The following is a 60,948-nucleotide window of genomic DNA, read 5'->3' on the forward strand; positions in this document are numbered from 1 at the left end:
GCTGAGAAACCGGCTGCTGCCACCGCACACACCACCACAGGAGGAGAAGACGGGAGACTGAGAGACTGGCCGCGACCGCACATGCCATTGCAGGAGGAGATAGTGGACGGCCGAGAGACTGGCCACTGCTGCACATGCCGCTGCAGGAGAAGGCAGAGGGCTGAGAGACCAGCCGCTGCCACTGATGTGGGAGGAAGAGGCAGAGGACCTTCACCCAGGGGGACGGCAAAGCAGCAACGGCTCCTTACACTAGTTGCCACCGCCTCCCCCCACCGCCGGCTTTCTCTCACCTCCACCTGGGGAATGGAGGAGCACAGAGCACCCGCCGGCCGCTTCGTGCATTTAATTTTTTGAAATTGGACCCAGAAAAGTGCAATTTACTAGCAACAAAAAAATGAGAGCGGAGCCATGCATTAACGGTCCATGTTCATTGCATTTCTTAATCAAGCAAGAGAGAACATTAAATTAGCCACATACAAGAACAATGAGACAGTATCTTTGTTGATAAGGCACATGCATGTAACTTGCTGTGATCCTTGGGACAAATCTTGAACACTGTGAATGCTTAAGGGGAGGTAACTGGGAGAAACCTGAGTCAATACAAATGAAAGCCAGTGTGATTTGGTGGAGAGAATGTTGGCTTCAGTGTCAGGCAGGAGATTAAAATTAAAAAATAATGATTAATTTAGTTATAGCACCAATGTTACTTACATAATACCGGAAATAAATGGAAGTACCTACATTAAGAGACTGGTATTCCAGTGTCTGAGATGGTTGGCATGATACAGCACTCTAACTATGTTAAAATAAGAGAAGACCAAAGGCAGGACAAAAATTTTACCAATAAGTGAACTTAATTCATTATGTTCTGCAAAGACACATTTCATGGTATAGCAAATCCATACAATTTATTCTCCATGTCACGAACTGTTTCTGACTGAATAAAAACATTTGCTTTAAAGTTGGACTTTGAGTAGGGAGATGTGGTTTCCATCCGTTGATCAGCTGTGAGGTTCACCAGATAAGTCATTCTCCCATCATATAATCGACCAAATAGGAGAGCTGTGAAGATAAAACAGGATAACCCCAGGTTTGCTGCCCTGATGTTTTTGAAGTGAGGATGCAATATAAATGTGATAAATAAAATTAGATCCTCTTAAAGGAACAAATCCTTACCATTCCCCTTTTTATCACTGCTTAGAGCAAATCTTAAGTGATGCTGTGCTAGAAATCCAGGAAAAGCTGTTTAAAAATATGTGATATTAGTAGTCAGATTGCCCAATAGAACAAGAAACATGTGATGCTTCCAGATGCAGACTTTTGCATGTGTTGTTTGCACTGAACTAGTGGGTCTGAAACTTACAGTCTAAACAGGGACTGTGCCAGTTCCCGTGGTGATTTCTCCTAAACCAAATGAACTAGCAGAATCAAAATCCTGATTACTAACTGTAGTGCCAAACTCTTGAGTCAGCAGATGTCTCTTCCTAGAGATGCCTTCTGCCTCTGTGCCCCACCCCCATACACAGGTCCCTTGCAGAGAAGCTACTATTTGGACTTAGGCACTGAATAAGTGAGAAAATGCTAGGAGAGGCTGTGACTCAGTGGTAGAGTATTTGCTTGGCATATAGAAGGTCTCAGGTACAATACCTGGAAAACACAAAGGTTTTTTTAAGGGTCTAGTAGTAGAAGCTGGAGGATGGGGCCTGGACTCTAGGATAATTATGTGGATAGGAAACTGGTAGTAGAACCGTACTCAAAGAGTAGTTGTCAGTGGCATTTCATCTGAATGGAGGGAGGTGTCCAGTGGGGTGCTACAGGGTTCAGTTCTGGGCCCAGTACTTTTTGATATTTTTATAAATGACCTAGATGAGGGGGTGGAAGGACTACTCACTAAATTTGCAGATGACACCAGAAGATAGAAATAGAATTCTATGAGATCTGAACACACTAGGAAAGTGGGTGGATGTGAACAAGAGGCAATTCAACAAAGATAAATGCCAAGTTCTAAACCTGGGTAACTAAAATGAGGGTGGGGGATACACTTCTGGGTAGCAGTGTGTGTGAACAAGATCTTGGGGTATAGGTGGACCATAAGTTAAATATAAGCAGCCAGTGAGATGCAGCGACAAAAAAAGGCTAATGCAATCTTAAGGTGTATCAACAGAGGCATAACATCCAAATCACGAGATGTGATAGTCAGGCTGTACACTGCATTAGTCAGGCTGCACCTGGCGTACTGTGTGCAGTTCTGGAGGCCTCAGTTCAAAAAGGATGTGGACAGACTGGAGCGGGTGCAGAGGAGAGTGATGAGGATGATCAGGGGCCTGGAGACCAAGCCTTATGAGGAAAGGCTGAGGGACTTGGGAATGTTTCATCTGGAGAACTGGAGGTTGAGGGGGGACATGATTGCTCTCTTTAAGTATTTGAAAGGCCGTCACATAGAGGAGGGCGGGGAACTGTTCCTGTTGGCAGCAGAGGATAGGACTCGCAATAATGGGTTCAAATTATGGATGGAAAGGTAGGATATTAGGGAGGGGGGAAATTTACACTAAGTTGTTCAACAGTGGAATCGGCTACCTAAGGAGGTGGTGAGCTCCCCCTCTCTGGCAGTCTTCAAGCAGCATCCAGACAAACATTCGTCAGGGATGCTCTAGACTGATCCTGCATTGGACTAGATGGCCTGTATGGCCCCTTCGAACTCTAGGATTCTATGAAATGAAAGACATCTACAAAAGACTCTGTGGAGTTGCAGTCAGTCACAATACTAACCTTGATGGACCAATGGTCTGACTCAGAATAAGGCAGCTTCTGTGACCAGATATACATAGAGCATATAGTGTTTAAAATGTTGGGGAAGGATTTTTGTTGCTTAGGTTGTAAGGCCAGTTTTGTTTTTAATAGAACAAGTAAATAAAATTTTATGTTGCATTCTAAAATATTTTTTACCTATCCATATATGCTACGCTTTGGAACAAAATCATGAGAAATTTTGGCTATGTTATTTTATCTCACCAAGTAAAGTCATTATTTTGTTTTTATTTTATGTAATTTTTTCTGTATACTGTGTGTTATTTGTATAAAAGTTTAAAATTCCTAATAAAACCAAACAAGCAAGAGGTCTGGCAATGCTAATACTGTGTTTAGATTATAAATAATTCTTGTAGATAAAATTCAAGATACAAAATTTCCCCCAGAAATGAAACAGTAAATGAGAACTGTATTATAAAGGTAAAGGTCCCCTGTGCAAGCACCAGGTCATTCCTGACCCATGGGGTGACGTCACATCCTGACGTTTCCAAGGCAGACTTTGTTTGTGGGGTGGTTTGCCAGTACCTTCCCCAGTCATCTTCCCTTTACCCCCAGCAAGCTGGGTACTCATTTCACCGACCTCGGAAGGATGGAAGGCTGAGTCAACCTTGAGCCGGCTACCTGAAACCAACTTCCGTTGGGATCGAACTCAGGTCGTGAGCAGAGCTTTTGACTGCAGTACTGCAGCTTAACACTCTGCGCCACGGGTCCATGAGAACTGTATTACCTTTGGGTATAAAGCAATCTGGCACAAAGGGTTTTGCTACAGAGTCATTTGGATCCCCCAGAACCTTTGGGAAATTATAAGGGTTAGAGATATAGAACCCCTTAATGCACAGTCTATCAGTGAAAGGAAGGCACTCAACATGTAGGGTTGCCAACCTCCAGGTAGTAGCTGGAGATCTTCCGCTTTACAACTGATCTCCAGCTGATAGAGATCAGTTCACCTGGAGAAAATGACCACTTTGGCAATTGGACTCTATGGCATTGAAGTCCCTCCCCTTCTCAAACCCTGCCCTCCTCAGGCTCTACCCAAAATATCTCCAGGTGTTTCCCAACCTGTAGCTGGCAACCCTATCAACATGGGCAGGAAACTTTGGTGTCTTGCACTTATATGGGATCCAGGAGGTCCTCCCTGAGAGATCAACAATTGCTGGGAATAATAATGTCCTCTTCAGCTGGTCAGTCTTCCTATTTGCCCCTTCCATTTTCTGCTGACTTGGCTTCTCCCCATGCTTCTTCCCTGCTTTGTGCCTTTTGAAGAGACGTAGGGTACAGAGGACAAAATTACCTTCTCTCATTATATCAAAATGAAACTAATTTTCCAATTTGGATTGGTTATATTAACTATATTAAAGATTTGGATGTGTTTGGTTCCAATTCTGATTCATTTTTATCTGAATGCACCCTCCTACTCATGTCCAGGTGGCTTAGGAGACCAACCCTTTAATTGGATCCATGGGCACTCTTGCTGGCGATTTGGCCATAGACCTGGGCTTCAGACTGTCAGTATGTTAGATCTTCCACTTAACACACAAATCTATGACCATCTGCTCTCTCTATATGACAGTGCATTGGAAAATGTACCAATCCCTATGAGGACACTGGTAGACTAAAGCGGAAAGAATCATGATGGTCTCCTTCAGATCATATAATGATATGCAAACTGCCAGTTATGCATGGGAGGTTTTGCCTTGGATTTGCCACTCTCTGGATGCACATTTCCCCCATCCAAATTCTCAGAACTCTGCATGGGGGCTTATTTTTGAGTTTTGAGAATTTGGATGGGGAACATGTGCATCTAGTGAGCAGCAAATCCAAGGCAAAACCTCCCATGCATAAATGGCCTAACAGCCAGCAGGGATTAGACAAAGAAAAAAAAAACAACCCTGAGTGCAAACTGGTTTGCTTTTTTTTTTTTAATCTCCTAAGGGAGATAGTAGTTTTACTCCTGAGAGATAAGTTTTTCTAGTCAGACAAAATAATAGCTCTGAGAGAAGGTAAAGTTCATCAGGTACCAGAAAAAAAAATAGGCGGTTTTCTTATACCGGTGAAGCAGCCCAGGAAGAAATCTGTAATTCTCTCTGGGATGGCAAAGCTGCAGAGCAAGAGCTGTAAAGCATTTGTATTGAATGCAAACAAATGTGGGGAAAGGGAGATGAGGAATGAGGCTCTGAGGCTTAAGACTTCCCATTGAGGCTTTGTTTGTTCAACGGGAACATATTAATGCTGTATACCATGTGGCTCACTCATTTTTATAGAATACAGATTGGAGGGGGTACTCCTCCTTTATTATTCTGCACCATTTGTAAGCAGAATAATATGAGGGCAAAGAGGACAACGATGGCATTAAGGTACTGTATAAGTCAAATCCACGCCATCTCCAGAACCATTAAATCAGCCTCCAGCACTGCTACAGCATGTTGTGTTGTAATTGGTCACGAACCAGGAAAAATGCCTTCTGTCCCCAAAGCAAATTCCCAATCACAGACTTTTGCAATTGTGCCAAAAGTGTGTGACTGAGGCTCGATGCTCTCTACAGTGCTTCCCACAGGACCAAAGGCAGATGGTTTTTCTCCAGTGTAAAACTCTTAGTACATTGGCAGATAAAACCTTCTGCCATGAGCCAATCCTTATTTTCAAACCGATCAAGCTCTTTAAGGTATAGTTGTTGTCGTTGTTGGTATCACAATAAGTTATTAAGGACATCAGCACCTGGTCATTGTTATGTGCGCCTAATGACTGGAGCAGGCGGCGTGTGGTATCTGTGCAAATCAAAGGAAAAGAAGCTTGATCTCATCCCTGCCAACCACAGGGCGGGCAGACTGCTCATCGCACAGGCTTTTGATGATTCATATAATTGAAACACTTGCAGCTGTCCTTAGACATTAGGGTGAAAGGGATGCGTTATGGTGCAGCCAACTAGAAAGTACTAAGATTTTTGTAATGCAGCTCACAAGACGCTGGGAAGTATTTATAATACTCTGTTTGGCCTCACAGTTTTATGGTAATAGCAGCCCATTCCTGAAAGCCGCACCAGCTGGGGACGTTGTGGCTGTGGCGCTTCCAATGAGGTTTCACGGCTCCTGCGGAGGAAAAAAAGGGGGGTTTTATTTTAAAAAACTCAAAAATGGGGGGAAATGCTCCATAGCAAACAGCGCCATCAAAAAGGTGCTGTGGCAACACCATTGCATTAGGGGGTGTTCTCAGGCCAAAAGGGGTTAGGAAGCTGTCTAACAGCAGCTCTGCCCCCCAGAATGCCCCGGGAATGCCTCCCAGGACACCGGCACAGGGACTTGGCTGGGAGAACGCTGGCAGGAGGCCATGCTGGGGTCTGGGGGCCATGCTGCTGCCGCTGCAGTCCAGGGGGGCTGGCATAAGTGCCCCTACACTGGCGTCCGTGCCAGTTTGCATGGCGCAAGTGGCACAGACGCCAGCATAGAGGTCATACCACCTCCTAAGAGGTCCCCCCCTTTAGGAATGCACTGTAAATATTCAGAGATCCAAACTATTAACCATTTGTCTGAAGGCTTGTTGCTTGTGGAACATCTGCACATTCCATCTTCTTAACAAATTCAGAGTTGAATGTGTGTCTGTTCCAATAAGATCTGTCCCAGGTCATTAGAAAAAGGCTTATAACTGCAGAATTCATTGGATACCACATGCAGTTTTAAACACTCTGATCATCAGTGCAAGGATAAACTCTTTCATCTACGGTATTGATTTTGCTAGATGTCAGAAAAATCCTCCCCAGCCAGTATGAGATTATTGATATTTTATTTTCCCCTAGGTAAGAAACAGGTGAAATGTCTAATTTCAGAAAGGGGCTGAAACTACTGACTCAACATGTGAGCTGTTCATGTTTTGACTTTTGGTTTCCAGGCCATTAATTTAATAGCAATAAGAGGAGTCACATGTGGGAAGCATGTGGTTGCTTCAGCAGCCACATAAAATTCACCATCTGTTACCTATTGATAGTAGTATATAAGGTTTATAGAGAAATCACAATCCAGTTTAATTTCTGGCCAGATTTACATCTTGCCTCTATGTTCTCTCCTAAGAGAGAGATACTTATTCCTAAGTATACTTATTCTTAAGTACTTATTCCTAAGTATACTTATTCCTAAGTATTTGGAATAATGCCCTTTTATAGAGATCGAGCACAGCGATGCTGGCTGCAGGCAAGGATGCTGGGAGCCACCATGGGTCCCTGGACAAAGATTCCACCTGGCCTCCCCAAATGACCCTGATCTAAACCACGTTTCTTATTTTGTAGTTGTACATTTGTACACATATATATATGTGTGTACCAATATAGGATGCACTTCTTATATCTGGTGAAGTGGGTTCAAGTTCACAGAAATGTCGTCATGACACAATTATCTTTAGTCAGTAAATCTGGAAGAAATCTATTTCAGTGTACCCTTATGCCTAGGGTTGCCAAGCTCCAGGTGGCACCTGGAGATCTCTCACCATTACAACTGATCTCTAGATCAAACCTTAAACTGTAAGTGAATGTGGGGGTCGCGAAAAATTTGGCAACAGTAAAAGGTTTCTGAACCTTTTCTGAACCGAGTATATAGATATATAAAATAGGTATACAAATCAAAAATTTACTGGTAAAAGGTTTCTGAACCTTTTATCAGTAAATTTTTGATTTGTATACCTATTTTATATACCTATATACTCAGGGTCGTGTAAAAATTTCTCAGGCGAAAAGAGGTCATGAGTGGAAAAGTTTAAGAAGCCCTGCTCTAGATGACCAAGATCAGTTCTCCTGGAGAAAATGGCTGCTTTGGAGGGTGGACTTTATAGCACTATACCCTGCTGAGGTCCTTCAACCTCCCTAAAACCTACTCTCCCCAGCATCCCCCCCCTAAAATCTCCAGGTGTTTCACAATCCAAAGCTGGCAACCCTACTTGTACTTTTATCTTTCATAATAGCAGGAGCAAGCTGGTTGTGTAGTAGGGTTGCCAACTTCCAGGTAACAGCAGAAGATCTCCTGCTATTACAACTAATCTCCAGCCGATAGAGATCAGTTCACCTGGAGAAAATGGCCGCTTTGGCAACTGGACTCTATGGCATTGAAGTCCCTCCCCAACCTCTGCCCTCCTCAGGCTCCTCCCCAAAAACCTCCCGCCATAGGCGAAGAGGGACCCGGAAACCCTACTTCAGCCTCCCCTCTCTGCAGCCCTGGCTGTAGGATATTGGGGTCTTTGTGGTCCCTTTTGACTTTTATGCAAACTAGAATTCTTTCATGTAGACTTTGACTTTTATGTGTATGCCAGGCAAAGGAAGATTGGTGGTACTGTTAGAGTTGTAGGTCCTTTACTAAACTGGAGGTCCAACCAAATGCCTGAACTAGACACTCTCTGGAGCCAGCCCTTAGCAAAGGAGGGTCTTGTCAGTCCGCAACCTTTTTTCCAGCACCATGAGAACTCCTACATGTGTTGCCCAAATTTGGCAGTCTCCACTTCTAGTTGGAGACAGAGCAAAAGGTGGGTAACTGGGGAAAACTCTTAAATGAACATGGTGGTAGGTGAGGGAACCTTGTTGCCACTGAAAAGACCCTCTCCTACGTGCCACCTGCTGAACCTCAGTCTAAAGTTACAGAGCTTCACCAGATGGCATGTGTGTCTGGATTGGTTCAAATGAGAGATGGTGACCCTTCAGGTATCTCGGTCCCAGATTTTTAAGGGCTTTACAAGTCAATCTCAGCTCTTTGCTACTGAATGAGACCTGGAAATTGGGAGCTTGTGAAGCAACACCAAGACCAGTGTAAAGTAGTCAAAGTGACTTGCACAGGAGGAAACTGGACAGTTGCATTTTGAACCAGTTGAAGTTTCTGAAAACTTTTTAAGGCAGCCCCATGATGCACCTACTCTGTTTTGAGCAGCAGTTATCTCCTATATTCTCTTTCTGCCTTAGAAACTGCTTGGCTTCCACAGAGACAGTCTTGTGAATTCATAGCCTGCCATCTGGCAGAGGTCCAGCTCTCAAGTGACAGGCAGGGCAGACAGGAGACCCCAGTCATCAAGCGTTCAGTCTGAGTGATGTTTTAATGAGCACAGGAAAGAAAGGACAGAGAAAGGAGTGTCACATCTGAGCAATGACTGTCAGGCTTGTTCTCAGATTGAAAGTACCAATAGATCACGTTTTGGTCTCCTGCCATTCGGTTAGTAAATATTGGAGAAGGAAGAAATGTAGCAGGTCTCATCTTGTCTGTGTTTCTCACGGGCTGTTTATTGTACTCTCCAGGCTGTATTTCACTTTCTCATACCCCACAGGTGGGATCCTCCCTTTTGATTGTATTTTACTATTAGGATTTTCCCCCCTTTGTCTGATTTCATCACCGAGACACCCTAGGTGCCACTGTTGGTAGTGAGGTCACCCCCCTGGTACCACCCAGGGAAACAACCCTACATCTCAGCTGATTTTACTAGGAATCTTTCAGCCTCACCAGCTGGACACAGCCATGCCCCGTGGCTGGCGACCTAATAGGACCCAACCTTGACATCCACTGGATTTCCAGCTGTGCTTTCCTCAATGAAGTCAGTTACGGCTTGAAAAATATTTTTTATTGTCATCATGGATTGCAAGCTTCAGACTATCAAGAGTTCCTGACCATTTAAAACTTTTGGTTCTTGTAGGTTATCCGGGCTGTGTGACCGTGGTCTTGGTATTTTCTTTCCTAACGTTTCGCCAGCAGTTGGTGAAACGTCAGGAAAGAAAATACCAAGACCACGGTCACACAGCCCGGATAACCTACAAGAACCAATGAACTCTGACCGTGAAAGCCTTTGACAATATTTAAAACGTTTTGTGGAAATATCACCTTGTAACTTACTCTGTTAGGTTACTCCATTGTGCTACTATGTATGGATTGGGTTTGTATTCCTGTTTAATTTTACTAGAGATTTATGTATTTATGAAGTAATCTGTGATGTTTGCTTTTGTCAGTTTTGATGGTAACATGTACTACCTCCAAATGCACTGAAGTTTAAATTTTTGTAAAACTACAAAATTGCTGTGGGTGGGGAGGGATACTTCAATGCCAGTTTGACATAGAAAACAAGAAAAAAAGTGGTTAAGAAAGAAGAAGAAAACCTTGCCACAACTAAATACTAGATATAATTGGGCTGCTGCTGCTGCTGTCTCAAATACAGCTTTGGTGCAAAAGCAGTAGTCATGAGTTTTTCTGCAGACAAAAAAAATCAAAGGATGGATCTGCATTTGACCCCCTAGCAATTTCCACTCCCCCACACATACACACACACACATTGTGCCTCTGCTTAAGGCCGGCTCTCCACACAGTGAGAAAATGCACTGACACGTAGCTGGGTGGGAAAGAGGAGGCAGCAGACAGGACTTTCTGCTTACCACTCACTGGCTGAATATAGGATAAGCATTTAGGTGTCAGTGTGACGTGGTGGTTAGTGTGCTGGACTAGGATATGGGAGAACCAAGTTCTGATCTCCACTCTGCTTAGGGTTGCCAGGTCCCTCTTCACCACTGGCTGGAGGTTTTTTTTTGGGGGGGGGGTTGAGGAGGGGAGGTACTTCAACGCCCTAGAGTCCAATTGCCAAAGCGGCCATTTTCTCCAGGTGAACAGATCTCTATCGGCTGAAGATCAGTTGTAATAGCAGGAGATCTCCTGTTAGTACCTGGAGGTTGGCAACCCTACTGATCATGTCCATGTTTACTCAGAAATAAGTTCTGTTGTATAGAATGGTGCTTACTCCCAAGGTAGATGTGCTCAGACAAAGGCTAGTTTGAGCAGATTCCCTGGAGAAGCGGCAATGCATTTTTCTAAATAAATAAGTAAACAGGCATGTGTGAATGGCAGAAAATCAGTTTTAAACATTAATGTATTCAGTTTCTGCCCTGCAGGAAGGTGGGTTTACAATTGCATTTCAACCTTCCTGCAGTTTGTGTCACCTGTGAATGGAGGTGTTAATTTGATGCAGCTTTGCAGTCCATCATCCACCATTGTGTACAAAGCATAGAAAGATGGCTAATGCTTTTTCACCTGTACTGAAACTCTTAGGGGCTAGTGACTAGGGAGTCTCTTCTCCCATCGGAGGGGTGGCAGTGATATTAAAATGGTCAAAGCGTTATCTTGGGGTTGATGAAATCCGTAGTATCTGAAGCAGAGGAAGATTCCTGAATGTTAATGAAGGCAATATACATTGGATGTGTGGTTTTTGGCCCTATTCTTTCACTGTTGGTGACATGAACACATGAAGCTGCCTTATACTGAATCAGACCCTTGGTCCATCAAAGTCAGTGTTGTCTACTCAGACCAGCAGCGGCTCTCCAGGGTCTCAGGCAGAGGTCTTTCACATCACCTACTTGCCTAGTCCTTTTAACTGGAGATGCGAGGGATTGAACCTGGGACCTTCTATATACCAAGCAGAGGCTCTACCACTGAGCACAGCCCCTCCCCTAAACAGTTACAGCCTGTTTTGTTCATAGACTGTCACAAAATCTCTTTGGTGTATAGATTACATATACTACCCAGCACATATAGAATCTGGTCCCGTTTGACTGGAAAATCAGAAATGGCAGTTCTGGGCCTTTTCTCATATTGGAGGGTAGTTTGAAAATGCTTCATCTAAAATGTTGTCCATTTTCTTTTCAGATATGTTAACTCAACTGAAAGCTCATCTTTTGTTTGGCTTCCTGTGCCAACTAGCTTGTACCCTCGCCTATGGCTTCCCTACTGATTCTGGAACTGAGTTCCGATCTGCTTTCTCTGTTGCTCGAACCAGCAGCATGGAAGGAAGCACAGAAATGGTGATCACCTTTGACAAGGTCTACGTGAACATTGGCGGTGACTTTGACCCCAAGGCTGGATTATTCCGATGTCGAATCCCTGGCGCCTATTACTTCTCCTTCACAGTTGGGAAGTACCCCAAGAAAAACTTGTCGGTCATGCTGATGAGAAACAAGAATGAGGTGCAAGCAATTGTGTATGATGAACATCACCGCAAAGAGCGGAAGGTGGCCAGCCAGAGTGCCATGTTACAGCTGGACTATGGTGACACTGTCTGGCTGCGTTTACACGGAGACCCAAAATACGCCCTCTATAGCAATGTGGGCCCTTATACCACTTTCAATGGGTACCTCATCTATCCAGACACCTCTGGCTATTTTCAAAACAGCCTGAGCTCCCAAGAGCTTGGAGGTGCCTCAGGACCTCCCCCTCACATCATTCAGCACCTTTCGGTGAACCAGAACGAAGTCTCGGAGAGACACGTGCTTTCTGATCAGCCGAACTGGTCACAGGACCCTCGCTCAGCATTTTCCGCTGCCCGTTCTGAAAGCCTCCTGGGATCAGATGAGAAGCAGACTCAGCACGAGCCCATCACGTTTGACACAGAGTTTGTGAACATTGGGAAAGATTTCAATTCCTCAAGTGGCATCTTCACGTGCCGCGTTCCCGGGGCCTATTACTTCTCCTTTACTATTGGCAAGATGCCCTTTAAGACCATGTCAGTGAAACTGATGAAGAACCACAATGAAGTACAGGCTATGATCTATGATGACAACCACTCCAAGTGGCGTGAGATGCAGAGCCAGAGCATCATGCTGCCTCTACAATATGGCGACACAGTCTGGCTTTACAGCCACCAGCATGATGGCTATGGGGCTTATAGCAACCATGGCAAGTACATTACCTTCACCGGGTTCCTTATCTACCCTGAGACTAAGCCGAAGCCACCTCCCGACGCCAACATGCCTCTGGGATCAAGGAACTAAAACTGAATACAGAAAGAGCTTAAGAGAAGCCAAGATGCAGCGGACTCTGGAGCAGGTCCTGGACGGACATCATCATTTAAATGACAGTGTTCAGCGCATGCTATTGTATGTCCAGTGGATGCCTTCTGCTGCACGCTTGTGTCCTGATTGCAGAGCCGTCGTTGTTCCTCCCATTCATCTGTAGAATGACTTTTGCAGGGTATGTGTTTCTTCATTGTTGCTGTTCGGTTCAAGCATAAAGCATGAGGTAGTTTTTTTTGAGGGGGGGGTAGAAGTAGTAGAGGCTGAGGAAAGAGTGACTACAGAAACTGCTACAGAAACGCTTAGAAAAGACGGCCCTCTCTACAAGGCATTTGGGAGCTGATAACATCCATGCATGTGCAGAGAAATGTCTTGAAAGAGGACCATGTAATTAAGCAATGAACTCAATAAAACCCTGAGACAAAAGGTGTTGGATTTGCTTGTATATTTAATGTGATATTTGATCAAGAACATCTAATTGCCTCACGTAACCAATTCAGGAGAAAAGAATGTATATGCTTGGCTTAAGGTTAATTATAAAATAGTATTAGAACATTAGTCATCTGCCTTTTAATGAATTAACAAGCCTGGTTAATTTCAATAAATTTGCATAAAAGGAAACGCCATCTTGAATGTTGTTTCATTCTCTATTACAGTCACACACCAGAACCCAAATAGATGGGAAATAAACAAGTATGCCTTTAAATCACAACTCCAGCAATTAAACCTGGCCCCACAGGTTAATCAACTGAAACTTTAGGATGTTTAATCAACAATTAAACCTATGATTGTATTATGTACATGACGGAGAAGATCACTGTCTTGGCTACTGAAGATAAGAAAAGCAGACGTCAAGCTATGCAGAAAATACTCTGTGTACATTTGAACAGGTGTCACTGCTGTGTGCTGGACAGCAGAAGCAAATGAAAGCAGGATTCAATCCCCAACTCATTAAAAGAATCAGGAAGTACCTCTCTGAAAGACCTCTACCAAAGACACCGGAGAGCTGCTGCCAGTCAGAGCAGATAATACTGACCCTGAAAAACCAACAAACTGATTCAGTATAAGGCAGCTTTATGTGTTCAGTCCCATTTATCAAAGGGCTCAGTGTTTCCCAGTGTTAGATGAGAAAAGCCATGCTCCTTCTGAACTGTATATCCTATAAGGAGAACCTTATAGGCTTACCCTTAAGTTGGGCATATAATATTTTTTAAGCCAAGAGGTCTATGGTATATTAGAGAAAACCAAATAGGACCTTTCTGCACACAATCCTGAATAATATGAAGGAAATCCATAAGCCTAAAATGTACATGTTATATAGTAATGTACATATTAACATGTTGTAGGATTGATATTTGATCTTTTTGCCTCAGAGTCTCTTTCCTCAGGGTCCTAAGTTCGTCATTAACTTGGACTGGTAGGAGTTTTTCAGTGCAGTAATATAGAAAGGCATTTCCTGCCAGGGCCTCGAGGCAAGAAGATGAACAGAATCCATAGATGCTGCAGGACAGACTTGTTTGCAGAGCTCACGGATTATTTCAGTGACCAACTGTGAAAAAAGGTTGATCCAGAGGTTTTTCTCCAGGCCTTGGATGGCACGAATCTGGTAAGCACAGTAAACAGCAATGAAAACGAGCTGCTCAAATTCCTCTGCAGTTATAGGAATATCAGATTGTGAAAGATGATCCAGGTACTCCTCGATCCCAGCCGGGTGTTTTGGAATCTCATGCCGGAAGATCTGGAGTAACCGTTTTGCAGGACGCAGCGAGGCTACCTCTTCGTCCTGAAATCCGATTGAGTCATTGGTCATAATTTTAATGCCTCCCCAAAGTAACTGGAAGAGAATGGATAAAAACATGAAGGTCAACGGGCAGTTCTCCAAAGTGAGCATCTTGGACAGACTGCGAGTGACCAGGGATAGGGGTTATTTTCCATTGTAGTATGTAGCTTTGCTCACTTGCTTGAGTCAGATGGATAAGTGATACTGAACAATTCCTGAAACCATTCAAACTCTGCTGTATGACACTTTGTTCACTCCTGTTCTTTGTTCATAGGGTGAGATTGGCTCGGGAGAACTGACAGACAACATGAAGAGAGCTTACTGCATTGAGGAGCCTACCTTTGGCCAGGGGCTAGGCTTTGTGGCCTTTGGCTCTATTCTAGCCCCCTGATTGTATACCACCTCCCCTCAATCCAAACCTTTCCTTGCAGTGATCTCATAGCCTTCAACAGTCCATGGGCATGTTGCTTACATGGGAGGCATATCCAACGCACTTTTGATGCCTCCATAATTTCCATTCCACTCACTCACTGTCTAGGCCAGGTAACATCAGCAGTACCATTACATCAGCAGTACCACCACCATTTTTGGTGTGTCTGTTTATGTTTAGGAGTTTGTTATCTAAGACAAGGATGTGGTGGGAGAAAATAAGTCATAAGCAATTAATAAATTAAATGTGGATCCCCTTTTCCAGTTAAGGCTAAAAATGAGGATTATTGCCTTCACTAAAGTGGAATGATCACTGTAGTAATGTTGATTGGCCAATAACAACTGCATTCTCATTCAAACACTCAATGCCTCTGCAGATGTTGCAGGAGCCTGCCAGTTGCGTGTATCAGGAGCAGACATAGAATCATAGAGTTGGAAGGGATTACCAGGGTCATCTAGTCCAACCCCCTGCACAATGCAGGAAATTAACAACTACCTTCCCCCACATCCCCAGTGACCCCAACTTTCCCCCCGCCATGCAGGATCCCACAGGTTCCTATGATGCACCTGGTGCAGCTATCCTTTGACATGTGAATTGGGTTGTGTGCCTTTTCCATGTGGGTACAGCTTACATTCACAGCTGTGACTGAAAGCTGTACCCACATGGAAAATGTATGCATTGCCCAGTTCAAACAAAACTGGATTCCGTTTATCATGCCCCTGAAACGTGCAGCTGGCTGGCTTCCCCAACACAAGAACAGAACACCATTGTAACATCCACACATATCTACATTGAGGAGACCGGTCATACACTCCCCCCCCCAAACAAAGCCACAGAGAATGCCAATGGTCAGAAATAGCCCAAGGGCGCCATCTTGTGGCCCATCGTTTAGAAAAGCAGGCTGTTGTGTTTTCCAGGCATTCTAATTAAAGCTGCAGTGTCTGAGGATAAGTTTCAGCGAAAGTGAACCTGGCATCCTCAGTGATGCAGATAGGGTTGCCAACTTCCAGGTAATAGCTGGAGATCTCCTGCTAATAGAACTGATCTCCAGCCAATAGAGATCAGTTCACCTGGAGAAAATGGCCACTTTGGCAATCGGACTCTATGGCATTGAAGTCCCTCCCCTCCCCAAACCCTGTCCTAATCAGGCTCCGCCCCAAAAACCTCCCGCCAGTGGCAAAAGGGAACTGGCAACCCTAGATGCAGAATTTCTTTCAGTGATGTGCTGCTACATATAATATTTTCTGTCAAAATGGAGGAATCAAGGTTATGCTGTCCCTTCTGCTAAAAGTCTGATACAGGTAACGGAGGTACTGGCATCAGCAAGCAACTGGAGCAGGAACTCTTTACTGCTTTCCTGTCCTGAGCAACCACACTTCTCTGGGGACCAACGACATGATGTGCTGGGGTAGCTGCAGGCCAAGAAGTTGGTGTAAAGGTTAAACGAGCAAGGTGGGATACATTAAGCTAGGATGGTGGGTAGCGATGGGACTCAGTAAATGGAAGTATCGGATCCCCTAATCCTTTCCCTCAAGGTATCACTTAAATTACCTCTAGCATGAGGCCAGCATTCTCAGATCCATTTGACTCGGCAAGATCTGCGGGGGGATCATCTGAAAAACAGAAAACAATTATCCATTTTACTAAGCAGAAAAACAGAAAACAATTATTCATTTTCATCTGACCTATCTCCTTTATACACATAATAATATATCCTTTATACACATAATAATTTTTGGAGGTAGAGTTCCCAAATTTTCAGCGTAGCTTCAAGGGAGGTGTCTTGCATGAACCCCTACGTTTGGTGAAGATTGGGTCAGGGGGTCCAATTTTATGGAGTCCCGAAGGGGTGGCCCCCCTCCTCCATAGAGAAGTCATGTAAAGTTTACAATGCTTCTCTATGAAGGAGGGAGGCAACCCCTTTCAGGAGCCTTTATCCAGTTCTCTCCAAACTCTCTCAGCCTCACCTACCTCCCAAGGTGCCTGTTGTGTGTGTGTGTGGGGGGGAGGCAATTGTAAGCCACTTTGAGACTCCTTATGGTAGAGAAAAGCAGGGTATAAAAACCATATCTTTTTTTATGGTTAATGTTCTTGCTGAGTTTTTATATGTCACTGAGGCAACTGTGAATTGGTTTGTTACTCTTTTCCCATACAGTTGTGACCATTTTTGCTTGGGCCCTGTGGAAAGCAGTTGTAGATAATATTTTGTATTGTCTCTTTTTAACCATCACATTCTACCATCCCACCTGTCAGTTCCTGGACACCTATAGGTCTAACAATCCAGTCACGATGGATCACTGGAAGATAAGCAGTGCAATCTTCGAGGGCGTCCGTGCAGGTTGACAGTCAAAGAGCCAAGAGAGAATGCTTCATCCAAATGGCCTGTTTCGTTTTGGGTGCAGAGATTGAAAGGAAAACTTGTGGTGCTTAAGTTACAAGGAACAAGAGTAAGCTCAAAAGCACAGTTGTTGATGAAGAAAAGTATTTTCTGAAGTTCAACTTTGGGGCTAATAGGTCCATGGAATAAACAGAAATATGGCATCTGTTATTTCTGTATTGGCCATGTTGTAAACAACTGTCAGCTTTGTATTTTAGAGTGATTTTCTCCCGGGAAGCAAATAAGAAGTTCATGGAAGTGGCTTAGAGAATGAGACTCTGCCTTTTACATACAAAGGAGAATGTCTCTACCCCAGTTGCAGGCCCTTTGATCAAAACCAGATGTCTTGGATGGGAGCTGCATTTCTTTTTTCCTCGATACAAATTCCAGGATGCCTTAAAACTCATTGTGAAAATACTGCTGCTCTTGAAAGCAGCTGCGTTAGGGCTGTCTGCAGGATTTCCACTGCTTCCTTTTTCAGTTAGGGTTGCCAGTGGCTGGCACAGGAAGGTGATCCTGTGCTTTTTCAAGAGCTGCAAGAGAGATTATCACAGTGATAAGAAAACCCCCAGCTTTAGAATGCCTCAGTATGCTACGTTTAAGGCACAGGGGCCCCTCCCTGAACCAGTGGCATTCCATTGCATGCGCCACATTCCCAATCCTATCAACTCACTCACATGCCTGCTATAAATTCACATGCCTGCTATAACCTTCTTATAATGAAGCCAATTACCTCTGCGATTCACTTTTAAAAAAAAAAAATCACAGAATTGTTCTCTGAAATTAAATACAAAAGTGTTTTTTAAGGTTAATCTATTGCTAACAGAGCAGAAAGTGGATGGAGAACAAAAGCTAGAAATGGTGTATGAAAACAACAAAACGGAGCAGTTCAGAAATGAAAGTGTTTCTCAAAAGGCACCCTCTGCTAGGTTTCTCACATCTACCGGCTTCGTTCTAAAGCTGCTGGAAAATCCCCAGATGGTGCTAAAATGCTAATGGTTCTAGCGAAGAGTGAATGAATAGATGGTGTTTATTTTAGATATTACACAAGAGATAAGTCAACGTCTTCACTGCCTTTTTGTGGAAGTGTGTGAAAAAGAGCTGTGGAAAGCCATTAGAGGCTGGTGTTGATTCCGAATGTCTGTGACAAGGGGGTTTAACGCATGGCCAATTTGTCTCGCCTTTGTGCCTTAAAAGTAGCGAATTCCCGTGGTCTAAACGCATGACCATCCAAGGGCAGCACATCAGACCCACCTTAGGTGCGATTTAAGCAAAAAAAAAAAAAAAACCCGGGTTAAGCAATCCCTGGTTTCTAGCGATCTTTTCGGTGCTAAACCGCTTTTTTTTTTTTTTTCGCTACATTACCGGAACACCGGCGTGCGTGTAATCACACGACTAGCCCGCTACTAACCTTTTGTTCAAGCTCCCAGCCCCGACAAACAGCTGAGCTGTGGGTGAGCAAGGGCGGGGCAGGTGAGCAAGGCGGGGCAGGTGAGCAAGGGCGGGGCAGGAGCAAGGGCGCTGCTGGCTAGGAAGGGAAGTGACATGACGGGGAAGGAGAGCTCCTTTTATGGACTTCCGGGGGGAGGGCAGAAGGTGGAAGGGGCGGAGCTTCTCTGGCCTGAAGAGTAGCCAGGGAGGAAGCAGGCTGTGACCCAGGCTGGCTGAGCATAGAGCCACCCGGGTAGCCTCCGAGGGAGAGGAAAGCTCAGACTCTCCCTCGGACTGGTCTGAGGCTGAAGAGGAGCCTCAAGCCCCGACCCTCTCCAGGCCAGACAGACGCCCCCCCCCGACCAGCCCTGTAGGGGGGGTGCTTCACACCGTCACGATGATGTCCCAAGAAAAAAAGGGGAGAATCGGCCTTTCATTGGATAACCCCTCAGCCAATCCTTGGGCAATGACACGGCGGTCACTCCACTACTATCCCACATTATATGGGTGGCTCAAACGCACGGAGAGCCTCCAGCAGTTACTTGCTTCGGACTTATAGTGGGATGGACTAGCGTCATGCGTTTGACTATCCAGTCTCAGAATAAAATATTGTGAGATAAGGGAGGAGTGAACCAAGAACATTCTGCCCATGCATTAATCCCCAAGGATTCAGTTCCTTCTCCTGAGGCTGATGCCTCTCCCCCCACATCAGAGGTTTGTGTTATTAACAAGTGAAGCAGGTGCAAATGCCACAAGTGTAGCATTCTTAAATCATGCTGGGAAAGCAACATCTGTTGAATTTGTCACACCACCATTAAAAGCACCGATCTTTGGGTGGGGGAGAAACGGTCAGCTCCAGCTTTTCCAGATGCAAACATTGTTCCCTTCCTTCCTTTCAATAGGATTGCTGAGGTCCATTTGGGACCCATCTGGTGTGTCATTCATTTTGGAAGGTGCCGTTTATCCCATAGATTTACATGAGTGGGGTGCAGTGCACTTGCCAAACTCCTCCCACCTGTACAGCCAATAAAGTAATGGGAACCCTTCTTTGTGAACAACTGAATAGCCCTAGCCAAAATCCTGAATCTAGCCCAGCATGTAACACTTAACTGGCACTTCATGCAGCTAGTTTGTATTATTGTATTAAAAGATGCAGGATTGTATTGGCTCTGTTGCTTATAACATTATATATAAATAACTGCTATAGATGTGCACTTCAAACATCTGATGAATGGAGCTCTGAATAGTGAACACATGCTAGAATCAAATTTTTTAGTTTTTAAGGTGCCATGGTTTTCTGTGTAATTTTACATTGGCTCTATTTTCTTTGAAGGTTTTGATGGTTAAGTTGGTTTTAAACTTTCCCTCTTTTTGTTGCCAGCCACCTTAGGGAGGTTTTTTTAAAAAAAAAAAAAAATAGGGATATAAATATTTTAAACAAACAATGGCAAAGCAAGAGTTCCTCCTGTGCAGGTGAGTATCCCACCTTAGGGCCTTACCTGTCTGCCGACGAGATCCAGCAAGCACAACGAGCATCACAGCTGCCCACAGATGGGTTCCAAAATGCAGCAGCAGCATCTGGGCCATGCCAAGAAGCCTGCCCTCACCCCTACTCTGGACACCCACTTTGGGCAAGTTAAATGTTGTTTACTGCAGCTTCTTTTCCCTCTCCTTTCAATCTCAGAAGCCACTGCTGGAACCACCACCACCCCTGCGATTCCAGCCCTGCTGCAGTTGAATTCCCATTTCCTAACGGATATTTTCCACCATAACATGCAAAAGTTGAAGGCACAGCTTCTCTAAGTGCTCTGCCAGCAAGAGTCCCATTTATTTAGCGCACTAGGCAGATTCTTTTTTCTCTTTTTTTTTCTTTTGGTATTTTATGCCTGATTTTCCCCCCAAAGGGAGCCAGCTCTATTCTTCTTAAAGGAGGAACAAGCTCTTAATAGTCAAGGACTTCTACTGAAAATGCACATCCATAAACTGGTCCGCCTTAAAAAAAAAGAGGTCAATTGATGCCACCTGAAGACATCAGGGAGGAGGATTCAGTCTGCTTTGCTTTATTATTTTCCCCCTCTAGCATGGAAAGCAAGAGCAATTTATTAAATGCATCAAGAGGGTGGAGCTGACAAATCTAAGCAGCCTCCAAAACACCCAGAATGCATTAATCTGAAGGAAGAAAGGACTTTTCTTCTACTCTGTTCAACACTGATCCTGGAGGAAGAGGTTTAGGAGTCTGACTTAACAACAGCCTAGAAGCCTTTGATCAGTTGATTACCCAGTGCCCTGTCAAAAATGCTAGATGTACTTTTAAAAGAACAATTATGGTCAAGTTCTGCAGAGATTCGTAATGTTTCTCCACAACTTTCTTCCAGAATTTGAGCAAGAGAGCAAATACCACCTTTCTGCAGATCTGAGAGGATAACTCAAAACTGAAATAATGAAACCACCTCTCTGTTAGGACCAGCCAAGCCAGCACAGCACATTATGCAAGATTTTCTCCAGAACTCTAAATCAGACTAGATTAGGGTTGCCATGCTCCAGGTGGGGCCTGGTGATCTACCGGTATTACAACTGATCTACAGCTGACATCGTTCTATTCCCCTGGAGAAAATGGCTGCTTTGGAAGGTGAACTCTACGTAGGCTTGCCCACCTCCAGGTACTAGCTGGAGAACTCCTGCTATTACAATTGATCTCCAGCCGACAGAGATCAGTTCATCAGGAGAAAATGGCTGCTTTGGCAATTGGACTCTGTGGCATTGAAGTCCCTCCCCTCAGGCTCCCCCCCCCCAAAAAAAAGCCTCCTGCCGGTGGCGAAGAAGAACCTGGCAACCTTATGGAGAACCAATGTAACTCTCCCCTCAACTGCTGCACAGTGGAGAATGAAGCTGTACATGCTTACATTTTTCCTGTGCACAAATAGTGAAGGCGCAAAAAGCCTAGCCCCATATTGTGAACTGAAAACCCTAATGTTGTTAGGCTCAACTCTCTTGAGGTTAATAGCCTCAGAGGGCACAGTCCTAGCACTAGGTTCTAAGCCCACCCACATCCCAAACCCTGCCTCACCTATCTAGAGGCCAGCCATTTGTACCTTTTTGCAGGGTAGCCAATCTGCAGGGGGGGCCTGGAGATCTCCCAGAATTCTGATCGCCAGAAGACAGAGATCAGTTCCCCTGGATAAAATGGTTGATTTGGAGGGTAAACTCTATGGTGTTATATCCTGCTGCGCTCCATTCCCCTCCCCAAACCTCACCCTTCCAAGGCTCTGCCCACAACATCTCCAGGCATTTCCCAACCTAGAGTTGGCAGCCTTTTTGCTTTTTTTCCCCTTTCAGGAGACGCTCCTCCTTTAAGGGGTCTGAGAATTCCTTAATGATCTCTGAAGATCTAAGGATAGTAGATGTTGAGTCGCGTGCTTTCAAGGTCCTCCAACCTGGGTGCCAGGCAGGTACCAGGTTTGCCAACCTCCAGGTGGGGTCTGTAGATCTCCCAGAATTTCAACTGATCTCCAGATGACAGAGATCTGTTAACCTGGAGAAAATGGCTGCTCTAGAGGGTGGACTGTATGGCATCATACCCTGATGAGGTCCCTCCGCTCCCCAAACCCCACCCTCCCAGGCTTCTCCCCCCAGATCTCCCAACCTAGAGTTGGCAACCCTAGCAGGTACCACCATGTCTCCATGTCACCTTTGGGCAATCTGCATTGGGAGCAAAAATGAAAACTTGTCAGCCCTTTCCCCTCTCAGTAGCAAAGAGCTCTGCCTTCTCAACCACCTTCTCTTGTCTGCCTCCAGTGTCCTCTAACGTCTTTTTATTATAGGGCCCCATTCTTGTTTGGGCCAGGTGATGTGCTGGTTTGCCTGAATCACTTCCAGTTGGCACAGGGGCTGCCCCAATGGCGTCTCTGGGAGTATGGAACTTAGCATACCACAATGGTTTATTCTCAGAATTTAAAAAAAAAGCAGACTACACCCCAACTATATTATTGTCAGTTCTGTGCACATAATTTCCACTGAAGGGAATCATGGTAAGCTTTAACATCTGTGTCTTCTCTGTTAATAACAGTGGTAACACATGATTCAAAATTGGTGTAAATATATGCAAATCCATGTCATTCGGGACAACGTACATAAGCCTATGCTTTTGTCTATGAAAACAAAGTGTTTACATACGTCATAGCTAAATATGTACTTAAAGAATCTCTGAACTACAGTTTGCTTGCTCCCCAGTATAACTATAGGAAGCAGGACTGCAAAAAATGTCTGCCAGTTAGGCAATACTGGGATAGAAAGACGTGATTTGGCAGAGTATGAGGCAGTGTCGTATGTCTATATGCCTACCCGCTGCCTCAAACACAAAGCTCAAAGCACCCTGTGGCCTAATTATCTCCCCATCTGTCCAGCTGCTCCCAAGCACGGCACCCAATTTTGGAGTAACATGTAATGGCTCCTAATAATCCCACAAGGAACTGCTGGTGTTGCGAAGAAAATGTGTGCTTGCTTCAGCATCTCGTATACTAAAAATCGCAACGGTAGCAAAGGAAATGCCAGTAACTTTTGCTAGAAGGCTCAACAGTGCAAGTTAAATGCAGTCAGACTTAAACACCTGGACTCCATTCATTGCCCGGGGCTAAAGCCTGCGGAAAGAGAAGCATCTTCCATTTTTCAAATTAAATCCATTGCTTGTAGCACTCTTCAACTACAAGTTCAGCTTCTTTCATCACACTCTATCCTCGGTGTTAACAGCCCAGGGACTGTGTCATTTCTGTTTATCACATCTAAGGTCCAATTCAGTGGCATTTGCTCAGGACAAATGGGTGATTAGAAAGCCAAATCCACAGCTACTCATTGTGATCCACATTTAAGCAGCTGCCTTCTTGATTACAACATTCATTGAGGTTAGAAGAAAAAGCAGTGCATAATGATCCAATTCATTTCAGTATATAGCAAAGACAAGTTTGCAAATGGGAAGGGACTCTTGTAACATATAAAGGGCAGTGTTTTCCAACAGGACACAGAAACACTGAAGGCCTAGTGCCACCAGAGAGCCAGTGTGGTGTGGTGGTTAAGAGCGGTGGACTCTGATCAAACCGGGTTTGATTCCCTGATCCTCCACATGAGCGGCAGTGGCTAATCTGGTGAACTGGATTTGTTTCCCCACTCCTACACATGAAGCCAGCTGGATGACCTTGGGCTAGTCACACTCTCTCAGCCCCACCTATCTCACAGGGTGTCTGTTGTGGGGAGGGGAAGAGAAGGTGATTGTAAACCGGTTTGATTCTCCCTTAAGTAGTAGAAGTCGGCATATAAAAAACAACTCTTCTTCTAACTCTTCAACAGGGGGCTGCCGGGCCACCTATAGTCTATTTTGATGTGCAAACACAACCCCAACAGTCAGTTGTTTGAGGGATGCACCACAAAGCTAGGAAATGTTACTTAACATATATGCAGAGCCATAGCTCTCCAGCCAGTGATTCCAGGATGAAACCTCTCACCAAAACTGAAAAAGTATGGCTTAGTTAGTGCCCGCAGCAGCCTTTGACCCCTATAAGCAGTTAAGGGTCACAGAACATGGGAAGACCTCATTTCTCTACATTTTACCTAGAGGCCTTTTTTAATTTCCTGAACAGAGACCAAGTCAATCAGTCTCCTGTGGCTCATTTTCTTGTACTCGTTTCTTTGTTACCTTTGCTGTTCCTCTCTTGCGCACATCATTACTTTGAACCCTGAAGCTCCTCTTCAAAGCCAGTCCGCTGGGGGTTTGCTCTGGAAAAATCAGTTCCAATTCACCTTACACATGCTTAAAAACCAATCTGACAAAAAAAAAGCCTCACACCAAATTTCTTTTATTAGATATAAATATTTCATTCGACCAAAGAGGAAGGCAGCAACACGGAAATGTTCCCAGCCTTCCTGCTGCTATTTGACTTCTTCTTTCTTCTCTCCTGCTTCTATCTTCAAGGTTTCAGGAGGCTGACGGTAGGCAGGAAAAGTCTCCCAGGGACTGTTCAGATCAAACTTACGGAACTCCTGAGCCAGCTCCACAGGCTCAGCCACCACCCGCTTCACCTCGTCATCATACCTCACCTGAAGTGAATGTAAAGATTGGTGTTTACTGCAAAAATAAACTGAAAACTAATTTTAAATCCTCAGTACATCTGTGTAAGCCTGCCGGTTGGTCTTGATAAATACCCGTAGTTTTTTAAATAGTCACTGTGCCCACGCTAACCCCCTTTCTTCATTAGGCCCCTCTGGGCATAGTTCAGCATTTCACCATGGATGGAGGTGGTGACAAGGGGTGTGCACACACAAAAATGTTTTGGTATTTTTCAGATTCTGGCATATTAGACATAAATATTTTGGGGATTCCTGAAAAATACCAAATTCCACATACTGGCACTGGGGCGGGGTGTCTGGGTTTTTCGGGAATCCCGAAAATTTTCAGCTCCATTATACTCTATGGGGAATTTTTCCGAGGCTCTGGGTGGCGTTTTGTAAGGTAGAGGCACCAAATTTTCAGCATAACTGCTGGTGACTCTCCTTACAAGAACCCCCGAGTTTGGTAAAGATTGGGTCAAGGGGTCCATTTGTGTTGGCCCCCAAATGGAGGAAAAAATAGGGCCCATAAAAGTGGACCTCCTAACCCAATCTTTGCCAAACTCAGGGGTTCTTGTAAGGAGAGTCACCAGCAGTTATGCTGAAAATGTGGTGCCTCTACCTAAAAAACACCCCCAGAGCCCCAGAAAGATTCCCTGTAGGCTTCAGTAGGAGCCTTTTTTTGCCTCTGTAGACGCCTTTAACAGTAGCTGCCAATCCTGAAAAAGCCCAAAAAATGCTGAATTTTTTGCTTTTTCAGATTCAAATGTTTTGGTTTAGCAAAGCCAAATGCACACCCCTACTGGTGAATGTGCAAACGCAAATTTGGTTGAAGACCCTTGAGGATTCCTTGTTTGATTTTGGCACAGTGCCCCAACATGTGGACTTCTTGAGCCCCTTAGATCTTACACGGAAGCTCTGGAAAATGCATGCACTGAATTCATAGCAATCATGTTATAGATATGGGGGAAAATGGTATACACAAAGCTACTGTATTGACCCAAACAGGAAGAAGACCCCCCCAAAAATTATACACAAATTATACACCTTGAGCCATGAGGAAAGGTGGGACGTATTATGGACAGTAATATTATTTCTGTACATGTATGTAATTTGTACATGGATTTTTTTCATATGAATAAATACAATATAAGGACTATGTAACCCAGTCCAGCTTTTACAAGTGCTTACCTCCACATATCCAGAAAGTGGGAAGTCTTTTCGGAATGGGTGGCCCTCAAACCCGTAGTCTGTGAGGATTCGTCTTAGGTCAGGGTGATTAGCAAAGAATACTCCAAACATATCCCAGATCTAGAGGTGTGGGAATCAGAAAGGTAGAAGGTTAAAACATCTTTAAAGACCATCTTTAATAAGTGAGTAGCTTGTTAGGCTGATTTTTACAATATGGCCTCCAACATCTCCAATATGATACATCAAGCACCCTTTGCTAGGTGGGAGGAGAAGAGGCAACTGATAGGCAAGTTAGTGAGGGGAATCAACAAATGCCAGATATTTAGTGGAATACCTTGATCACTAGGCTGAATATCTATCCTGAAGTAGTCCTTCTCACAAACCTGCCCTGGATCTGTGTGTTCTCATGTGCATGTTGCATGTTTGCCTGCATGTAAAAGCACGTTCCTCTTTTGTGCCACTACTTCAAGATATAAAACCCAGCCTATCATGTAACCAGTGCTTTGGGGGAGTCTGGTAAGGCTGCTCCTAAGCAACTACAAAGGGCAGAGCTTCCAATTACTTTAGTTCCCCCCGTGCCTGCACATCCTTAGCATGTAAGAGCGGTCTTCGGCGTGTGAGTAGGATTTGAATCACAGTCTGCTTTCTTATACAGGAAATAAACTATTACTAAAGATTAAACTAGAGCACGTACACAGAAAATACCTGTCTGGCCTAGCAGATTCAGATCTAAGGAAAGAAAAAAAGAACACGAGTCTAGCTAAGACAATACAAGACAATTAACTTAGATGGAGCAAAGACATCCTCAAACTCCTTCCTGACCCTTTGCAGAGGAGTTTGGGTTCCTGCAGGTCACAGCATCTGGGCAAAGTATTTGAACCCAAGAACAAAGGAAGATTCCATCTTTTAAACTCTCTTCCTGCTTTGGTGAACACCTCTCCCCCCAATCCAGAGTTAGGAATCTTGCCCCTCATGGGAGATACTCCAAGCTCTCCCCTCAATCAGGTTATCTGTCATGCAGCCCTCATCTACCTACCCCTGATCAGGTTTTTTATGACTGGCATCAATCTCCTCCATTTGGCATTTAATACAAATGGGCTATCTCCAGTGGAACCCAGTCCTGTTACCTGGCTCTCCCTGGCGCATTTTATTGCACCCTCTCGTGTGAAAATAAATAGTTTCCATGGCTTCCAGGGTCCACAATCGCAACAGTCCTTCCCCAGCATTCTTCTAAAAATGCAGATATTCCCCCAGTTTTTCTTGAAAGGGGGTTCCCAAGCAACAACAGTAATAGATCAAAAGTCGAAATAATGACAAAATAAGGATTTTCTGCTATCACAGAGGGTCTAGAAAGATGGGATATGGGGTAAGAGTCAAAGTAGTGGTTAGACTAGGGAAGATCTGAGATTAAATCCCTGGTCTGCCTAGAAGTTCAGTTGGTAACTTTGGGCCAGGCACTGTCTCAGCCTAACCCACCTCACAGGGTTGTTGCAAGGATAAAGGAGGTGGGGAGAAAGTTGACTGTTTTGGAAGCATTAGCCAAACATGTGACAGATTCTGCCACATTCAGCAGAAAACGTAGTAATTTAGAAACGTGGGTGGATCCAACCACTACCCTACCACTCCACTGAGCAAAGGCTGAAGCCTTCCTCCAACAGAAGTACCACCAAAGTTGCAGGAAGCTCGTTTGGAATGAGGAAGTTCCTCCACCCTAAGGATGGACCTATGCCAAAATCTTTCTGAGATGTATATAAACCAAAGTAGTTTTCAAGTCAACTAGAAGAATCCCAATTTCAGTTTAAGAGATTGAGAAATTACACTTCCATGACACGGAGCCCTGATAAGGAACTCTCGGAAGAGTAATTTGGAGGAAAAATCTGTTTACAGAATAAACCCTCTCTGCTAGATAACCCCCTTCCCCACTTCAGAATGATAAGGTTTATGGTCTGGCAAACAGGGTAAACAACAGGGAAAGGAGATTGCAGCTGTGTATGGGCAATTTCAAGTCAAGGATGTGGCAATCATGCATAGTATCCTTCAGGTTGTTTAGAGAACTAGGCGTTTTAACTTGAGCCTGCACTATGTATTTTGAACATGTAACTCAGGGGGTGAGATTTCAAAGTATCGGCTTTTAGTCTTCAGAATGTCTGTCTTCTTTCATTTACCTCACATCACTCATGAAGAAGAAATCCCCCCCCTCATTCCAAAGTTACTGCTTTCATTTATATTAATACGAGAGATATCTCAAATACACAAACAGTATTCTGAGAAATTAACCCATATACCGAGAACACAAATTATTTCTCAGATACGCTGCCAACAAGTACACAAGTCTTAAAAACTGAGAAGTTAGCAATTCCCAGAAACCTGTGAGAACAAAACAAGCTCAATAAATAAGGAATGGCTATACAGACAAAAAGTTGGTCCAAAATCAAAATCCAAAAAACAAACCACAATCCACATTTATTAGAATCAATCAAAACGAAAGAAAGCATGGAAGTCATAATATTACCCATTTTGGATATAAATTTAAGATGATGCATGAGACATAGTCAAATAATGCTGAAGTTTTAACTCTGTGTTGTGGATAAATTCCTGAGAAGAGAGGAATGTGTCAAGTGAAAGAGAAAGAACTAGCAAGAAACTGTGCATATGGAAATCTACCCACAACCTGAGGTATAACTACCCAGTTGGACTTTAACTTTACACCTTGTGCATCACCTTAAATTTATCTCCAAAACTATTAATATCATGACTATCAAGTAATTCCTTCGCTCTCACCTCACAAGGGATCCGTGAATCTTGTTTGGTGTCAGAAAGAAACAAGGAAGACTGCTGGCCTTTCTTCCTTAAGTGGTAAAGAAAGTTGACATATAAAAACCAACTCTTCTAGTATCAGAGGAGCATGCCTATTATATTAGGTGCTTTGGAACACAGGCAGGATGGTGCTGCTGCAGTCATTGTGGCTTCCTAGAGGCACCTGGTTGGCCACTGTATGAACAGACTGCTGGACTTGATGGGCCTTGGTCTGATCCAGTATGGCCTTTCTTATGTAATTCCAATGGAAAGAGACTATTTTTTTCTTGTCAGAGAAACTAGGGTGCAACCTGACACTAAAGGCACCCATGTATGTCCAACTTGCCTGCCAGCATTCAGCACATCTTAAAAAAAATTAATATGTCACCTGAGGAAGAATTCTGGAGAACTCAAAAGCTTGCACACAGTTTTGTGTCATTTTACTTGGATCTAATAAAAGCTATGATGTGGATTGTGCTTTGTATACAGAAAGCCCTGCAAACACTGCTTCCAGCTCCAAGCCACAGTGCTTTTCATAACCTTAACTGCAATGATGTGCTCTCCCTCCCTTACTGGAACAGAAACCAACCCTTTCCCTTCTTCCTAAATGTCACTGCCCTTAGTGCTCACCTCTCGTTCATACCAATTGGCTGCTTGATGCACTGGGACTGCCGAATCAACAGGTGTCAGTTCATCAGTGTAGGTTTTTACACGAATCCGGGAGTTGAAACGCAGAGACAGGAGATTGTAAACCAGCTGAGAGAGAAAGTTAAGAAGCAATGATATTACATTCTAAGATAAAGTCTTCTATTACAAAACAAAATTGTAAAGTGTGTTCCAGTGGGACTGTGGCATGGCCACTTTTTAAAAGATACAATAGGATGCATGGCTTGAATCCAGCAGAACGTTTCTGTTGGCACAAGGCAGAGCTCAACTTACTTGCTTCGCCCTGTCTGCTGCAGAAAAATATGCCCCGCCCCCGATGCTGCTCCTGGGAGGCAGGGACTCCCAGGAATAGGACTGGGAGGCATTTGGGATTGAGGGGAGAGGCAAGAAAGTCACAGTCCATGGGCAAAAATCCTTCCACTCCCAGAAACACTTCATTGGACCCAAGCCCCTTTAAAAGGGGGGGAGAAAGGGTTTTAATAGCAAAACCAGTTTCAAAATGTGTCATAACCTTCATCCTTAAGCTTTCTTTCTTACCAATGACATGCCTCATCTCAACACATCTTTTAGAACGGAGAAACCAGCAGCAGGAAAGCTCTTCTAGCACCATTCCAAAATAATTATCTAAATTTGTCCCTTGGATTTCTGTCATGCTTGCTTTCAAGATGAGAAATAAGCAAACTTCAAAGTTTGATTTGTCGGCTTACCTCCTTAAAACATCTTTTCGGAAAAAAATGAAAGCTGATTTCCTAGGCAGCTTTTTAAAAGTAGTTTAAGCAACAACACTTCCTCAAGACAAATGTCACTAACCTCACACAGTGTTTAATGTTTCAACAACCATTGCATTACATAAAGATGCATAAAGTATGCCTATCATCTTACTGTCTACATAAAGTATGTCTATCATAACAGCCAAGGGATACGATCATCCAGAAGCCGTAACTCACCAGGCATGAAGTCATGGCTGTCAGCAACAAGAGGTCTAGCCACCTAGATGACATTTAAATTTATTGTTGAGGCCACTGGCCAGCATAGCCACCTAGATGACAATCCCAAAGTTCTGTTTAGCCATGTGAGGCTCCATTTTTTTCCTCAGAAGACTCTGCACCTCAGAATCCTCTTTGTAGCAGCTTTTACCTCAAAGCGGTTTGGTCGAGTTGGAACATCGACTGCTGTCAGATCAGCTAAGGACGTGAACTGGGCATTTGTGTGGTCTTTTAGAAAGGTCAGAACTGGAATGATCCCATCTGGATGAATTAAAATTTCCAGCTCGTTGAAACACGTTACCTGGTAGAGAAAAAAATAGTAAGATGTTGAATGGCTCCACTGCATCAAAAGGTGCAATCTTAACGTAGATTTAACTTGGAAGCAAGTCCTACACAAATCAACAGAACTATTTCCAAATCAATATGTTCAAGATTAATATAAAAGGTCTAAATAAATAAACATTAGCCTGCAGAATGGCGAATCAGGGAGCTTTCAGCTGGCTTCCAGCTTTCCAGATCTTCCTCGCACATATATTCATAAGGAGCAGAATCCCTGAAAACACCCCCCCCCCAATTCCAATAAACCATGGTACCTACTTGGGCTTGCTGAACATACTTGGGCAGGATTTCAGCCACATATTCTCCAAAGGCATAAAGCTGCTTTTGTGTCACTTCATCCTTCGGTCTAACAGTGGCTGAAAAGAAAGTTACCAATTTCATTATTTGATAAGCTACAGAAAAAAAGCCATCATCAGGTCTCAGCTCCAGCAAGCTCAATATCGTTCCAATGGCCATCAGACACAGATTAGTTCAGGATGAGTGAACATGGTCAGGAAAAGCAATACCTGGTTAAGGCAAAAACTCCAAGAGGATGTGAAAGATCAAAGACTAGGAAAACAACCCCAATCCTTTCAGTGTTTTTGCCCTCATATCAATGCCTAACCACCCTATAGAGCCAAACTTAGGATAAATACAGATGATCCTTTACCAAGTGGTAATTTTCCATAGGCAGCATACAATTATATGGACAGCTGATTGCCTATATCTGCCCAAATGTAAGCAGATTTTAACCTGACCAATTCACCATGGAATCATAGAAGTGGTAAAGTTCTGCTTGCTGCCTATTTATGTAATTAAAATATTTATATGCCCACCATTTTCCCAGGCATCCCAAAATGCAAGGTGGCTAACAACAATATAAAAACAATTTGATAAAACAATAAGCATTAAAAGAACAGATATAAAAAGATATTACAAACCCAACTAAAAATACCTTACACCTCACCAACAGAACACTCCCCATTTACCCAGGCTGCCCCAAAGTTCTCCAGGATAACTGTCTTTCAGCATTGCTGAAAACCAGGAGGACAGAAGCCCTCCAACCTCTTCCATGAGCTGGTTGTAGAGGCACAGGGCAACCAAGGAAAGAGCCTGAGCCCAGACTGTGCCAGACCATGCCTCGAGCAACAGGGGCACTGATAATAGACCTTGCTGGGAAGAACCAAGTTGCCACACAGGACCATGCAGGGAGAAGTGGTCCTTCAGCCAGCGTCGTGTAGTGGCTAGGAGTGGTGGACTCTAATCTGGAGAACTGGGTTTGATTCCCCACTCCTCCACATGAGCGGCAGACACTAATCTGGTGAACAGGGTTGGTTTCCCGACTCTTCCACATGAAGCCAGCTGGGTGACCTTGGGCTAACCGCAGTTCTCTTAGAGCTCTCTCAGCCTCACCTACCTCACAAGGTGTTTGTTGATATGCTTGGACAGACCATACATACTATATTATTAGTTCTTTTGCGGAGTTCTTTTGTCTATACTGGACAAGCATTATGTCAGTAATGGAATTATAAATATTTAAAATCTACAGTAGGGTATGGTGCACCTAATTAGTGATAAACAGCTAAGTCTGGAAAACATTAAGCGTCACAGATAATAACTATAGTCTCAAACTTTGGGAACTGCTAAATTTTTTATAAATATTTACATTATTTATAGTCCCCCTTTCTCACTGAGACTAAAGGCAGATTACACAGTGTAAATCAATACAATCAACAAGATGGAACATCCAATGAACAATGCAACAGAGCTTGGTTTACAGAAATCTGAAAACAAGCAGAATTCTGAAACATAAGCATTTAATCATAACATGTTAAATGATGCAGAAATTACGTAGTGGCAGCATACCTATAGCAACAGACAGTACAGACTATGCACAGTATTGTCCAGAGATCCTCTCTCTTTACCAAAGCATCTTTCTAACAGCACATTCCTAAGATGCGCTGGCGGCCGCTCCAAAAAGCCTTTGGAGGCAGTCGACGGTCTCCGCTGGGGCAAGAGCCCACAGCGCCGGGGCCCAGAAAGCGCACGCCGGCATTGGTGGCCGGACACCGCCAGAGCCGCCTGTCTGCATCCGGACGCCAGCACAGGCCATGGCAGCGCCCCGGGAGGCGTTCCTGGGGTGTAATGGCGCCGGATGGGGCCGCCATTATGCTCCCTTTTATTTTTACCGAGATCCGTGCAACCCTATGGAGGTTGCACAGAGTTTTGGCACTGGGCAGAGGTTTTGGCCAGGCCAAAACCTCCTTAGGAGGCAATGCTGCCGGGTTGCCTCCTAAGCCCGGTGCCCACATTCCTCTCAGGATTGCACTGTAAATCAGTTACGTTATTGCAAAGCCCTAATTACTAGTGTAAAAAGGGCCTTCTGAATAATTCAGTTTTGCAGTTTGCAGAAAGCCAGGAAGGTGGGAACCTTCCTAACCTCATCAGGATGGTTTTCTGTAAGGGGTGGGGTGCAGCAGAGAATGCTAGTGCTGGGGCAACTGTTGATTTTGTCCATTTGCAGGGTGGCACCTGCAGAAGGCTCAGATAAGTGAAGCTTTCATGGTGGAACAGGGAGAGAGGTGGTCCTGCAGATATGAGGGACCAAGGCCATGAAGGGCTTTGTATGTAATAGTCAATACCTTATTGAGCCCTGTAACTGAGTCAGCCAGTGAAGTGACCACAGAATGGAAGTACTATGCATGCTCCACCTTGCTCCTGATAATAAAAGAACTGCAGCGTTATGCGCCAACTAGAGCCTCTGAATTAACTAAAAGGGAAGACCTATGTAGAGTGCACTAAAGTAGTCTAGCCTCGATATTACTGTGGCATGGATCCAGGTGGCCGGATCAGCTGTGTCAGGGTAGGGGGACATCTTGTGGGCTAGACTCAGTTCTCATAAACATAAGAGTTAACAATGAGGTGGAGTACCTTGCACACATCCTTCTAAATATCAGATTCGGAGAACTGATTGATGGAGTCCAAGTTCTAGGCAAGGTGGAACCTAACAAAGGTGTTATTTCGCACTATAAAAGATGAACAGGTCAAACTTAATCACGTGAGACTTACGCTGTGTCTCAGCTGTAGATTTCCCTTCAAATCGAGCTTGCAGTAGCATTGCTGGGCGCCCAGCAACTATTAAAAAAGAAAAGAGTTATAACATTACCTGTATTTTATAGTCACATGTATCATCCGAGAAAGATGCTCATCTTCACTACAATAATGCCACAAAAGTACAACAATGTTTTTTAAATAAAAAGGTACCACACGCGCACAACACAAACAACTTGCATAACAACTTGCCACAATCATTTGAACACTTATTTGAAGACAAGCCCCATTGAGACCAATGGTACTACTGAATAAAAATGAGGATAGCACTGTAGTTACAACTGGAACTATTCTAGGTTGAGTAGGCACTTCACATAGATGCGTCAGGACCATACCACAATGGTATTCAAGCAGCCCACGAGAAACACTGTAGCCAAGATGTTCTTCAGTCACTCTTTGAAGCTGATGATCCACAAAGTCTCTTCCCACCGAACAATTTTTGTCAGTAGAACCACTAAGCAGCCTCAACACTAGTATTGTAAGGCCCTTTTGGAACACTTATTCTGATTCAGGGCTTCACTTCACAGATGTTTCAAGAACTATTTTGTGGTGAGTGGTGACATTTGCAAAGATCAGAATTCTCTATGACTGCATGCATGATTTTCACATGAATTTCCATGTGGAAATTTTATATATAACTTCCACATGGAAAATAATGTGAAAATCATGTATGCAGTCATAGAGAATTTTTATCTGTGCAGAGGTTTCAAGAACTATTTTGTGGTGACATATGTGAAGTGAAGCCCTGAATCAGAATACATGTTCTAAAAGGGCCTTAGAATACTAGTGTTCAGGCTGCTTAGTGCTTCCTATATATATAATTTTCCCACGGAGAAACCTTTTAAACATATCAAGTAGCTCCCTCTGAAGAAGAAAACACTGGATTCTGAATCAACACTAAAAAATGGATTAAAACAACAACAACCTCATCATCAAACGTTTATGGAGGAAATGCGTTTTGAGCATTTACTGCGGGCACTTTCGCACAGCCCAAATAATGTACTTTCAATCCACTTTCACTGCACCTTAACGATCGTTCACAAGTGGATTTTTCCAGTTCACACAGTAAAATCCACCTTCAAAGTGGATCGAAAGTGCATTATTTGGGCTGTGTGGAAGTGCCCTAATTAGGATCAGGAGTTTAAACAAGAACTAACCAGGCGCAGAAAACCGGGGGGGGGGGGGGAGAGAAGAAATCCTAAAACGGAGGCGCAAAGTTAACATGTCAAGAGACGCTGCCAACAGAATTAAGAACATAACCGTATCTTTTACACCCGTTTTACAGAGGTACGGGACTTCCCCCGAAGAATTCTGGGAACTGTAGTTTTTGACGTTGTTGAGAATTCCGTTAGAAACCTTTGTCTTCCCTCACACAACTACAATTCCCACAATGCCTTTCGAAGAAGAAACGATCTGACCTTTGAAGAAGACCCCAAGTAGTCGTAACTGATACAACCGCCCCTCAGCGAACATTTACTTCAACTAACAGAAACAGACCGTCCACAGGCTCACCTCTTACCCCACCGCGGGCCAGCCCCAGCGCAGCCGCCAGCATCCTGCTGGGCCGGGACACCAAACTCGAGCTTTGACTCTCACAAGGACACACCTGGGCTCATTAGGCGCATGCGCGTCATTGAGCTCCCCGTCTCTCTCCCATTGGCTCGACAAAGAGCGGCAGTTACACGGCCAGCTCCGTCGGCGCCCGCTCGGCTCAGCCAATCCGCGCGCACGAAGTGCCAAAATGATCCGGAAATGAGGAGCGAGCACGTGAACCGGGTGACCGTCAGGAGCAGCTTCCGGGAACACAGACTAGAGCCGGGGGAAAAAGTGCAGCCCTGTCTGGTGTCCCCCCTGAGCCGTTCTCGGTGTGAAGTTCCGAGCCGGAGGGATGAAGGGAGGAGCCGCAAGTAAGAGCCGGCGTCCACTGAGACCGGGCCGCTTCCCTCCGTCCCCCGGGCGCCTTGAGGGGGCGGGAAAGGTTGTTTTTTACCCACCCACCCCGGGAGGGCCGGGTTCCCCACGCGCCTTCAAAGCGGGAGTCTCAGGCCGCGCGCCTAGGGGCTCCGGGCAGAGCCTGTGCAGAGAGGCTGGCTTCATCCAGTTGGCGCTAGTGGCTTTAGGCGCGCCTGACTCCACATAAACTTGAGCTGAAAGGGGAGCCGCGTTCCGTTCGCCCTCGTGTCTGTGAGCGCAAGCCCCGCCGCTCAGATTTAGGGAAGATGCATCCACCAACCTGTCGCAGTCAGATGTTTCCAGGTACCGTCCCTGGATTGTTCGTACCTGGTAGCTTTTAAAAACTATGGACTGTCGCTTAGCCTGCTTCCCCCTCCCCCCCGCCCGCGCAATATTCAGCAATATCGTCTCCCCTTTCTGTCTGTCTTTCAGTCGTCCACTGTTTGAAGCCATTCCGTGCTGCGCTGTGGAGGATGAGCGTATTTTTAGAGCTGTTGTATAAATACATGACAGGTAGCCCAGCCAGCAACAAGCGCCCCTCTGCGAATATCAACACAGCTTTTATGCCTTCCATAATGGTTTGTGTGTAAACCCATAGTATATAGGCTTGAAGTCATTTACAGTACAGTCATAAGCATGTCTCAAAATCCTATTCAAGTCTGTTCAATGGACTTTACTGCCAGTATAGTGTTTTTAGGATAGCAGTTAACTGCACTGGATTGTGGCTGTGATGTATGAAGCAGCTCTTGCCATTTTCCTGTATTTACTACTGTAACGTTTCGCTCTTTTTGAGACCCCTTATATGTAACACCACCTTGCCTCCCTTAGCGTTTCCTACCCATTTTTGCTGCCACCAAAGGCTCTTGCCTTAGAATTCTTAGTTGGACACAAAAAACAGGACAGCTTAGTTATATTTGGTAGAATGAGTACAGTCAGCATGTAGGAGTAGCTCTGAGGTAAAAGGGGATCCTTCACTCTAAACAGTTTTTTCCTTAAACATAAAGTTAATTTAGAAGTAAAACAGTATAATGGATTCTGAATTAAGCATAATAGTTTCAGATAGGAACAGTTCTTCTTTATCTAAAGTTCCTTAAATAGACCTAGCCATCAAGGCTTATTTCCCTCACTTGCCACTTAGGCTAAGATTTCTCTCACTCTCCACAGCATCTCACTCCCTCTTTACTCTCTCTTCCCATATACACTGAACAAACTTTATCTACAAACCAGTCAACTCTGCCCCCACCACCCAGTCATAACACATTTCAGTCACTCATCCAGCCCCGCTTTCTTACTCTAGTGCCTTGCACTTTTGAACTTCAGCAACATACATATAAAACCACACATTAAATCATAACCACACCAGACAGTTAAATATCAAAACACCACAACTACCTTAATGATTTAGAGCCTCTGGAGGTTTGGTACAGTATTTTGAATCAAACCAATGGGGGGGGGGGTTCTTTCACACCTCCTGGCATTTTGAAAAAGCACACAAGACATACAAAACGCTTCAATTAAGAAATGCGTCTTCAGACCAGCTGCCTTCTATTGACTTAAATTAGAATGTATGTCTAGTATTCTCCATTGTGCATGAAGTCCAGCAATTTCTTAAGTTTTATAAATAAGGCACAGTATATCACACATAGTTGATTCTAAAGTGTTTTGTTGCAAGAGATTGGCAAGAGCCCAGTAGTACGCACTGAGATGCACATGATAGGATACAGATGTCTTTCTGACCTGGTCCATGCCGCTTTTCAGATTTAACTATGTAAGCTTCTTACTTGTTAGCCTTAGTTGTCAGACACGTGCAGCACAAGTCTGTGATAAAAGAATTTTCTATGGCTGCTGTTTTTCAGATTGGAGATCAGATCTAGGCAACAACATGGACTCTTGGGAGGAGACTGGAGGTTCATCAACAGAGGAAACAGGAAGTTCCTCTGCAGAGAACTACTTTTTGAATTACACTTTCACTGACCGTTCTCACTCAGGCCGTGTTGCCCAGGGAATTATGAAGCTATGCCTAGAGGATGAGCTTTTTGCAGATGTCACCATCTCTGTAGAAGGCAAAGAATTCCAGCTGCACCGGCTAGTCCTCTCAGCTCAGAGTTGCTTCTTTCGTTCTATGTTCACTTCCAATCTGAAGGAGGCTCATAACCGGGTGATTGAGTTACAAGATGTTAGCGAGAGCGTATTTCAGCTGCTGGTAGACTATATTTATCATGGAACTGTAAAGCTAAGGGCAGAAGATTTGCAAGAGACTTATGAGGTGGCCGATATGTACCAGCTAACTGCACTATTTGAGGAGTGTTCCCGTTTCTTGGCTCGAACAGTACAAGTGAGGAACTGTCTGCAGATTATGTGGCTAGCTGATCAGCACAGTGATGTGGAGCTCTACACTGCTGCCAAACATTGTGCCAAGTCATACTTATCACAGCTTCAGGAAACAGAGGAGTTTCTACACCTTCCACTCCGTCTCTTGACAGATATTCTTACAGGTTGGTAGAGCAATTACTGAGAACAGCCGTATATTTTAAATGTGAAACATAAGCTAAAGTTAACATGTGAAAAGATAAGCAGAGATTTCATCAGTCTACGTATTTTAGAAGCAGTGTAGAATCAGATATTATATTTTCAATTAAAGGCAGAGAAAGGTTTTTGAGCTTATTAATCTCTCATCTCTAAGTGATGAGTCTGTGGAGTTAAAAATAAAAAATTCTCTTATGAAAAGCTTTACTTTCTTTAGGTCTTAAGGGGCAAAATTATTACTTTAGATTTTTAAGATTAATGGGTGGATTGAGCTGAAAAGCTTGCAGAATTAGTTGGAGTGTGTCTTTACCCACTTTCCCCCAGTAGCCTGTTACTTGTCCCAGAAATCCTCTCAGCGTATAACAGTACAAGGTGCTGCAGTGCGGAGGGACATTAGGCAAAATCATCTCCTTGACTGCCTCCAAGAGACAATTTTCAGGACAAGCAGCAACTTTCTGCTATAGGAAATTTAATGTATTGGCTCCTAACCTATTCTTATCTCCTGAGACTTTGAATTTCTGACTCTTCCTTAGACTGCAGGAAGTCCTCTGTGCTCTTCAGGATATTTAGGATCTATATTGCAGCTTTGGGGAGCTCCATTCAGCAGGCCATAATTAGGAATTTCAAATTACTAAACGATAGCTCTTTGGCCTGAGAGAATGTGCTGCCATTAGAGAAACAGATCCATAGGACTGATAGATTTCAGTATTATAACAATGCCTGTAGGAAAGTTTGGAAACTTCTTTAAACTTAGCTAAGCCTATATAAATGTGTCAAAAATGCATTGTTGTGGTTTGGCTAGGATAGATTTTTATGCATTTTGGGGAGGGGGTATGAAAAGCCTCAGTGTTTAAATTACAGGGAGGGCCAAGCTCATCAGCCTTTTGTAATACCTCTCTTGCTTACCGGTACTAGTTTATTAATCTTAGCAGGAGTCCCCTCCCCCCACTGTCTATGAGACAGCAACTCAGGCCTCTCCAACTGATTTCTCTGAACTAGATGCCTGGCTGAGAATGTCACTCTGGTCCCTGGCTGTACACTATTTTAATTAGGCTGCTATCTGGACTCACCCATGTTAAGCCCCATTATAAATTCTTAGCTGGCTGAGGGAACATTCACATGACACATGTCTTAAACTTTCTTACAACTGAGGCATTGTCAGGACCAAAATAACAGTTCATCCCAGGGGGAGCAGGTTTTTTGAGCCCAGGAAACTGAGCAGGAAGTGGGGAGAGGCCTGTTCAGATGAGCTGTCAGAAGCATGGACATGAGTTTGCCTGTGAGTCAGAGGCCCTGCTGGAGGAAGGGCAGAATATGAAAGAAATAACCTATCTGACTGCTTTTCCTTTCTCCAGAATGGGGTAGGAGGGAACCAAGTTCCTGAAAATTACTTTTTGCTCTTGTTGGAGGGGCAAGATACGTTCCAGCCCAGACCACCGTGATGCTATTTGTCACATGGAATTAGCTAAATAAATAGTCTTAATAGGAGTCTATAATGTAAATTAAGGTAAAGGTCCCCTGTGCAAGCACCGGGTCATTCCTGACCCATGGGGTGACGTCACATCCCAATGTTTACTAAGCAGACTTTGTTTACAGGGTGGTTTGCCAGTGCCTTCCCCAGTCATCTTCCCTTTACCCCCAGCAGGCTGGGTACTCATTTTACCAACCTCAAAAGGATGGAACGCTGAGTTAACTTTGAGCCGGCTACCTGAAACCGACTTCTGTCGGGATCGAACTCAAGTTGTGAGCAGAGCTTTTGACTGCAGTACTGCAGCTTACCACTCTACGCCACGGGGCTCCTATAATGTAAATTAGACAGCTCTAATCAAACACCACCCTGACCTGGATAGCTCATGCTAGCCCAATGTTGTTAGATCTCGGGAGCTAAGCAGGTTGGCTCTGGTTGGTAACTGGATGGGAGACAAGCAAGGAAGTCCAGGGTTGCTACACAGAGGCAGACAATGGCAAACCATCTTTGAACATCTCTTGCCTTGAAAACCCTATGGGATCACCATAAGTCGGCTGTGACTTAACAGCCCTTTTCACCACCAATCAAACACCACCTGGGTTAATGTTTTTGGATTTTTAATTCTATTCTTAGGTTAAGAATTTTATTGAGACAGACTTTGAAAATCTGAAATAGACGCATGATGCACATAGAATGAAGAATTCCTATTTAAGTCACAGTCAGTACCAGCATGCAAAATTTGGCAAAACTCAGTGAAAAATAAGCAAGTTTCAGGACAAGCATTTTAAAATGCTCAGCTGTGTTTGGTGTGTGTTGCCTGGCCCACAAACCCAGTTTCAGAACTGAAATCCCTATTAACTTTGACTGCTTTCGGCAGTGGCTGATCTTATTATTAGTAATGGGATCAACCTCTAACAGCACACACTCCCATAGAAGTACAGGCCTACTGTCCTGAATGCCAGCAAGGTGACTGCTTGAATGATATCCAGTAGTGCATCTGCCCTGCTTGGACTTCTGTCATTATATTACTTTAATAATAGTTTCTACCATTCCTGAGCAGCTTAAAAATGTCAAGATTGGGTACACTTGATGAATTTTTTTGTAAATTGTCTCTAAAAATATACTGAAGGTGTTTGCAACTAGCAAAGGGAGGTGAGTTTCTTAAACTGTTGGAGACACCATCCTTTATCCAACCACACATTTCAATGACTTAAGTGGCATATAAGGTGCCTTAAGAGGGGGCAGTGATTTTCACCAAAGGAGAGTTCTGCAGTATGAAGGGAAAATTAATGGAAATTTTCTTAGGAAGGGCCCTTAAATCTTTTCAATGTGTGTTAGACTGGAAGTATTTGAGTGGCTCAAGATTACACAGCAAGCTTCCATGGGGATGAGAGTGGGGATTCAAACCTGGTTCTCCTAGATCCTAGTCTGATATGCTAATCACCACACCACCCAAGTCAGTAAAATGTTACAACAGTTCTCAAACTTTGTCCTTAGTCAGCCTCTACAAAGTATAAAACCCTCTCCCGGACTAAGGCACAATGAACGTCTACCTAATGTCTGTTTTAATTCTAATTGCAGGGAGAGAAATTGGGGTCTGGTCCTATGGCTAGTGACAAAGTCACAGGTCATCTCTAGAACAGGAATCGTAACACGCAAGAGCTCCTGACATTTAACAAATCACATGGTATATCTGAAGGGAGTGCTAGCCCTACCTAAGTTATTTGACAACTTCTTGTCTTTGTAAACATACAGATGGGGTTCCATGTTCCCAGAATCCAACTGCTGCCATTGAAACCTGGATCAACTTCAATAAAGAAGAACGTTCAGGTTTCTCAGAAATACTGCGATCAAGTTTAAAGGTACATGGTTAAGTACAGTTCACTGTTCTATCTCTCACACATGCTTAACTGTGATCACTGTGTTGAACAGAAATGTGTTGCCACAGTTGAAAACTTGGGAAGCTTTCCTTGGGTGTTAGAGACATCTAGTCAATGGCAATTAGTCTGATGAGGATTCAGTCTCAAGTCAGCTGAGTTTCCTACATATTTAGATACAGCTTTGCAGCTTGCGGGTGTTCCCTCTGCAACAAAGGTGTCAAAGTTTATTTTCTACAAGTAATCACCTGATTGTTGAATTTCTCTGCAGAAGACCCATGTGAGGTTGATGAAAATACCTTTTATTCCTTAGGAGATTGGAGAAAACGTTCATATCTACCTGATTGGAAAAGAGTCATCGCGCACACATTCGCTCGCTGTGTCTCTGCACTGTGGTGATGATGACTCCATCAGTGTTAGCGGTCAGAACAGCTTGTGCCACCAAATCACTGCAGCCTGCAAGCATGGCAGTGATCTGTATGTCGTTGGAGGCTCTATTCCACGACGCATGTGGAAATGCAACAACACTACAGTAGACTGGGAATGGTGTGCTCCCCTGCCCCGTGACAGGCTCCAGCACACACTGGTCTCCGTGCCCAGTAAGGATGCAATCTATTCACTGGGTGGCAAGACCCTGCAGGACATTCTCTCTAATGCCATCATATACTACAGAGTAAGAGACAATGTTTGGACAGAGACTAGTCAGCTGGAAGTAGCCGTTTCTGGAGCTGCAGGTGTGAATCTCAATGGCTTTATTTATTTGTTGGGTGGGGAAGAGAATGACCTTGACTTCTTTACCAAGCCCTCTCGGCTTATCCAGTGCTATGACACTAACACAGAGAAATGCTATGTGAAGCCCTATGTGTTACCCTTTGCAGGGCACATGCATGCCGCTGTGCACAAGGACTTGGTGTTCATAGTGGCAGAGGGGGACTCACTCATGTGTTATAACCCTCTGCTGGATAGCTTTACCCGGCTCTGTCTGCCAGATGCCTGGAGTTCAGTACCCTCCCTTTGGAAAATTGCTAGTTGTAATGGTAACATCTATATCTTCCGGGATCGCTACAAGAAAGGGGATGCCAGCACCTTCAAACTCAATCCAGCCACTTCTGTGGTAACTGATACCAGTGGTCTCAAAGTGCTGCTTACCAATTTGCAGTTTGTGCTGGCCTGAGGGAAGAACATCTCCAGACCCGATCAATGGAGACATTCCTTGAAGCAGCTCAGAGATGCCTAGATACCCTAGCTCCTGCTCCCTAAGGCAGATCACAGTACTTTCGAGAAGTTCTTCCTTTGTCAGCTGCTGCTGCCAAAGACTTAATTTGCCACAATCTGGGTCCTAACTGGAGTACTGCTATCACTGTGATCCCCTGATGTTCAGCTTTTTGTGTCTCAAAGCCACATAGTTAAGAGGCTTCTTAGATGTACACCCTTTATCACCAGCAAGCCCTGTACAATATAGATGAACTCTTTCTACAGTCATCTGGAGTTTCGTGTTGCAGGTTCTGCAGACAACTGTAAAGGTATAAAGTCCCTCAGCTGCAACTGCCAGATAAGTGGTTTCTTGTGAAGGTCCCTCTCTCACTTGGGCTGTAGAAGAACTGTTTAGCTAGAGCTACTTAAACACTGCTGTTGACTTGGTTCTACTACGAGTCAATGAGACCACTATTCCTCAGTATATTACCACCCAGCAGGAAAAGAAAAAGCTTTCCTTGATGCCAATATGCCAACTGAGATCCCCCTGCCTGGCTACTAGAGGGCTCATCCTCTTACTGTGGCTTATGCAAAAGAGCATGTTATACAGAGGAATAGTGTCAGAGCTACTTGTGGATGCTGTCAGTCTCTTGATTGCAAGTCTGAATAAAGGTATCTACTGGGACAACAGTGTGGCTTTATCCTTGTATTTGTGAAGGAAGCACGGGCAAGAATGGTCACACAAATCTGCACCCAGGCAGAGAGAGGTAAAATACAATAATAAGTCTAAGAGCTATTAGGTCTCTCGTGTTCCAATGATGTGGAAAGATAATTGATTGGTAGATAAGACAATCGTATTCTGTTTATAATCAACAGTATATTAGCAATCAGATGAATTCTGAGAAGGATCCTGTGTATACTCTGGAGGCTTTTGCTCTCCTTGCTGTATCCGCGGTGAACTTTTTTGTCCACTTGCCAGCCCATGCTCTGTCTTTGGTAGTCCTTGCCATCCTTCTGCAGGAGTTCAAACAGTTACGCTCCTATGAAAGTCCTCCAGTAACTGTACCTGTTTCTGGCGGATGATGACATGAGGCCGGATCTTAGCAATGGTGTCTATTGCTTCTTGAGGAGTCCACTGGTGCAGCTATAAAATTGGAAAACGTATAAATGGGGAAAAAATTATCTACTGAGATGGAAATTAACATTGCTTAAGTGACCCAGAGGGAAAGCTGCTAATGAGAAAAGGAAGTTGATAGTTTTTCCTCCTCTCATTCATGTGATGAATCCCACTTGTTCCCTGCCAGTTGCGACAGCCTCTCAACTGAGATCCGCCTTGGACTTATCTAGGTATAGTTCTCAGTGGGAACAGCTTCTTTACTTAATAATTTCTCCTTCACTCCTGCAAGGAAGGATTGGGAATGTGTTATCTGTTCTCATTTTCTCTGCCAATAAGTATTAAAATCAAGGGCCATAGCAGGATTCCACCCATCACTGATGATGGGAGCAGAATAGCTTTCCCATGAAGGTTTGTACATCATCCCATTCTTGAAAGCAGCAATTTATGCTGTCCAGACATCACCCACAGAAGCCCTTCTTACCTGAATTAAATATGCTGCAACCATAGTGGCACTACGAAAGCGGCCAGCTTTGCAGTGCACATAAACACTGTTTCCAAGTTCGCGATGCTTCAGTACAAACTGGACACCTTTGTGCAGATTTTCTAATGAGGGGACTCCCATCAGGTCCACAGTGCTAAGGCGCAGGCATTCTACACCCATTGCCTCCCACTCCTGCAGTTAACCCAGAAAACACAGAATCATCTGTAAAGCCTTAGAGGAGAAAGCCATTATTTTATTGGGTAGACAGAAATATGCAACTAAGATTCACTAATTTAGAATAATACAGGAGAGTTGAAAGGATGACTTTAGACAGATTAAAGGGAAAAGGATAACATCACCCGTTCAGGCTGCAGTGATGCACACTAGCCTGGGAATAAACTCAACTGAATGTAGTGAGATTAACATATATGCATGTTTGCTTGGAAGTAAACTATTTTATATTCATTCCTATCTGAACAGGCTGTGTTCTGTACTTACATTTAAATATTCCCTTCAGCTCTAGAAGTAGCTTTCTACCAGGTACCTCCTCTTTTTACAACAGAATGAATTTACCTGGGGAGAGCAGCACAGGAAGCGAGTCTCATATTCTTCATTCATGGTGACCACACCTCGAACATTCTCCTCTTCTACCAACTGCAGGAAGACGAGTCAACTCAACATACCATGTTTGACTATCGAGCCCTACTCCCCCATTTGTTACATTCAGGCTATAAATTCCTTACAGTAGGCTAACAGGAGGAGGGCGGGGAAAAAATTGGGATGGCAGGGAGAGAGACAAGCATTCTCTGATTTTTAATTACAAGGTTTTCTTCCTTTTTACACGGCATGTATTTTTCTTCACAAAAAGAAATGTTACTTATATATTTATGATTAGCATCATTTCCAAAATCACTAGCATTATAGTGTCAAATCAAAGAATATATGGAACACATAAGTATAGTATTTCAGGTTACAACACAAGCTGTACTATCAGCAGCACGGCAGTTAATTTATTCCCACAGTAGTACAGCTACCACACATCATTTTACCGTGGTACATTTTGCACCAAGGACAAGCAGTGTGTAATTTGAATTAGTGCTCAAGAAAGCTTAATCCTGGAATCTGTTTTAGTATCACGACTCAAACTACTCTGCCTAACAATGAAAAATAGGGTACCTCAAGCAGGTGTAGTTACAGAAGAGCCCTGGCCTTGGGTGGAAAAAACACACACAAACTCTTTTCGTTTTATCATGTTTTGACTGGCTAAGTGCCGCAAATAAATTATCTATCACACAAACTCAGATTCATGGTGTGAAATCATGTTGGATTCACTCTCCGCATTCTCTCCTTAGGAAGCAGGCATCAGCAACCCTCTTTCCAGCCACACGGTGACTCTGGGGCTAGGACCTTATTCACAAAATAACTCCAGGAGCGTCAACTTTTTTAGGGCGTGGGTGCGCTGAAGGAACAATCTGCCACACAAGTTAACCAGCGAAGTTTCTCTCCCTACCAGGAGAACTTTTCCCCCATTGAAAGTTTGCGAATCAAGCGGCTGCTTAAAGACACAAGGGAGATGCAGCACCTGAGTATCTACTACCAGCAATTCCATATTCGTGGTTTCCCCCCCATCAGCTGCCATGAAAGGCCATTTACGCAGAGGAGGTTTTGCCTTGCATTTGCCGCTCAATAGACGCACCTTTTCCCCATCCGAATTCTCAAACCTCGACAACAAGCCCCCCTGCAGTTTTTGGAGACTTCGGATGGGGAGACGGTGCATCTATCGAGCGGCAAACGCAGGGCAAAGCCTCCCGTGCACAACTGGCCCCAAACGACCCAGGAACAGCGCCCCGTGGGTTCGGACGGATGGGTCGGCGGGCTTCGGGCGCGTCCTCCTGGAGCCACCCGGTTACCTGGCGGCACCTTCCCCGCAAAGGCAGCGCTCCCAGGAGCACAGCGCGGTCGATGCGGCTGAACCACGGCCGGGCCGAGCCGGGCAGCCGCTCCCGCACCAGCGTGTACAGGAGCGTCGGGTAGAAGAGGAGCCGCGCCGCCCCGGGACCCAGCACCGCGCTCGCCATCACCATCTCGGGGCCGGAGCCGCGCGGCCGTGAGGAGGCGAGGGGGAAGGAGCGGTTGGAGCAGTCCATTCCGGGCCGAAGGAAGGGGGGCGACGCCAAGACCGAAAGGCTTTATTTTGGAGGGCGGCTCGAGGCGGAACCCCCCTGCCCGCGTCGTTTTCCAGCGCCCTGGCCGGGAGGGGGGCTGAGAGGGGCGGCGGGCGCGCTCATTCGGAAGCAAAGGATGGGGGGGGCTCTCCCCGACGCGAGCGCCCGCCCGCCTCCGTCGGCGCGCCTCTCTCTCTCCCTCTCCCGCCCTACGATGGTCTCTCCCGGAAGCGCAGCCATCTTGCGAAACCGGCCTGAGGCGGAGGGAGCCGAGCGGGGCGCGGGCGGATTCCCCGGGGCAGGCGAGGGCGGTGGCCGCCAGGAGGAGCCCGGGCAGGGCAGGGCAGGGCGGGAAGAGCGCGCAGCCGACGGTAAGTGCAGCCCGGCCACCTCGCCGGCGGCGCTCGCTAACGGAGCTTTCCGCCTGCGTCGGGAGGCGGGCTCCCGTGGCTGGGCCTCGCTAGGATCTGGACGGCTTTCCGTTCCCTTTGGCTGGTGGCTACGGAGAGTGGGGGGGGAGGGGAGGGATGGCGCCCGGCCGCGCCCCACGCGCCAGTGGCGAGGTGTGGAGCGGCCTGAGGCGAAAGGGGGGAGGGTCTGCTGCCCAATCGGGGACTCTCCCGGAGCGGGGGGGAGAGAAGAAGAGGAGCGTGGAGTGTGCAGCGAGCGCTGAGGAAGCCCGCACGTCGGTCAGGCTCTTTTCCCTCTTTCCCCCCCCCCCGTCTGGCTCCTCTGTTGGGCTGCTGGGAAGAGGAGGAGGAGGCGGCGGGTTGCTTGCTCGGGGCGGGCGGCATTGGCAACCCGGTCCGGGGCAGCGCAGGCGAGCCTTGTCGCCGTCCCAGGGCGAGGGGGGCGGGGCTGCTCCAGGCCGCTGAGCAGGTTGACGGGCGGGCGCCGAGTCTCCTCCGTTAGAGGGGCTGGGCGAAAACGCACGGGAGGCTTCGCCTTGGGTTTGCCCCTCTCTAGGTGCGCATTCCCCCCATCTGGATTCTCAGAACTCTGCACGGGGGCTTATTGTTGAGTTTTGAGGATTTGGCTGGGGGAAAGGTGCATTTCAGGGAGCAGCAAATCCAAGGCAAAACCTCCCTTGCGTTTTCGCCCTTCGTCCAAGCCGGACTCCGGGATCAGCCCCTATGCCCCGCCCCGAAATTAACTCTGGCCCGTGGCCTTGTAAAATAGCCCGGGTTGGGGTGGGGGGGACGCGAGATGTTATTCCTAGCCCTGTAATGGACCCGAAGCGGGAGAAAGAGGAGGAGGGTCGGAATCCCCCGAGGGCTAGCCACGTGATGCCATAAAAAGGACGCTCCCCTGGCTCTTATGAAACGCCTGTTCGGTTTATAATGGGAGCGCCTCGCTCTTCTCCGGCGCTTTGCTCTGCCACAGTGCGACAAATAGCAGCCTGTTGGGTTCTGAGTAGCGCTCCTTGCAGTGTGGAAGGAAAGTGGCCCGGTGACCTTGGGCCAATCGCACACTCTCAGCCTAATCTACCTCACAAGGTTGTTGTGTTAATAAAATGGCGGAGAGGAGAGTGATGTCAGGCACTTTGAGGCCCCACTGGGGAAGAAAGGCAGGGTGTAAATGAAAGAAAATATATTAAAGAGTTAAAAAAAAAGGCAGGGAGGGGAAAAAAGCAACACATTGCAATGTAGCGTATTGAAATACACTGAAAAAGAGAATGATGTCATGCCAAAGTGCAGAATACAAAGTGGGTATTTTGAGATAGTATAAGGCTAAAATACATTGCCCATTTTTGTTGTTTGTGATCAGGTAATTGCAGTACAGTTTGTTTCAGTAAATGCTTAGGCTCGTTCTTTGGATGTTGATATCTAAGAAAATGTTTCATATAATTGCTGTTTCCTTGTAAGCATATTCTTCTGCTAGCCTAGGAACACACTAGAACAGTACATATTGCTACTAACCAACCATTTTTTTTCATATGTAGTCTGAGATACACTTCTCTTTCAGTGTGTCAAGGCTTTGGCCTGCTTTCAAATGCTTCTAGAACTATTCTCGCATCATTATGAGCAGTTCCTAATGTTCTGGTTTTGTCATGCTCTGAGCATGATCAGGGAAACAGAATGTTGTAAATGTGCTGCTGCCAAGGTGGGTGGGGAGAGACAGCTATCTATTCTTTGCCTCCAAGTCACTTCCCTTTCATCTTATCTGGGCATGGTAGCGCCTGCATGTTCTGACTCTTCTTGGGTCAGAAAAGTGTTGAAGATGCCAGTTGATGCATATAATGTTTTTTTTCTCTCTCAAGAGTCATATTTTTCAAAGCAAGGGGGAGAGTTGTGGCAGTATATGATACGGTAACAACATGGAGGAGGAAGAAATGAAAGGGTTGGAATAGGGCTAAAAAGGAGTGAGGTGTTAACGCCTCATCTCTGAGTGCTTGAAAATGCACTGAATATTTAGCCAATGTAGACTTTCTCCTATTAGGGCAAGAAATGCTACTTGAAATGATCAGACAGAGCATATTTACTGTTTGTTTGTTTGTTTATTTGCTTCATTTATACCCCAGCTTTCTCTTCAGTGGGGACCCACAGTGGCTGACATTGTTCTCCTATTCTCCATGTTCTCCTATTCTCCATCTTATCCTCACAACAGCCCTGTGATGTAGGTTGGATGTAGGTTAGGCTGAGAGTGTCGTGTGGGAGTCAGCTAAGGTCACCCACTAGGCTTCCTTGGTGGCTCAAGATGTGAATTTGGGATTCCCAGATCCTATTCTGACTTTTTAACTTCTGCACCAGAATGGCTCTTGGAGTGGAGGTTCAGAGTGGTTTGCAGTGTTCTGTGATTTTTTAATGTAATTTTATATTACAGTTTTAAATCACGTTGCTGAAGCAGCAATGTATAAGTGTCTATTTTAATGCTGTCCTCTTAACACTCTTTGAATCATTATCCCTGTATTATCCCATTGGCCTCATAGTTAAACAGATAGTTGAATTTGGGTGCCCTGTATCCAAATCCAAAATTCCAGCACTGTATCACACTGGGACTGAGCTGGCTATGTAGAATACGTACATAGGAGAAAAGGAAAGTAAACCCAAAAAGTAGTGATAAAAATTCAATTTTAGAATCAGAAATGGTTTTTTGCAAATCTGTGACACATTGTTTTAAGATCAAATACATGTAGTTGTTCTAATACAGCAGATTATCTCATTGTAATTATATGTTTTAATGGTTAATATGTTGCCAGTATGTTGTAATGGTTAGTGTCCAACTAGGATTTGGGAAACTCAAGTTCAACTCTTAACTCAGCCAAGGAAGGTTATTGAGTGACCTTGGTCCAACAGTCTCAGCCTAACTTATCTTACAGGGTTGTTGTGAGGATAAAATTGAAGCTACCGTATATACCCATGTATAAGCTGACCCGCGTATAAGCCGAGGTGCCTAATTTCTCCCCAAAAATGGGGAAAAATTAGGCACCCGCGTATAAGCCGAGGGTCGGCTTATAACCCCCTCCCCCCCCCCCCCCCGCAGGCTTACCTGACAGGGCTCTCCAGCGGCGAGGGTCTGGCGGCGGCGCGGCCCAGGGGGCCTGGGCAGCCTTCCTGCGGCTGCAGGAGGCTGCCCCAGGCCGCTCCCGGCGGGAGGAAGCAGCGGCGAGGCCCAGGGGGACCCGGAGCAGCCTTCCTGCGGCTGCAGGAGGCTGCCCCAGGCCCCTCCCGCCCGGGAAAAATGGCGGCGGGGGGTGGAAAGGGCCGGGGCAGCCATCCTGTGGCTGCAGGAGGCTGCCCAAGGCCCCTCCCGCCCGGGAAAAATGGCGGCGGGGGCGGGGGGGCCTTGGGCAGCCTCCTGCAGCCGCAGGATGGCTGCCCAAGGCCCCTCCCGCCCGGGAAAAATGGCGGCGGGGGCGGGGGGGCCTTGGGCAGCCTCCTGCCGCTGCAGGAGGCTGCCCAAGGCCCCTCCCGCCCGAAAAAAATGGTGGCGGGGGCGGGGGGGCCTTGGGCAGCCTCCTGCCGCTGCAGGAGGCTGCCCAAGGCCCCTCCCGCCCGAAAAAAATGGTGGCAGGGGCGGGGGGGCCTTGGGCAGCCTCCTGCAGCCGCAGGATGGCTGCCCCAGGCCCCTCCCGCCCGGGAAAAATGGCGGCGGGGGGTGGGAAGGGCCGGGGCAGCCATCCTGCGGCGGCAGGAGGCTGCCCAAGACCCCTCCCACCCGGGAAAAATGGCGGCGGGGGCGGGGGGGCCTTGGGCCGCCATCCTGCGGCTGCAGGAGGCTGCCCAAGGCCCCTCCCGCCCTCCTGCGGCTGCAGGAGGCTGCCCAAGGCCCCTCCCGCCTGGGAAAAATGGCGGCGGTAAATTTCCCCCCTCCCTCCTCCCTCCCTCCCCCCGTATTGACCCGCATATAAGCCGAGGCCGGCTTTTTCAGCCCATTTTTGGGGCTGAAAAACTCGGCTTATACGCGAGTATATACGGTAGGAGAATGATGTTAAGTACCACTGAATCCACATTGGGGAGAAAGGCAGGGTATAAATGAAATAAATAGAGGTGTGTGTGTGTGTGTGTGTGTGTGTGTGTAAACTGCCATCAAGTCGCAGCCGACTTATGGCGACCCTTTTGGGGTTTTCATGGCAAGAGACTAACAGAGGTGGTTTGCCAGTGCCTTCCTCTGCACAGCAACCCTGGTATTCCTTGGTGGTCTCCCATCCAAATACTAACCAGGGCTGACCCTGCTTAGCTTCTGAGATCTGACGAGATCAGGCTAGCCTGGGCCATCCAGGTCAGGGCAAATATAGGTGTACTTACGAAGAAATAATCTGATCGAACACCATTTTGGCAGGGTTGGAAGAGAAATGTGAAATCTTTTTTCCTTGGATTCATCAGTCTCCAAGAATCATGTACACCCAACTCCACATAGAAGAGACTATTGCTGCTCTGACGTTATAAAAATTTCTATGTGAGAAGAGCTGTGGCCAGTTAGGGGGTCCATAATTTCCTCAAGGTTACCACCAGTCCTAAGTAGCGTGATAAGGTATGGGAAAAGTACAATTGTTTCTATGTTTGTGTCTGTGTAAGTTATAATAAAATCAGTTGAACTATTTTGGTTAGTGCTGAGAATGCATGTGGCTTGAACATATGCTTACAACTTGCTAGACGACTGCCAAGTAAGAATTATTTGACATATAGCAGAGTTCTTTGATATAGCAGGAACTCCTGAGTCTTTGTAATCCAGTTCAGTTGACATTATTAGTACTTACAAGTATGTGTTTAGACTTGCAACCTTAGAAGAAGAAACCAATCATCCTGTAAAAAGACATTCAATATTTTATTTTTTATTTTATTAGAGTTATACCCTGACCTTTCCCAGCCGAACCCAAGCTCAGGGTGGCTTACAGTGCTTCAATACAATGATATAAAATCTTATGCAGAATATATTTATAAAAGCATGAAATCTACTTTTCTATTCATTATTAAAATCCTAGGAAAAAACTTGACTAATTAAATTTCTCCCCGGATGTGGATTAGAAACCAGTATTATACAATATTACCGTAAAGGGGAACCAACAGACCCCAATAAGCGGTGATACTGGTGGGAATAAAATAATAAAATGAAGACCAAAGGGAAATAGGTAAGGGGAGTTTGAGGCAAGATCCAACAAGATCAGCAGGGGTGGGGGGAAGGGAGACGGGAAAGGAAGGCCAGTGGTTGTATATGCCATCAGTGCCCTCAACCATAGGCCTGATGGAGCATCTCCTCTTACAAGTCCTGTGGAACTGAGCCAGGTCTCACTAGACAGAGAGTTCCACCAGGCAGGGGCCAGCACCGAATAGGCCCTGGCCCTGATCGAGGACAGCTGGATCTCTCTTGGGCCAGGGATCACCAGAAGATTATTTCCAACTGAGCATAAAGCTCTGGGGGGGGGGTGTTAACGGGAGAGATGGTCCTGTAGATACGAAGGTCCGAGACTGTTTAGAGCTTCCAGCATCTGGAACTCAATCTAGAGCTAGTGCTTTCCATGGGGTCCCAGTAAGGATCCACACTGCTACATTGTAGACCAATTGTAATTTCCAGAGCAACCTCAAGAACAGCCCTGCGTAGAGCGAGTTACAGTAATCCAGTCTGGAGGTGACAGTTGCATGGATCACTGTGGCTAGGGCAGAGCGTGACAGATAGAGGATCAACTGCTGTGCTCGGTAAAGATGAAAAAATGCCATCCTGGCTGTAGTTGTGACCTGGATCTCCAGTGACAGGGAGTCATCCAAATGTAGCATCCAACAGACTATATAATTGAGTAGTTAGTATGAGGAGCATAAACAGAAACAGACATGCCAGTTTAGTTGCTTTTCAGATCTTTCTCTGGAAGAGGTCTTGTCTCATTACTTCTCTTAATCATTATCCCACATTGTGAAATCCTGAATTTGAGTGTTGCTTTAGGCCAGGGTTGGATAACAGTTTTGGTCTACAGCTCAGTATGGGCATTTTAAACATCAGCATCAATGGAGGGTGAATGTCCTGTATAAGTTTCTTTCTTACTCTTAATGTAAGGGGCCATATTGAAAGGAGAGCGGTTATAGTTGGTTCACAACTCTAAAGTTCCAACCCACTGTCCCTGGTTCATCTTTCCACAACTAGGAAACAGCTAAGGTAATAACAGCTTTGCATTTCCAGAGGTTTGAAGGACCTCTCCATTTTTGCTGTTCACGTTTTCCATTCAGATAGTGCTGCGAATACTGATGTTAGTGCCACCCCAGTGGAGGAATATGACTAATTTAATTACCAGCTTTCTGGCTGGGAGGATTATCAAAGAATGCTACCGTGCATTTCAGTAAACAAGCTGTTGCCTTTTAAGAATTTAGAGCAGTGGTTCTCAAACTTTGAATCAGGACCAAAAGGTGGATTGTGATTCTCTTGCTTATGGGTTGCAAGGCAAGGAGTGATGAAGAAAAACAGAGTAAGCTGGGACAGGAGGCTCTAGAAAGCTTGGTGACATATTTGGGTTTGATGCTGCGTAGTATGTAAAATGACCATGTAATAAAACCATGTAATTTATGTAAAAACTATAGTTCAGCGCTATCAATATATCTGATTCTCAGTGTGGCCCCATCTGTGGATACTTAAATCCAAAGTTTGGCACCATGGATAGACAAGACATATCTTTCAAAAACTTTAGAAAAGCCCCAAGCGGCAGAAAAAAATTATTTTAAAACATTTATTAGCCACCATTCTACTTTGCAGACTTTAATATAAATAAACAAACAATTATAAAAAGACATAACTGACTACAGTTTAAAATCTGAAAACTGTTTTTTTTTAAAATGCATGGGCTGGGGTTAACACCCTCCAAAATGCTAGAAACAGCACCTGTAGCTTTAAGAAACAAATGCTTCCAGTGGCCGGTACTAGGCAACCACGACAGTGTTGTCAGGCTTCAATCCTTTCTTTCTGTAAGTAAAAGGCAGGGGAAACAGGCAGGGACCTTTCCCAGGACTATTTGACCTTTAAGGGGAGGACTTGTTGGGGCCAGGCCTGGCAGCAATCACCAAGCAACTTGCTACCATATTAATTGCATCACTCACCAAGGCCCAGCTGCTTGCTACAGTTCAACAGCAGCCACCTCACAAAAGCCAGTGTGGTATAGTGGTTAGAGTTTCAGATTAGTATCTGGGAGACCCAAGTTCCTCAAACTCCCACTGTACCAAAAAAACTCGATGTGACTTTGGGCCAGTCACACACTTTCAGTCTAACTTATGTCACAGGGAAGCAGGGAAAGCTGAGGATATGGGGGCTGCCAGGAACAGGGAAAGAAGAAACAGTATGAGGAGGGTGATGCAGGGGAAACTAATGTGCCCCTGCAAGTCCTTGCTGGTTTCCCACCATGCAGTTGTGTATGTTCTGGCTGGCACCATACAACTGGGTCCAGCTCATCCAACATTGCACAACATTGCCTGGCCCAGTAACTGCCACTGTTCAACATAGCCAGAGTTTTGCAGGGGAGATACTAGCGGGGGAATGGAAGAAGGAAAAGCTGAAAATGGGGTGGGGGGGCAGATAAATATAGTTTGGCTGTTGGGTGGGAAGGAGAGAAGGAAGCAGGAAAAGGGAGAAGCTGTGAGGGTTTTCAAGAGAGGAAAAGGAGAAATAATGGGGAAGGGAAAATGAAATGTCCCCTGCTTGTTCATCTATAATTAATAAAGTTGAAGAATAAAATATAAACTTAATCAGTATTTGTTTGAGCTTCCAGCATGTTATATCGTGTTGGAAGAAAGGAGTATGGAGATACTTTTCAAGCAGGGCCTGAGATGGGAGTAATCTAATCTGTGTCTCTCAGAAGGATGGGTAATAGTTTCACAAAGGGGTCTTTGTCCCGTATAAAATGTGATACTTGAGAGTGCCTAACAACCCTGCAGACATTAAAGCGTTTGGAATCTGGTGTCTTCCATGTGCACTTGTCTTGCACATACTACCTGGAGCCATGATAGGAACATCTGAATTACAACTATTAATTTTTCTTAGACTTCGCTATGTTGCAGGTGCCTGCATTACTTTGTCAAGCAGTGGTTCAGTTAACTGATGTTAACTTTTCTTCAGGCATGTGCCATTCCATTCCCACCTTCTCTCTGTACAGTACTTGTTTAAAATATGGTCTGTTCTGTCATTTGATGAGGTGATCAGAGAACTTGAAAGGCAAGGATAGGCAGGCTCTCTTTCTCTTGCCGAGGCCATCTTCTCCTGGAGCTCATGTTTTGGGCATTTCCTCAAAACATGTTTTTCGGAGATGTTTCTACCTACTTTTCTTCCCCTCTTTATTCCTATCCATCTTCCTACCTTGCTTTCATAGCTGTGCAGTGGCTTTTTTGAATCTGAGCTACCGGTATATAGCATTGATAGTCTCATTCCATAACATCATTGCATTTCCTTTTCAGGGGGAAAGCAGTGCAGTGCTGCAGCAGTGATCTGTTCAGGCTCAGGGGTTGATGCATGATGAATGCCTCCACTCACACGTTACTCCTTTGAAACATTTCATTTTACTGTTGCTGTACTTTTACTCAGTAGTTGTAATTTTATTTTTGAATGAAGTTGTTTGTGTTAATACTGTATCAGTGCTAAAGTGCTCTCTGTCTTCTTGCTGACATGGGCTGAAATCTACTGTTTTGCAGCTTTTCTCAGGTTTTGTGTCTTGTGCCTTTCTTTAAATTTAATTAACTGTCAAATACTACACACACTCAGGACTTCATATTTGCGATTTTTAAACTTTCTGCAGGTATCTGGTGAGAGCCTTGACTGAGAAATGGGTATAAAATTATGTAAGTAGCTTAGTCAAAAGTTGAAGTGTAGATGAATTTAATATTTTTCCTTTCCTTGCATTTATAATTCATAACATTTAAATCTGTCCAGTTTTACATACTGGACATTTTCTTAACTGGATCATATTTCCTGTACTTTGCTACAAATGACTTTGATAAATTTTGAAATGCAACATTACATGCTCTATTTTACTTCAGTTGCTGCATGGGTAGACTAGGGCTAGTTTCTTTGTGCTACCATATATGGGTAAAAGCTGTTGAAGTCTCTGCTGCATCCTCAGAGGGTGGAGCAGACTGTTGGCTGCACTTTTGCTTTGTTTTCTGCGTTTTATTAATTATCAGAGTGGCTGGCCCTGCACTTAATTTTTTTTTTTTTGCACTTTAGTCAAAGCTGTTTCTTTCTGTGTTTCAACCCAGCTATCCTGATCTTTTTAGTTTGTTTATTTATTGGCTTGACTACCCTGTCTACCGTAGCGCTGAAAAGCCTGGAATAGTAATAGATTAGTTAGTAGGTGAGCTAGCCTGGTATAGTGGTTAGAGTGTAGGACTAGGGACACTCAGGTTCACATACCTACCGAGCCACCAAATTTACTGGTTGAACTTGGTCACTCGTTATCACTTGTCCAACTCATCCAAGATAGGGTAAAATGTGGGAGAAAGATCATACACGCATCCGTGAATCCATGGAGGGAAGGGTGATAAAATATAATAAGGATGCTTGTGGATGGGCTAGCTTGGAAGAACAGAATTTTAAACTTTCAAAAATGTAATGGAGCTGTTGTGACCCTGATGATTATCGGGAGGTTATTTGTGACAGGTTGTTGATCCTTTGGTGCCATGCAGCTCGGTGGGTGGCTTTGAGTCAGGGGCTTTGAGTCAGCCTAACTGACCTTAAATGTAGGAGGGGAGACTGATGTATGCTTTCCTGAGCTCCTTGGAGAGGTGAAATAAAAATGGTATTAAATATTTTATTTCTTCATTTATTTGGTTTTTCAGTCGTCACTCACCCAAATGGTCTGGCGGCTCCGTACAACAAAATAGTACAGATAAATTAAAACAGCATAAAAGCAGCTAACAAATATAAAATATTAACATTAAAATATATAGTGTGTACCATCCCACTAATAAAACACCCCAAACTTGTGGAGTCCACTCCAAAGGCCAACCTAAACAATTCAGCCTTGCATCCCCTGTGGAAACTAAACAAGTCTTGCAGAGCACAGGTGTCATCAGAGTGCATTCCACAGTGTAGGGGCAACAACTGAGAAGGCCCTTCTCCTTGTGGCAGCTAACCAAGCCATCCTTGGACCAGGCACCTGCAAGAAGCTCCTAGAGAGGATGACCAAAGGGAATGTGGGGGGTTGTAACGGGAGAGGCAGTCTCATAGGTAAGAGGGTCCCAGACCATTAAGGGCTTTAAAGGTTAACACCACACCTTGAATTGGATCCGGAGACTAATTAGTAGCCAGTGCAGCTGCCACAAAATTGCAGTAATATGAGCTCACCATGATGTTCCTGGCAGCAACCTGGCAGCTGCATTCTGGACCACCTGCAATCTCCAAAGCATTTTCAAAAGGTAGCCCTATGTAGAGCTAATTACAGTAGTCCAGTCTGGAGGTGACTGCTGCATGGATCAATGTGGCAAGGTCTGCCCCAGACAAATAAGAAGCCAGATGGCGGGCCTGGCGGAGACCATGCTACTATCCAACTGGGCACCATTGAGTCTCGGGAGTGACCGTCCAGCTAGCATCTCAGTCTTTCCCAGCCACATGACCTCTGTCTTGGATTGATTTAACTTTAGCCAGCTCCCCCTTAACTGTTGGACTACCACATCCAGGCACTGGGATAGTGCTGAAAACCCGCCAGCTGCTTATCTAGCAGGAGGAAGAGCTGAGTGCCATCAGCATATTGATGGCACCCAATACCAAGCCTCCTGATGATCTCAGCAAGAGGGTGCATGTACGCGCACACACACATGTGTGTGATCAGAGAGGGATCAAACCCTGTGGGACCCCACAATTCAGGCTTTGTTGAGAAGACCTCTCCTGCCTGATAGCAATCCTTTGTGAGTGGTCCTGGAGGAAAGAGGAGAACCAACTAAGGGTGGTATCCCTGACCCCCAGGGAGGCAAGTTGGTTGATCAGGACCAAATGATCAACTGTATCAAAGGCTGTTGATAGTTCCAGTAGGATCAACAGTGCTGGCATACCTTTATCCAGATGTAAACAGAGATAATCAACCAAAGCAACCAGTGCTGTTTCCCCAAACCAAGGCCTGAAGCCCAGTTGAAAAGGGCTGAGAGCAGATGTCTCAACCACAAAGACCTGGAGCTGCTCAGCCACTGTTCACTCAATTACCTTCCCCACGAAAGGTAGATTAGACATTGGGTGGTAATTGGCCATCTTTTTATCTAAGGAGGTTTCTTTAGAAAAGGTCTAACAATCACCTCTTTTAGGGAGCTAAGTGGTCTGACCATGAAATGGGTTCGCAAATGACTGTGCTATTCAGATCAAACCCTGCACAAAACTTCAAATTTAGCATGTGGCCTGCTTCACGCATGGGGGTTGATACCACCTGGAAGAGTCCCAATGTTGCCATGGCAGCCATGAAGTGTGAGGCTGCACCAAATAAGGAAGTCTCTGCATGGACCAACAGCCTAGGAAAATGCAGCATCCACTCAGCCACCACATCTGACAGCCTCAGAAGAGAGTGAGCTGGGTGAACGGTACACCAGTAGGACTACCACTCTATCCCCACATCCCAAGCCAGGCCAGAACATTCAAGGCCAGTGATGTTTGGTGCAAGGATCCTCAAAGGAAAAACAGTCTCGGATGAGGTTTGCCACTCCACCCTCTCCACCCCCCCATCCCTCAGTTCGATGTTGATGAACAATCGAGTATCCCAGGGGAGCAAGGTGCGAGAGGGAAACTACCTCATCCTCACCCTCCCAGGTCTCAGTCAATTACATTTAATAATTTTCTAATTTTGTCTTGGTTTGGGAGCCAGCCATTGTTCGTAACCTCCAATCCCCTTTGTGTTTTTTGGTTTTAGGCACAAGTCAAGGTTTCTCATTTTGTTCTGTGTTTTGGAAAAACCTAAAGTTCAGTGTTAAGTGAGCGATTGATCCATCCTCAAGTTCACTGAGAATATACCCAGAGACTTAGGACAGGATCTTTTCTCATATGCATAACACAATTAAAGGCCCTCCCTCTCAACAGTCTCTGCAATTTGCCAATAATTCATGACAAGGGATCTTTGTGCTGGGTGTAGAGATGTGCAGGGGTAAAAACAGGTTTTTCCCAGTGGAAAAATTGGGACATTTTAGGGGAAACAAAAAAATTCCCATTAAAAATGTGTGGTGTTTTCAGTGATATAAAGTTTAACTTGATATCTAAATATGCTGGTAGTCTCACCTATTGTGACTGTTTCTATCCATGTAATACATTTTTCTTTATTATGAAATTTGTTTGAGTCTACTTTTTCCTTACATGTCAGATGACAAAAATTAAAATATGCCAAGGTAGCACAAAATGCAGCAGTTTGCAACTGTCTCTCGAGGGAAGGGCTGTGGCTCAGTGGTTGAGCATCTGCTTGGCATGCAGAAGGTCCCAGGTTCAATCCCCAGCATCTCCAGTTAAAAGGACTAGGCAAGTAGTGAAATGGAAGACCTCTACCTGAGACCCTGAAGAGCTGCTGCCGGTCTGAGTAGACAATGCTAACTTTGATGGACCAAGGGTCTGGTTCAGTATAAGGCAGCTTCATGAGTATTGGGTATGCTTGCAGTTTTGCTTGTAGAAGATTAAGACACATAATTTTAAATTCCATAAATATTCCTATTAGTACATATGCCAACTAGATTATATAGCATTTTGTCTTGTTAAAGCATCAAAATAAGTTTAAGTTTGATAGGAAACTAAGTATTACATATGTTACAGTTTTCTCCAACATTTCCAGAAATTCTACATCTTTAACTGGGCATCCTTCATAGGGAAAGTTTTTAGAGGAGGCAGGAACAGTTGGCAGTGGTGATCAGATTTGTGGGTTCCTGGAAACAAACAGGCCCCACTAGCTAAGTACAGTTTGAGCATCCCCAATCTGAAAATCTAAAATGCTCCAAAATCTGAAACTTTTTGAGCACTAACATGACACCACAAGTGGAAAATTCCTCATGTGTCAGGTTGCAGTCAAAATGCAGGTGAACAGACAGTTTATTCAGTGTCCCCAAGGGAAAAAAGACCCTCCCAGACCCCTTCAGCTGCAATATCTTTTCCGCAAACACCGATTCCCCCACGCAGGCACGACCACAAAGGGCGGTTGCGCCAACGGCAGGTTCCCAACGATGCCCCACATGGGGCCAGACCTACATGCATTACTCACTGTGTTTTTTGCTTATTCTCTGTAGTGTAAAGATATAGTTGAAAATGTCAAAAAGGCCTGCAGACACCGCTATGGGTAGCAATGATAAGGAAAAGAAAGCATTTGTGTTTATCTACATCACAGAAAGTCAAGCTGTTGAAGAAATTGGAAAGCGGTGAAAGTGTGAAACGTCTTACAGAAGAGTGTGGTATTGGAATGAACACCATATATGACCTGAAGAAACAGAAGGATAAACTGTTGAAAATTATTGCTTATCGGTAGCATATAAATTCAGAGTCAGGAATGATGGTGATGCCAAACGGATTGTCCTGATGGGTGGCTGAGATAGTGACACCTTTGATTTCTGATGGCTCAACGTACAGAAACTTTGTTTCATGCACAAAATTATTAAAAATATTGTATAAAATTGCCTTCAGGCTATGTGTATGGGGGAAAATAAAACATCAGTGAATTTAGTGTTTAGACTGGGGTCCCATCCCCAAGATATCTCATGTATATGCAAATATTCTGAAATCCAAAACTTCTGGTCCCAAGCATTTCGAATAAGGGATACTCAACCCGTATTTTCTTTGGTGAATGTTCTCAGCGAGAAGTCAGAATATTTTGTAATGAGGCATTATTGGCAATATATCTGTTGTTTTAAAGCAGTTTGTAACGAGTAGAGCCTTTGGGATATGGTGACATAAAAGAATAAATAGTTTTGGGGGAAAGGCATGTCTAAAGTGAAAAGAGACAAATAGAATATTCATTGTTTTCTCTAAACATGATT

The 60,948-nt window shown here is 44.9% G+C and overlaps 5 protein-coding genes across 5 annotated transcripts; 2 read left to right on the top strand and 3 right to left on the bottom strand.

The window, feature by feature from the left end:
* Nucleotides 1-11,452: 11,452 nt before the first annotated feature.
* C1QTNF4 (C1q and TNF related 4) lies at nt 11,453-12,820 on the top strand. Its single transcript, XM_056851002.1, has one exon. It carries the CDS (start codon nt 11,453-11,455, stop codon nt 12,569-12,571), a length of 1,119 nt encoding a protein of 372 aa, XP_056706980.1. The 3' UTR covers nt 12,572-12,820.
* Nucleotides 12,821-13,976: 1,156 nt separating this feature from the next.
* On the bottom strand, nt 13,977-20,197 carry FAM180B (family with sequence similarity 180 member B). The gene is made up of 3 exons (XM_056851909.1): nt 20,110-20,197; nt 16,354-16,415; nt 13,977-14,426 (listed from the first exon to the last, which is right to left on the bottom strand). Exons 1-3 carry the CDS (start codon nt 20,195-20,197, stop codon nt 13,977-13,979), a joined length of 600 nt encoding a protein of 199 aa, XP_056707887.1.
* Nucleotides 20,198-24,460: 4,263 nt separating this feature from the next.
* NDUFS3 (NADH:ubiquinone oxidoreductase core subunit S3) lies at nt 24,461-35,357 on the bottom strand. Its single transcript, XM_056851278.1, has 7 exons — nt 35,287-35,357; nt 33,733-33,798; nt 30,943-31,040; nt 30,497-30,646; nt 29,324-29,449; nt 25,898-26,017; nt 24,461-24,697 (listed from the first exon to the last, which is right to left on the bottom strand). Exons 1-7 carry the CDS (start codon nt 35,327-35,329, stop codon nt 24,530-24,532), a joined length of 771 nt encoding a protein of 256 aa, XP_056707256.1. The 5' UTR covers nt 35,330-35,357; the 3' UTR covers nt 24,461-24,529.
* Nucleotides 35,358-35,633: 276 nt separating this feature from the next.
* On the top strand, nt 35,634-43,471 carry KBTBD4 (kelch repeat and BTB domain containing 4). The gene is made up of 4 exons (XM_056850771.1): nt 35,634-35,681; nt 37,584-38,222; nt 41,477-41,583; nt 41,912-43,471. Exons 1-4 carry the CDS (start codon nt 35,663-35,665, stop codon nt 42,770-42,772), a joined length of 1,626 nt encoding a protein of 541 aa, XP_056706749.1. The 5' UTR covers nt 35,634-35,662; the 3' UTR covers nt 42,773-43,471.
* A 307-nt stretch (nt 43,472-43,778) lies between these two features.
* Nucleotides 43,779-46,474, bottom strand: PTPMT1 (protein tyrosine phosphatase mitochondrial 1). The gene is made up of 4 exons (XM_056850783.1): nt 46,301-46,474; nt 44,964-45,044; nt 44,391-44,582; nt 43,779-43,936 (listed from the first exon to the last, which is right to left on the bottom strand). Exons 1-4 carry the CDS (start codon nt 46,472-46,474, stop codon nt 43,817-43,819), a joined length of 567 nt encoding a protein of 188 aa, XP_056706761.1. The 3' UTR covers nt 43,779-43,816.
* Between the last annotated feature and the right edge of the window lie 14,474 nt (nt 46,475-60,948).

This window comes from Euleptes europaea, chromosome 6 (genome assembly GCF_029931775.1).
Source record: "Euleptes europaea isolate rEulEur1 chromosome 6, rEulEur1.hap1, whole genome shotgun sequence".
NCBI classification, from domain to species: Eukaryota; Metazoa; Chordata; class Lepidosauria; order Squamata; family Sphaerodactylidae; genus Euleptes; species Euleptes europaea.

Excerpts from the sequence above, each read along its gene's own strand:
- C1QTNF4 (XM_056851002.1), top strand. The coding sequence starts at position 11,453 with ATGTTAACTCAACTGAAAGCTCATCTTTTGTTTGGCTTCCTGTGCCAA.
- FAM180B (XM_056851909.1), bottom strand. The coding sequence starts at position 20,197 with ATGGCCCAGATGCTGCTGCTGCATTTTGGAACCCATCTGTGGGCAGCT. Across the intron at positions 16,416-20,109 it reads TGGATCTCGTCGGCAGACAG|ATGATCCCCCCGCAGATCTT; the intron begins GTAAGGCCCTAA and ends TCTGTTTTTCAG. Across the intron at positions 14,427-16,353 it reads ATGCTGGCCTCATGCTAGAG|TTACTTTGGGGAGGCATTAA; the intron begins GTAATTTAAGTG and ends ATTCTCTTCCAG.
- NDUFS3 (XM_056851278.1), bottom strand. The coding sequence starts at position 35,329 with ATGCTGGCGGCTGCGCTGGGGCTGGCCCGCGGTGGGGTAAGAG. Across the intron at positions 33,799-35,286 it reads GGCCCGCGGTGGGGTAAGAG|TTGCTGGGCGCCCAGCAATG; the intron begins GTGAGCCTGTGG and ends CTTTTTTAATAG. Across the intron at positions 29,450-30,496 it reads CTCGACCAAACCGCTTTGAG|CTGGTTTACAATCTCCTGTC; the intron begins GTAAAAGCTGCT and ends TTTCTCTCTCAG.
- KBTBD4 (XM_056850771.1), top strand. Across the intron at positions 38,223-41,476 it reads CTTGACAGATATTCTTACAG|ATGGGGTTCCATGTTCCCAG; the intron begins GTTGGTAGAGCA and ends GTAAACATACAG. Across the intron at positions 41,584-41,911 it reads TACTGCGATCAAGTTTAAAG|GAGATTGGAGAAAACGTTCA; the intron begins GTACATGGTTAA and ends TTTATTCCTTAG.
- PTPMT1 (XM_056850783.1), bottom strand. The coding sequence starts at position 46,474 with ATGGTGATGGCGAGCGCGGTGCTGGGTCCCGGGGCGGCGCGGCTCCTC. Across the intron at positions 45,045-46,300 it reads TGCGGGGAAGGTGCCGCCAG|TTGGTAGAAGAGGAGAATGT; the intron begins GTAACCGGGTGG and ends GTCTTCCTGCAG. Across the intron at positions 44,583-44,963 it reads TCCTGTGCTGCTCTCCCCAG|GAGTGGGAGGCAATGGGTGT; the intron begins GTAAATTCATTC and ends GGTTAACTGCAG.